Below are 72089 nucleotides of genomic sequence, written 5' to 3'. Positions count from 1 at the left end.
CCAATGCTCAAGTAGGATCATAGTGCCCCTTAGTTGGTGCTTTATAAGAGAAGATGGAGACTCAAGTAAAAATAAAAAATTGCATAAAGTAAATAGAAAGGCCCTTCGCAGAGGGTAGTAGGGATTTGTAGAGGTGCCAAAGCTCAAAGCGAAAAAGATAGAGATAAAAATTTTTGGGTGGCATGCTTTTCCTGTCAACGAAAACGATCGAGTAGTTCCCAATACTTTCCATGCTAGATATATCATAGGTGGTTCCCAAACAAAAAATAAAGTTTATTCCTTTTTCCACCATACTTTCACATTCCACGGCTAACCGAATCCACGGGTGCCATCCATACCAACACTTTCCAAGGAATTTATAATTAGACAACATAAACTAAATTCATTTTTCATTTCGGGACTGGGCATCCCTAATACCTTTCCCGTACTATCGTGCAATGACAAGTGAATAAACACTCATCTTGAGAATAACACATCTAGCATGGAAAAATATCGGCCTCCCCCTACTGTTTCATGAGCGGTACGAGCACACAAAAGAGAATTTTATTTTGAAAATTAGAGATGGCACATACAAATTTGCTTAGAACGACAAAAGAATACCGCATATAGGTAGGTATGGTGGACTCATATGGCAAAACTGGTTTAAGGATTTTGGATGCACGAGTAGTGATCATACTTAGTGCATATGAAGGCTAGCAAAAGATTGAGAAGCATCCAACAAAGAAACGAAAAATCTCATAAGTGAGCATTAAGCATAACTAACACCAAATAATGCACCACAAGTAGGATGTAATTTCATTGCATAACTATTGACTTTCGTGCTTGCATAGGGAATCACAAACCTTAACACCAATATTCTTACTAAAGCATAATTACTCATCAACATGACTCACATATTATATTATCATATCGCAAAACTATTGCAAAGAATCAAGTTTATTTTGTTCAATGATCTTCATGAAAGTTTTTATTATATCCCTCTTGAATATCTATCACTTTGGAACTAATTTCATATGTTGCTTTTGATAGCTCAAACAAGTCTAAGTGAAGAACATGAGCATAAAAGTTTTCTTCTCTCAAAATAATTTAAGTGAAGCATGAGAGAATTTCTTAAAAAATTACTAACTCTCAAATAAATCTAAGTGAAGCATGAGACATTTCTTCAAAAATACTAAAGCACACCATGCTCAAAAAGATATAAGTGAAGCACTAGAGCAATTCCATAGCTCATAAAGATTTAAGTGAGGCATAGATAGCAATTCTAACAAGTCATAGCATAATGTTGGCTCTCTCAAATAGGTGTGTCCAGCAAGGATACATGACACAAAATAAAAAGCAAAACAAGCAAAGACTCGTATCATACAAGACGCTCCAAGCAAAACTCATGATATGTGACGAATAAAAATATAGCTCCAAGTAAAATACCGATGGTCGTTAGAAGAAAGAGGGGATGCCACTCGGGCATCCCCAAGCTTAGTTGCTTGCTTCTCTTTTAGATAATAGCTTGGGATGCCATGGGGAATCCCCAAGATTAGGCTCTTCTTACTCCTTATTCCTTCATCCATCGTGATCTCACCCAAAACTTGAAAACTTCAATCACACAAAACTCAACAAAACCTTCCTGAGATCCGTTAGTATAACAAAGCAAATCACTACTATAAGTGTTGTTGCAAACCCATTCATACTTTATTCTGCATTATATCTACTATATTACAACTTTACTATAGCTTATACCCTCCAATACAAACCATAGATTCATTGAAATAAGCACACAACGCAAAAGAAAACAGAATCTGTAAAAAATAGAACAGTCTGTAGCAATCTGAAAACTTAGAATACTTCTGTAACTGCAAATATTCTGAAAAATTAGGACAACGTGGGCAATTTGTATATCAATCTTGTGTAAAAAATTCAGAATTTTATCACGCTTCTGTTAAAAATGAAAATTGTTTTTCCGGACGCAGAAGTTTCTATTTTTCAACAAGATCAAATCAACTACCACCCAACATGATCCCAAAGGCTTTGCTTGGCACAAACACTAACTAAAACATAAAAAACACAATCATAACAGTAGAATAATTGTGCAAACACTCAAGAAAAGAAAGAAAACGGCAAAAAATAAATTTTATTCATTGGGTTGCCTCCCAACAAGCGCTATCGTTTTACGCCCCTAGCTAGGCATAATGCAAAGATTCAAGTATTGCCATTTATATTTCTAGATCCATAAGATGCCCTCATGATTGATTCATATGGTGGCCTAATTCTTGTTCTAGGGAAGTGTTCCATACCCTTCCTTAGTGGAAATTGGAATTTAATATTGCCTTCTTTCATATCAATCACGGCACCAATAGTACGTAAGAACGGTCTAACAAGTATAATTGGACAAGACGGATTGCAATCAATATCAAGAACAATAAAATCTATGGGCACATAGTTCCTATTTGCAAGAATAAGAACATCATTAATTCTTCCCATAGGCTTTTTAATAGTAGAATCCGCCAAGTGCAAATTTAAAGAACATTCTTCAATATCGGTAAGACCAAGCACATCATATAAAGATTTCAGAATTGTAGAGACACTAGCACCCAAGTCACATAAAGCAAAACACTCATAATTTTTAATCTTGACTTTAATGGTGGGTTCCCATTCATCATGTAATTTTCTAGGAATTGAAATCTCTAATTCCAACTTTTCTTCCAAAGCTTTCATCATAGCATCAACAATATGTTTAGTAAAAGCTTTATTTTGTTCATAAGCATGGGGTGAATTTATCATGGATAATCACAGAGAAATACAATCAATCAAAGAGCAATTATCATAATTAAAGTCTTTGTAATCCAAAAGAGTGGGCACATCACTAGTTAAAGTTTTGACCTCTCCAAACTCACTTTTATCAATTTTCTCAACAAGATTTTCACCCTCCAAATTATCGGGACGCCTTCTAACTAAAGTTGAATCTTCTTCAGTCCCTTTTTCATCAACCTAATTTTACTAAACAAAGAATCAATAGAAGAAACACCAATGAGATCTTCATCATTTTTATGAAAGCAATCACTAGAAAACGCTTTTTCTAAAAATTCTCTTTTAGCTCTAAGCATAGCGGTTCTTTTCTTACTTTCATCCATATAAACATATAAAGCTTTAATTGATTCCTCAACCTTAGGCACAAAAAAATTCATCTTGAGATTTTCTACGTCATGAGAAATTCTAACAATGCTTCTAGACATATCATCAATCTTACTCAACTTTTCTTCTATCGTAGTATTAAAATTCTTTTGAGCATTGATAAATTCTTTAATATTATTCTCAAGATCATAGGTGTTCCTATTATTATTGTAATAAGGATTACCATAGGAATTACCATAATTATTAGAGGAATTTCCCGAAAAAGGTTTAGGATTAAAATTACCTCTATAAGCATTGTTATTAAAATTGTTTCGCAAAACAAAATCCACATCTACGGCATCACCATTTTGCTCAATCAAAGTAGATAAAGGAACATCATCAAGATCAATAGGAGCATTTTTATTAGCAACCAACTTCAAAAGGGCATCAACTTTTTCACTCAAAGAATTTATTTCTTCTACCGAATTAACCTTTTTACTAGTAGGAGCTCTTTCGGTATGCCATTGTGAATAATTATCCATAATATTATCAGGAAATTTAGTAGCTCACCCAAAGTAATTTCCATAAAAGTGCCACCCACGGCGGAATCTAAAAGATTTCTAGAAACAAAATTCAATCCCGCATAAAAAATTTGTATGATCATCCAAAGATTTAAGCCATGAGTAGGACAATTTCTTAGCATCAATTTCATTTCTTTCCCAAGATTGCGCACCATGTTCATGCTCAAGTTCCTTAAAATTCATAATTTGAGTCCTAAGGGAAATAATTTTCGCGGGCGGACAATACTTAGTAATAAAAGCATCCTTGCACTTATCCCAAGAATGAATACTATTGCGAGGCAAAGAAGAAAACCAAATTTTTGCACGATCTCGCAAAGAAAACGGGAATAATTTCAACTTCACAATATCATTGTTCATATCTTTTTTCTTTTGCACATTGCATAATTCCACGAATGTGTTAAGATGGGTCGCGACATTTGTTGGGGAACGTAGTAATTTCAAAAAAAATCCTACGCACACGCAAGATCATGGTGATGCATAGCAACGAGAGGGGAGAGTGTGTCCACGTACCCTCGTAGACCGAAAGTGGAAGCGTTAGCACAACGCGGTTGATGTAGTCGTACATCTTCACGATCCGACCGATCAAGTACCGAACGTACGACACCTCCGAGGTCAGCACACGTTCAGCTCGATGACGCCCCTCGAACTCCGATCCAGCCGAGCTTTGAGGGAGAGTTCCGTCAGCACGACGGCGTGGTGACGATGATGATGTTCTACCGACGCAGGGCTTCGCCTAAGCACCGCTATGATATTATCGAGGTGGATTATGGTGGAGGGGGGCACCGCACACGGCTAAGAGATCAAGAGATCAATTGTTGTGTCTATGGGGTGCCCCCCTCCTCTGTATATAAAGGGGGGAGGAGGAGAGGGCCGGCCAAGGGGAGAGGCACGCCCAAGGGGGGCAATCCTACTCCAAGTAGGTTTACCCCCCCCCCTTTCCTATTCCAACTGGGAGAAGGGGGAAGGAGGAGGTGGAGAGAAGGAAGGAGAAGGGGGGGCGCTGCCCCCTTCCCTTTCCCAATTTGGATTGGGGCAAGGGGGGCCGCGCGCCACCTCTTGGCCTCCCTCTCTCCTTTCCACTAAGGCCCATAAGGCCCAATAGCTTCCCGGGGTGTTCCGGTAACCCCCGGTACTCCAATAAATATCCGATAACCCCCGGAACCATTCCGGTGTCCGAATATAGTCGTCCAATATATCAATCTTCATGTCTCGACCATTTCGAGACTCCTCGTCATGTCGGTGATCACATCCAGGACTCTGAACAACCTTCGATACATCAAAACTCATAAACTCATAATATAACCGTCATCGAACTTTAAGCGTGCGGACCCTACGGGTTCGAGAACAATGTAGACATGACCGAGACACGTCTCCGGTCAATAACCAATAGCGGAACCTGGATGCTCATATTGGCTCCCACATATTCTACGAAGATCTTTATCGGTCAAACCGCATAACAGCATACGTTGTTCCCTTTGTTATCGGTATGTTACTTGCCTGAGATTCGATCGTCGGTATCTCAATACCTAGTTCAATCTCGTTACCGGCAAGTCTCTTTACTCGTTATGTAATACATCATCCCTCAACTAACTCATTAGTTGCAATGCTTGCAAGGCTTATAGTGATGTGCATTACCGAGTGGGCCCAGAGATACCTCTCCGACAATCGGAGTGACAAATCCTAATCTCGAAATACGCCAACTCAACAAGTACCTTTGGAGACACCTGTAGAGCACCTTTATAATCACCCAGTTACGTTGTGACGTTTGGTAGCACACAAAGTGTTCCTCCGGTAAACGGGAGTTGCATAATCTCATAGTCATAGGAACATGTATAAGTCATGAAGAAAGCAATAGCAGAATACTAAACGATCGAGTGCTAAGCTAATGGAATGGGTCAAGTCAATCACATCATTCTCCTAATGATGTGATCCCGTTAATCAAATGACAACTCATGTCAATGGCTAGGAAACATAACCATCTTTGATCAATGAGCTAGTCAAGTAGAGGCATACTAGTGACACTATGTTTGTCTATGTATTCACACAAGTATTATGTTTCCGGTTAATACAATTCTAGCATGAATAATAAACATTTATCATGATATAAGGAAATAAATAATAACTTTATTATTGCCTCTAGGGCATATTTCCTTCAGTCTCCCACTTGCACTAGAGTCAATAATCTAGATTATACAGTAATGATTCTAACACCCATGGAGCCTTGGTGCTGATCATGTTTTGCTTGTGGAAGAGGCTTAGTCAACGGGTCTGCAACATTCAGATCTGTATGTATCTTGCAAATTTCTATGTCTCCCACCTAGACTTGATCCCGGATGGAGTTGAAGTGTCTCTTGATGTGCTTGGTTCTCTTGTGAAATCTGGATTCCTTTGCCAAGGCAATTGCACCAGTATTGTCACAAAAGATTTTCATTGGACCCGATGCACTAGGTATGACACCTAGATCGGATATGAACTCCTTCATCCAGACTCCTTCATTTGCTGCTTCCGAAGCAGCTATGTACTCCACTTCACACGTAGATCCCGCCACAATGCTTTGTTTAGAACTGCACCAACTTATAGCTCCACCGTTCAATGTAAATACGTATCTGGTTTGTGATTTAGAATCGTCCGGATCAGTGTCAAAGCTTGCGTCGACGTAACCATTTACGACTAGCTCTTTGTCACCTCCATAAACGAGAAACATATCCTTAGTCCTTTTCAGGTATTTCAGGATGTTCTTGACCGCTGTCCAGTGATCCACCTCCTGGATTACTTTGGTACCTCCCTGCTAAACTTATAGCAAGGCACACATCAGGTCTGGTACATAGCATTGCATACATGATAGAGCCTATGGCTGAAGCATAGGGAACATCTTTCATCTTCTCTCTATCTTCTGCAGTGGTCGGGCATTGAGTCTTACTCAACTTCACACCTTGTAACACAGGCAAGAACCCTTTCTTTGCTTGATCCATTTTGAACTTCTTCAAAACTTTGTCAAGGTATGTGCTTTGTGAAAGTCCAATTAAGCGTCTTGATCTATCTCTATAGATCTTGATGCCTAATATATAAGTAGCTTCAACGAGGTCCTTAATTGAAAAACTCTTATTCAAGTATCCCTTTATGCTATCCAGAAATTCTATATCATTTCCAATCAACAATATGTCATCCACATATAATATCATAAATGCTACAGAGCTCCCACTCACTTTCTTGTAAATACAGGCTTCTCCAAAAGTCTGTATAAAACCATATGCTTTGGTCACACTATCAAAGTGTTTATTCCAACTCCGAGAGGCTTGCACCAGTCCATAAATGGATTGCTGGAGCTTGCACACTTTGTTAGCTCCCTTTGGATCGACAAAACCTTCCGGTTGCATCATATACAACTCTTCTTCCAGAAATCCATTCAGGAATGCAGTTTTGACATCCATTTGCCAAATTTCATAATCATAAAATGCGGCAATTGCTAACATGATTCGGAAAGACTTAAGCATCGCTACGGGTGAGAAAGTCTCATCGTAGTCAATCCCTTGAACTTGTCGAAAACCTTTTGCAACAAGTCGAGCTTTGTAGACAGTAACATTACCGTCAGCGTCAGTCTTCTTCTTGAAGATCCATTTATTCTCAATGGCTGGCCGATCATTGGGCAAGTCAACCAAAGTCCACACTTTGTTCTCATACATGGATCCCATCTCAGATTTCATGGCCTCAAGCCATTTTGCGGAATCTGGGCTCACCATCGCTTCTTCATGGTTCATAGATTCGTCATGGTCTAGTAACATAACCTCCAGAACAAGATTACCGTACCACTCTGGTGCAGATCTTACTCTGGTTGACCTACGAGGTTCAGTAACAACTTGATCTGAAGTTTCATGATCATCATCATTAACTTCCTCACTAATTGGTGTAGATGTCACAGGAACCGGTTTCTGTGATGAACTACTTTCCAATAAGGGAGCAGGTACAGTTACCTCATCAAGTTCTACTTTCCTCCCACTCACTTCTTTCAAGAGAAACTTCTTCTCTAGAAAGGATCCAGATTTAGCAGCAAAAGTCTTGCCTTCAGATCTGTGATAGAAGGTGTACCCAACAATTTCCTTTGGGTATCCTATGAAGACACATTTCTCCAATTTGGGTTCGAGCTTATCAGGTTGAAGCTTTTTCACATAAGCATCGTAGCCCCAAACTTTGAGAAATGACAACTTTGGTTTCTTGCCAAACCACAGTTCATAAGGCGTCGTGTCAACGGATTTCGATGGTGCCCTATTTAACATGAATGCAGCCGTCTCTAAAGCATAACCCCAAAATGATAGCGGTAAATCAGTAAGAGACATCATAGATCGCACCGTATCTAGTAAAGTACGATTACGACGTTCGGACACACCATTACGCTGTGGTGTTCCGGGTGGCGTGAGTTGCGAAACTATTCCGCATTGTTTCAAATGAAGACCAAACTCGTAACTCAAATATTCTCCTCCACGATCAGATCGTAGAAACTTTATTTTCTTGTTACGATGATTTTCAACTTCACTCTGAAATTCTTTGAACTTTTCAAATGTTTCAAACTTATGTTTCATTAAGTAGATATACCCATATCTACTTAAATCATCTGTGAAGGTGAGAAAATAACGATACCCGCCACGAGCCTCAACATTCATCGGACCACATACATCTGTATGTATGATTTCCAACAATTATGTTGCTCGCTCCATAGTTCCGGAGAACGGCGTTTTAGTCATCTTGCCCATGAGGCACGGTTCGCAAGTACCAAATGATTCATAATCAAGTGGTTCCAAAAGTCCATCAGTATGGAGTTTCTTCATGCGCTTTACACCAATATGACCTAAACGGCAGTGCCACAAATAAGTTGCACTATCATTATCAACTCTGCATCTTTTGGCTTCAATATTATGAATATGTGTATCACTACTATCGAGATTCAACAAAAATAGACCACTCTTCAAGGGTGCATGACCATAAAAGATATTACTCATATAAATAGAACAACCATTATTCTCTGATTTAAATGAATAACCGTCTCGCATCAAACAAGATCCGGATATAATGTTCATGCTCAACGCTGGCACCAAATAACAATTATTCAGGTCTAAAACTAATCCCGAAGGTAGATGTAGAGGTAGCGTGCCGACCGCGATCACATCGACTTTGGAACCATTTCCCACGCGCATCGTCACCTCGTCCTTAGCCAATCTTTGCTTAATCCGTAGTCCCTGTTTCGAGTTGCAAATATTAGCAACCGAACCAGTATCAAATACCCAGGTGCTACTGCGAGCATTAGTAAGGTACACATCAATAACATGTATATCACATATACCTTTGTTCACCTTTCCATCCTTCTTATCCGCCAAATACTTGGGGAAGTTCCGCTTCCAGTGACCAGTCTATTTGTAGTAGAAGCACTCAGTCTCAGGCTTAGGTCCAGACTTGGGTTTCTTCTCTTGAGCAGCAACTTGTTTGCTGTTCTTCTTGAAGTTCCCCTTCTTCTTCCCTTTGCCCTTTTTCTTGAAACTGGTGGTCTTGTTGACCATCAACACTTGATGCTCCTTCTTGATTTCTACCTCCGCAGCCTTTAGCATTGCAAAGAGCTCGGGAATCGTCTTATCCATCCCTTGCATGTTATAGTTCATCATGAAGCTCTTGTAGCTTAGTGGCAGTGATTGAAGAATTCTGTCAATGACGCTATCATCCGGAAGATTAACTCCTAGTTGAATCAAGTGATTGTTATACCCAGACATTCTGAGTATATGCTCACTGACAGAACTATTCTCCTCCATCTTACAGCTGAGAACTTATTGGAGACTTCATATCTCTCGATCCGGGCATTTGCTTGAAATATTAACTTCAACTCTTGAAACATCTCATATGCTCCATGACGTTCAAAACGTCGTTGAAGTCCCGGTTCTAAGCCGTAAAGCATGGCACACTGAACTATCGAGTAGTCATCAGCTTTACTCTGCCAGACGTTCATAACATCTGGTGTTGCTCCTGCAGCAGGTCTGGCACCTAGCGGTGCTTCCAGGACGTAATTCTTCTGTGCAGCAATGAGGATAATCCTCAAGTTACAGACCCAGTCCGTGTAATTGCTACCATCATCTTTCAACTTTGCTTTCTCAAGGAACGCATTAAAATTCAATGGAACAACAGCACGGGCCATCTATCTACAATCAACATAGACAAGCAAAATACTATCAGGTACTAAGTTTCATGATAAATAAGTTCAATTAATCATATTACTTAAGAACTCCCACTTAGATAGACATCCCTCTAATCCTCTAAGCGATCACGTGAACCAAATCAACTAAACCATGTCCGATCATCACGTGAGATGGAGTAGTTTCAATGGTGAACATCACTATGTTGATCATATCTACTATATGATTCACGCTCGACCTTTCGGTCTCAGTGTTCCGAGGCCATATCTACATATGCTAGGCTCGTCAAGTTTAACCTGAGTATTCCGTGTGTGCAACTGTTTTGCACCCGTTGTATTTGAACATAGAGCCTATCACACCCGATCATCACGTGGTGTCTCAGCACAAAGAACTTTCGCAACGGTGCATACTCAGGGAGAACACTTGTACCTTCATAATTTAGTGAGAGATCATCTTATAATGCTACCGTCAATCAATGCAAGATAAGATGCATAAAAGATAAACATCGCATGCAATCAATATCGTGATATGATATGGCCATCATCATCTTGTGCTTGTGATCTCCATCTCCGAAGCACCATCATGATCACCATCGTCACTGGCGCGACACCTTGATCTCCATCGTAGCATCATTGTCGTCTCGCCAACTTATGCTTCTACGACTATCGCTACCGCTTAGTGATAAAGTAAAGCATTACAGGGCGATTGCATTGCATACAATAAAGCGACAACCATATGGCTCCTGCCAGTTGCCGATCATCTCATACAATAAAATATAGCATCATGCCTTGACCATATCACATCACAACATGCCCTGCAAAAACAAGTTAGACGCCCTCTACTTTGTTGTTGCAAGTTTTACGTGGCTGCTACGGGCTGAGCAAGAACCGTTCTTACCTACGCATCAAAACCACAATGATTGTTCGTCAAGTTAGTGATGTTTTAATCTTCTCAAGGACCGGGCATAGTCACACTCGGTTCAACTAAAGTTGGAGAAACTGACACCCGCCAGCCACCTGTGTGCAAAGCACGTCGGTAGAACCAGTCTCACGTAAGCGTACGCGTAATGTCGGTCCGGGCCGCTTCATCCAACAATGCCGCCGAACCAAAGTGTGACGTGCTGGTAAGCAGTAGGACTTGTATCGCCCACAACTCACTTGTGTTCTACTCGTGCATATAACATCAACGCATAAAACCTGGCTCGGATGCCACTGTTGGGGAACGTAGTAATTTCAAAAAAATTCCTACGCACACGCAAGATCATGGTGATGCATAGCAACGAGAGGGGAGAGTGTGTCCACGTACCCTCGTAGACCGAAAGCGGAAGCATTAGCACAACGTGGTTGATGTAGTCGTACGTCTTCACCATCCGACCGATCAAGTACCGAACGTACGGCACCTCCGAGTTCAGCACATGTTCAGCTCGATGACGTCCCTCGAACTCCGATCCAGCCGAGCTTTGAGGGAGAGTTCCGTCAGCACGACGGCGTGGTGACGATGATGATGTTCTACCGACGCAGGGCTTCGCCTAAGCACCCCTACGATATTATCGAGGTGGATTATGGTGGAGGGGGGCACCGCACACGGCTAAGAGATCAAGAGATCAATTGTTGTGTCTATGGGGTGCCCCCTTCCTCCGTATATAAAGGGGGGAAGGAGGAGAGGGCCGGCCAAGGGGAGAGGCGCGCCCAAGGGGGGCAATCCTACTCCAAGTAGGTTTGCCCCCCCCCCCTTCCTATTCCAACTAGGAGAAGGGGGAAGGAGGAGGTGGAGAGAAGGAAGGAGAAGGGGGGCCGCCGCCCCATTCCCTTTCCCAATTCGGATTGGGGCAAGGGGGGCCGCGCGCCACCTCTTGGCCTCCCTCTCTCCTTTCCACTAAGGCCCATAAGGCCCAATAGCTTCCCGGGGGGGTTCCGGTAACTCCCAGTACTCCGATAAATATCCGATAACCCCCGGAACCATTTCGGTGTCCGAATATAGTCGTCCAATATATCAATCTTCCTGTCTCGACCATTTCGAGACTCCTCGTCATGTCCGTGATCACATCTGGGACTCCGAACAACCTTCGGTACATCAAAACTCATGAACTCATAATATAACCGTCATCGAACTTTAAGCGTGCGGACCCTACGGGTTGGAGAACAATGTAGACATGACCGAGACACGTCTCCGGTCAATAACCAATAGCAGAGCCTGGATGCTCATATTGGCTCCCACATACTCTACGAAGATCTTTATCGGTCAAACCGCATAACAGCATACGTTGTTCCCTTTGTCATTGATATGTTACTTGCCCGAGATTCGATCGTCGGTATCTCAATACCTAGTTCAATATCGTTACTGGCAAGTCTCTTTACTCGTTCTGTAATGCATCATCCCGCAACTAACTCATTAGTTGCAATGCTTGCAAGGCTTATAGTGATGTGCATTACCGAGTGGGCCCAGAGATACCTCTCCGACAATCGGAGTGACAAATCCTAATCTCGAAATACGCCAACCCAACAAGTACCTTTGGAGACACCTGTAGAGCACCTTTATAATCACCCAGTTACATTGTGACGTTTGGTAGCACACAAAGTGTTCCTCCGGTAAACGGGAGTTGCATAATCTCATAGTCATAGGAACATGTATAAGTCATGAAGAAAGCAATAGCAGAATACTAAACGATCGAGTGCTAAGCTAACGGAATGGGTCAAGTCAATCACATCATTCTCCTAATGATGTGATCCCGTTAATCAAATGACAACTCATGTCAATGGCTAGGAAACATAACCATCTTTGATCAACGAGCTAGTCAAGTAGAGGCATACTAGTGACACTCTGTTTGTCTATGTATTCACACAAGTATTATGTTTCCGGTTAATACAATTCTAGCATGAATAATAAACATTTATCATGATATAAGGAAATAAATAATAACTTTATTATTGCCTCTAGGGCATATTTCCTTCAACATCCTCACTAGGAGTACCGGAAAATTAATCTTTCATAACAAGTTCAATAAAGCGGCATTAATATCACAAGACTCTGCACTAGTGGCGGGAGGATCAATCGGAGTGCTAATAAAATCATTGTTGTTGGTATTGGAGAAATCACACAACTTGGTGTTCTCTTGAGTCATCGTGACTATGCAACAAGATTGCACTCGAAAACTTATCTGATGAGAAAAACGACGAACGAAAAAGAGGGCGAATAAAACGACAAATTTTTGTGAAGTAGGGGAGATGAAAACGAGAGGCAAATGTCAAATAATGTAAATTGCAAGGAGATGAGATTTGTGATTAGGAACCTGGTAGATGTTGATGATGTCTCCCCGGCAACGGCGCCAGAAATTCCTTTTGATGCGGCTTGAACTACGTTGGTATTTCCCCAAAGAGGAAGGGATGATGCAGCACATCTACGGTAGGTATTTCCCTCAGTGATGAGACCAAGGTTATCGAACGAGTAGGAGAACCACGCAACACTAAGTGAACGGTACCTGCACACAAAGAACAAATACTTGCAACCCGACATAAAAGAGGGGTTGTCAATCCCTCACGTGTAAAATGATAGGTAAAATTGTAGTAGATTGGATAAATAGATCTCGCGGGAACGCCAGATAAAATAAATAACAATAAATTGTAGCAAGGTATTTTTGTGTTTCTAGATTAATATATCTGAAAATAAAGGCAAATAAAAATAGATCTCGAAGGCAAATATGATAAAGAAGAGACCCGGGGGCCATAGATTTCACTAGTGGCTTCTCTCGAATAAAATAGCATATTGCGAGTAAACAAATTATTGTTGGGCAATTGATAGAACTTCAAATAATTATGACGATATCCAGGCAATGATCATTATATAGGCATCACATCCAAGATTAGTAGACCGACTCCTGCCTGCATCTACTACTATTACTCCACACATCGACCGCTATCCAGTATGCATGTAGTGTATTAAGTTCATGGAGAAACGGAGTAATGCAATAAGAACGATGACATGATGTAGACAAGATCTACTCATATAGGAATAGACCCCATCTTGTTATCCTTAATAGTGACGATGCATACGTGTCGTTTCCCCTTCTGTCACTGGGATCGAGCACCGTAAGATCGAACCCATCACAAAGCACCTCTTCCCATGGCAAGAAAAATCGATCTAGTCGGCCTAACTAAACCAAAGATTCGAAGAAGAAATACAAGGCTATAAGTAATCATGCATATAAGAGATCAAAAGACTCGAATAACTTTCACGGATAAAAACATAGATCTGGTCATAAACTCAAAGTTCATCGGATCCCAACAAACACACCGCAAAAAAGAGTTACATCAAATAGATCTCTAAGAGACCATTGTATTGAGAATCAAAAGAGAGAGGAAGCCATCTAGCTACTAACTCCGGACCCGTAGGTCTACAATGAACTACTCACGCATCATCAGAGAGGCACCAATGAGGATGATGAACCCTCTGTGATGGTGTCTAGATTGCATCTATGGTTTCTAGAACTTGTGGCGGCTGGAATTGATTTTCGTTGACTCCCCTAAGGTTTCTGGAATATTTGGGTATTTATAGAGCAAAGAGGCGGTGCGGGAGGCGGCCGAGGTGGGCACAACCCACCAAGGCGCCCCTGGGCCCCCAAGCGTGCCTAGGTGGGTTGTGCTCCCCTCAAAGCCCCCCTCTGGTACTTCCTTGGCCCAACTTGTGTCTTACGGTCCAAAAAATTCTCCAAAAAGTTTCACTGCATTTGGACTCCGTTTGGTATTGATTTTCTATGAAGTAAAAACAAGCAAAAAAAGCAACTGCCACTGGGCACTATGTCAATAGGTTAGTCCCAAAAAATGATATAAAGTTGCTATAAAATGATTGTAAAACATCCAAGAATGATAATATAACAACATGGAACAATAAAAAATTATAGATACATTGGAGACGTATCACTGGGCAGCCACGACCCAGTTGATACCTACTCGATCTAAAAAAATGGGAACACGAGCCCAATGAACTAGTCTTATTACATACATAAGCAAACAGGTTCATAGCCACTCAAAAAAGAAGCAAATAGGTTCATGGGTTCTTAGACGAAATATCATGGATAAATGAGATAATTACAACACAAAGGCTAATGCATGAAACACTCAGATGATAAAGGTGCTTATAAAGGAGACAAAGGACACCATCTAGATCTTCCTGGCACACTTGATCATAACACTGCGGTTGTCCGTGTACTCCTCAGTTACGGGAAGCAAAAACGTCCTCATGTCCAAGATCCGCCTGTACATGTCGTAGCATGTGTATGCATCCTTGACCACGTAGGTGATGTAGGCTAGATTCAGAGGTACTCCCACATGTTCAGTCCTTCATATCCATGTCTTCTTTCATGTTAGCGTAGCAGGGATCGATGATGGCCGCGGCGAGGTCAACCTTGGAGTCCTTCTCCTACCTGTTGCCAATGATCTTGTATTGCTTCTGGATGTCAACGAGCTTGTTGCACCAGATGTCCGAATCGTGAATCACAGTGGCGTTGTTCCTGCGCTCCACCGTAAAGGTGCAGTCGTCGGTGTTGATGAAATGGACTAATGTGCCAGAACCCCTGATGGCCTATAGTAGTGGTAGATGAGAACCTCGTCGGCACGCATACCTAGACGACAGGGATCCGCTGGTCCATGTCAGGAGACGGATGGATGGGCACAAGGTCTAGTCACGCGACCTTGTGCTTCTCCTCCTGTAGGTACTGCTTGAACTTGGTGAGATAGAGCTTCACCGAGTCCGGATCATTGGTGTACATCACAGCTTGGTGCTGCCATGGGTCTGAATGACGAACTCAAAGGTGAACTCCTTGCTGAAGTCCATATCCAGCAGGCTCACCACTTGGATCGCCATTGGAGGCTATTCTCATGCAGAGTTGATGTGGCGGTTCTTGTTTTGTGCGGATCGGGGCCAGGGGAACCTGAAGACGATGGGGACATATGGACAGCGGAGGGCTCCTTATTTACACTGGGGATCGGTGCATAGTGGGGTACTAGGGGCGGCAGCAGCAGTCCAGTTTTCCAATCTTAGGGAACTGCAGTCGCCAATGAATGTAGCGGGTAGGCGGCAGCGGCAGTTCTTTTTTCAACTCTTGGGGAACTGCAATTGCTAGTGAATGTAGTGGGTACAGGCGGCGGCAAGTACTACCCCCTCCTCCCTCGCCCGCTGCACGCCCGGCAGAACACGCCTCCTCGACGCATTCAAACGCCTCCATTAAACCCGCGTGGAAACTAAGAACCTATTCCAGCCACACGTCTGTTCACAAGTGGGTCGGCATTGGCACAGTAATAGTGAGTGTTAGTGTGGTCGCTTTACTTAAATTTTATTCTTAAAACAAGTAGAGCATTGGCTCGTTCTATCTGTGCCATGAGATCAACATGCAAAACAATTAAAATTATTATTCTCAGGACGCAAGCGGTCAACTCATTTCCCGCACTTTCACACACACAAAACTACCATGTTTGAATAGCTTGTTAGGGTCGTTGTCCTCTGCATCATCATGCCATGTTTCACGGCTTGCAAGACTCACAACCAACCCATAAGATTCAAATAATAAGTACAACAAAGATGATGCATCTCAATGATTCACAAATGAAAGCCAATAGTTGTTGTAAACTAAAATGTTGTGAGAATGTGAACAAATAAATAAATATTGATCGATGCTTCATGTAAGCAATTTGATTCAAGGATTTGCTGAAAAATTGAAACTAGTCCTTTTTACGGCCACACATGTCAAACATTGGCAGAGTAACATGTTCTGGATCACTGGTGGCACTACCACTTCCAATATGTGCATAAGCGGGTCGCCAAGAACTTGGCGATGAAAAAGCATGATTACTATAATAGTGACACTAGTTGAAGCAACTTTATTTTCTTAATGGGAAAAGATTGCGATACGATAGATTTATTAAAAATACAACATTAGCACAATATGACAAAGCATGATCATGCGGATGAAGGACAGTACTGACCTGTGTGACTTTGTGAGATCAAGTTATTCTTTAGGTCCCCGTATCTTGCCATGAAGGCGATTCATTGACATGTATTAACAACTTCAGTGTGGCGGTAGAAGGAGGGGCCTTGAGTCATTCCAATCTCTTTTTTGTGCAGTTCAACTATAATTCCTTTAATGGAAGACGTGCGAGACGATTTTGTTATCGCAAATGTTTTCGCTTTGGTCAGGGATGACCCCCCATCACCAACCCACATGAGCACACATTTTCAGAAATAATCAGCAATTAGGGATTCAAACCATGTGGATAACGATCGTGTGTACTAGTGTCTCTAGATCATTAAGACTTCCTAAGGGAGAAGGATCTAACTAGACTGGCAAGCCCTCACCCCTTATGGATTTGGGAAGAACTACCCTGGCTACTCTCTCTTAGTTGATTGTAGATCTTGTTACCATGTGTGGATTTGTGGAAATAGTGCATGTGTGATTAGGATCTTCTCTTTGATTGTATGGTCCCCTTGTGTTCTTGTTATTCCTCTTGGTCCATCTTCAAAGTGTGCCCTACATCACCAGGCTACCGTTTTATCGAGGCATGAAGGCGGGGAAGGTAACGAGAATGACCCGTACACATGAATTATTTCTTTGCATTAATCTATCCTTGCAAATCATGCCACCTAATCAAGTCATGCATGTCTTATCTTCAAAGGAATCAAGTCATTCATGCATGTCAGCCACAACATTTTTACGTTAAATTTTGTGTTGTCATAGATGATATTTTGCGGTGTACTGCTACCTCTTGAGCATGTGTTGGTTTCCCTTGAAGAGGAAAGGGTGATGCAGCAAAGTAGCGTAAATATTTCCCTCAGTTTTTGAGAACCAAGGTATCAATCCAGTAGGAGACTACACGCAAATCGCCTAGTACCTGCACAAACAATCAAGAACCTTGCAACCAACGCGATAAAGGGGTTGTCAATCCCTTCACGGCCACTTGCAAAAGTAAGATCTGATAAAGATAATAAGATAACTATTTTTGGTATTTTTGTTGTATAGATTGGAAAATAAATATTGCAAAATAAATAGTAAACTATAATTATAGATCGGAAACTTATATGATGTAAAGTAGACCTGGGGGCCATAGGTTTCACTAGTGGCTTCTCTCAAGATAGCACATATTATGGTGGGTGAACAAATTATTGCCGAGCAATTGATAGAAAAGCGCATAGTTATGAGAATATCTAGGCATGATCATGTACATAGGCATCACGTCCCTGTCAAGTAGACCAAAACGATTCTGCATCTACTACTATTACTCCACACATCGACCGCTATCCAGCATGCATCTAGAGTATTAAGTTCATAAGAACAGAGTTACGCATTAGGCAAGATGACATGATGTAGAGGGATAAACTCAAGCAATATGATATAACCCCCATCTTTTTATCCTCGCTGGCAACAATACAATATGTGTCGGTTCCCTTTCTGTCACTGGGATCGAGCATCGCAAGATTGAACCCAAAGCTAAGCACTTCTCCCATTGCAAGAAAGGTCAATCTAGTAGGCCAAACTAAACCAATAATTCGAAGAGACTTGCAAAGATATTAAATCATGCATATAAGAATTCAAAGAAGAACCAAATATTGTTCATAGATAATCTTGATCATAAACCCACAATTCATCGGATCTCGGCAAACACACCGCAAAAAGTATTACATCGAATAGATCTCCAAGAACATCGAGGAGAACTTTGTATTGAGAACCAAAGAGAGAGAAGAAGCCATCTAGCTAATAACTATGGACCTGAAGGTCTGTGATAAACTACTCACACATCATCGGAGAGGCTATGGTGTTGATGTAGAAGCCCTCCGTGATCGAACCCCCCTCCGGCAGATCGCCGGAAAAGGCCCCAAGATGGGATCTCACGGGTACAGAAGGTTGCGGCGGTGGAAAAGTGGTTTCGTGGCTCCCCTGGATGTTTTCAGGGTATTAGAGTATATATAGGCGAAAGAAGTAGGTCGGTGGAGCTACGAGGGGCCCACGAGGGTGGGGGGCGGGCCCTCTTGCCTCGTGGCCACCTCATTGCTTCCTTGACGTCCACTCCAAGTTTCCTGGATTGCGTTTGTTCCAAAAAAAAGATCCTCGCGAAGGTTTCGTTCCGTTTGGATTCCGTTTGATATTCCTTTTTTGCGAAACACTGAAATAGGCAAAAAACAGCAATTTGCACTGGGCCTTCGGTTAATAGGTTAGTCCCAAAAATAATATAAAAGAGCATATTAAAGCCCATTAAACATCCAAAACAGATAATATAATAGCATGGAACAATAAAAAATTATAGATACGTTGGAGACGTATCAAGCATCCCCAAGCTTAATTCCTGCTCATCTTCGAGTAGGTAAATGATAAAAACAGAATTTTTGATGTGGAATGCTAGCTAACATAATATTCAATGTAATTTTCTTTTATTGTGGCATGAATGTTCAGATCCAAAAGATTCAAGACAAAAGTTTAATATTGACATAAAAATAATAGTACTTCAAGCATACTAACTAAGCCATTATGTCCTCTGAAAATAACATAGCCAAAGAAAGCTCATCCCTACCAAATCATATAGTTTGGCCATGCTTCATTTTCGTCACACAAAATGCTCTCATCATGCACAACCCCGATGACAAGCCAAGCAATTGTTTCATACTTTAGTATTCTCAAACTTTTTCAACTTTCACGCAATACAAGAGCGCGAGCCATGGACATAACACTATGGGTGGAATAGAATATGATGATGGAGGTTGTGTGGAGAAGACAAAAAAGGAGAAAGTCTCACATCGACGCAGCTAATCAACGGGCTATGGAGATGCCCATTAATTGATGTCAATGCGAGGAGTAGGGATTGCCATGCAACGGATGCACCAGAGCTATAAATGTATGAAAGCTCAACAAAAGTAACTAAGTGGGTGTGCATCCAACTTGCTTGTTCACAAAGACCTAGGGCATTTGAGGAAGCCCATTGTTGGAATATACAAGCCAAGTTCTATAATGAAAAATTCCCACTAGTATATGAAAGTGACAACATAGGAGACTCTCTATCATGAAGATCATGGTGCTACTTTGAAGCACAAGTGTGGTAAAAGGATAGTAGCATTGCCCCTTCTCTCCTTTTCTCTCATTTTTTGTGGGCCTTCTCTTTTTTTGTTTGGCCTTTCTTTTTTTGGGCATTCTCTCTCTTTTTTTATTTGGCCTTTCTCTTTTTTTTCCTCACACGAGACAATGCTCTAATAATGATGATCATCACACTTCTATTTATTTACAATTCAAGGATTACAACTCGATACTAGAACAAAATATGACTCTATATGAGTGCCTCCGACGGTGTACCGGGATGGGCAATGGATCAAGAGTGACATGTATGAAAAATTATGAATGGTGGCTTTGCCACAAATACGATGTCAACTACATGATCATGCAAGGCAATATGACAATGAAGAAGCGTGTCATAATAAACGGAACAGTGGAAATTTGCATGGCAATATATCTCGGAATGGCTATGGAAATGCCATAATAGGTAGGTATGGTGGCTGTTTTGAGGAAGATATCAGGAGGCTTATGTGTGATAGAGCGTATCGTATCACGGGGTTTGGATGCACCGACGAAGTTTGCACCAACTCTCGAGGTGAGAAAGGGCAATGCACGGTACCGAAGAGGCTAGCAATGATGGAAGGGTGAGAGTGCGTATAATCCATGGACTCAACATTAGTCATAAAGAACTCACATACTTATTGCAAAAATCTATAAGTCATCAAAACCAAGCACTGCGCGCATGCTCCTAGGGGGATAGATTGGTAGGAAAAGACCATCGCTCATCCCCGACCGCCACTCATAAGGAGGACAATCAAAGAAACACCTCATGCTTCAAATTTGTCACACAACGTTTACCATACGTGCATGCTACCGGACTTGCAAACTTCAACACAAGTATTTCTCAATTCCACAATTACTCAACTAGCATGACTCTAATATCACCATCTTCATATCTCAAAACAATCATCAAGTATCAAACTTCTCATAGTATTCAATGCACTCTATATGGAAGTTTTTATTATACCCATCTTGGATGCCTATCATATTAGGACTAATTTTATAGCCAAAGCAAATTACCATGTTGTTCTAAAAGACTCTCAAAATAATATAAGTGAAGCATGAGAGATCAATGATTTCTATAAAATAAAACCACCACCGTGCTCTAAAAAGATATAAGTGAAGCACTCGAGCAAAATTATCTAGCTCAAAAGATATAAGTGAAGCACATAGAGTATTCTAATAAATTCCGATTCATGTGTGTCTCTCCAATAGGTGTGTACAACAAGGATGATTGTGGTAAACTAAAAAGCAAAGACTCAAATCATACAAGACGCTCCAAGCAAAACACATATCATGTGGTGAATAAAAATATAGCCTCAAGTAAAGTTACAGATAGACAAAGACGAAAGAGGGGATGCCTTCCGGGGCATCCCCAAGCTTAGGCTTTTGGTTGTCCTTGAATTTAACCTTGGGGTGCCTTGGGCATCCCCAAGCTTAGGCTCTTGCCACTCCTTATTCCAAAATCCATCAAATCTTTACCCAAAAACTTGAAAACTTCACAACACAGAATTTAAATAGAAAATCTCATGAGCTCCGTTAGTGAAAGAAAACAAATCACCACTTTAAGGTACTGTAATGAACTCATTCTTTTTTTATATGGGTGTTAAACCTACTGTATTCTAACTTCTCTATGGTTCATACCCCCCGATACTAGCCATAGATTCATCAAAATAAGCAAACAACACAAGAAAAACAGAATCTGTCAAAAACAGAACAATCTGTAGAAATCTGATTTTCTCGAATACTTCTGGAACCCCAAAAATTCTGAAAAACTAGGACAACCTGGATAATTTGTATATTGATCTACTGCAGAAAGAATTGGTATTTTATCACGTTCTGGTGAATTTTAACAATTATATTCGTGAGCGCAAAGTTTCTGTCTTTTTCAGCAAGATCAAACAACTATCACCCAAGAAGATCCTATTGGTTCTACTTGGCACAAACACTAATTAAAATATAAAAACCATATCTAAACAGAGGCTAGATGAATTATTTATTACTAAACAGGAACAAAAATAAAATTGGATTGCCTCCCAACAAGCGTTATCGTTTAACGCCCCTAGCTAGGCATAAAGCAAGGATAGATCTAGGTATTGCCATCTTTGGTATTGGGAAAGAAAAGATAAAATTTCTTATCTATAGCATTTATCTTTCTTTTTTGAGAAAGCACATGTCCATTAATGGTGGAAGAAAGATTAAGCACGTTACGGAAATTTGCATCTAAGCTAGTCTTCATATCTTTGATAATTTCATTTTGATAAAAGCACAAAAGAGAGGTGGATTCAACCTTCTCACTCATGGGGTGCCCAAATATAGTTTTCATCTTTTCATAGGTATCTATGGCATCCCCCTCAAGAAAACCTTCTTCAAAAATAGAATCTAAAACTTTCTTGAATGAAGAGGGTAGGCCAACATAGAAGCTTTTTAGGTATATCTCAATTTGATATTGGGGCACATAGCTGGCACGGATCCTTAATAGCCTATCCCAAGCATCTTTCAAAGACTCATCAAGTAAATAACGAAAAATTCCGGGATCATCTTCATCAAAATTATTCAAACTCTCATTGATAACCCCGGTAGGTCTTTCCATAGCATCATTATTTATGAGCTTAGAGAGGACAAAGGGACTATCCAAAGTACTAAAACCCGGGAGAGAACCCTTAGCCCTTTTTGATTCGGCCATGGCGAAAGAAAGGCAAACGGGAAAGAGGCGAAGAAAAGGCAAGGGTGAAGTGGGGGAGAGGAAAACAAGAGGTAAATGGCAAATAATTCAATGCGAGGGAGAAGAGTTTGTGATGGGTACTTGGTATGTCTTGACTTGAGCATAGATCTCCCCGGCAACGGCGCTAGAAATCCTTCTTGCTACCTCTTGAGCATGCGTTGGTTTTCCCTTGAAGAGGAAAGGGTGATGCAGCAAAGTAGCGTAAGTATTTCCCTCAGTTTTTTAGAACCAAGGTATCAATCCAGTAGAAGACTACACGCAAATCGCCTAGTACCTGCACAAACAATCAAGAACCTTGCAACCAACGCGATAAAGGGGTTGTCAATCCCTTCATGGCCACTTGCAAAAGTGAGATCTGATAAAGATAATAAGATAAATATTTTTGGTATTTTTGTTGTATAGATTGGAAAATAAAGATTGCAAAATAAATAGTAAACTAGAATTGTAGATCAGAAACTTATATGATGTAAAGTAGACCCGGGGGCCATAGGTTTCACTAGTGGCTTCTCTCAAGATAGCTTATATTACGGTGGGTGAACAAATTACTGCCGACCAATTGATAGAAAAGCGCATAGTTATGAGAATATCTAGGCATGATCATGAACATAGGCATCACGTCCGTGTCAAGTAGACCAAAACGATTCTGCATCTACTACTATTACTCCACACATCGACCGCTATCCAGCATGCATCTAGAGTATTAAGTTCATAAGAACAGAGTAACACATTAGGCAAGATGACATGATGTAGAGGGATAAACTCAAGCAATATGATATAAACCCCATCTTTTTATCCTCGATGGCAACAATACAATACGTGTCGGTTCCCTTTCTGTCACTGGGATCGAGCACCGCAAGATTGAACCCAAAGCTAAGCACTTCTCCCATTGCAAGAAAGATCAATCTAGTAGGCCAAACTAAACCGATAATTCGGAGAGACTTGCAAAGATATTAAATCATGCATATAAGAATTCAGAGAAGAACCAAATATTGTTCATAGATAATCTTGATCATAAACCCACAATTCATCGGATCTCAGCAAACACACCGCAAAAAGTATTACATCGAATAGATCTCCAAGAACATCGAGGAGAACTTTGTATTGAGAACCAAAGAGAGAGAAGAAGCCATCTAGCTAATAACTATGGACCCGAAGTTCTGTGATAAACTACTCACACATCATCGGAGAGGCTATGGTGTTGATGTAGAAGCCCTCCGTGATCGAATCCCCCTCCGACAGATCGCCGGAAAATGCCCCAAGATGGGATCTCACGAGTACAGAAGGTTGCGGTGGTGGAAAAGTAGTTTCGTGGCTCCCCTGGATGTTTTCAGGGTATAAGAGTATATATAGGCGAAAGAAGTAGGTCGGTGGAGCTACGAGGGGCCCACGAGGGTGGGGGGCGCGCCCTCCTGCCTCGTGGTTGCCTCGTTGCTTCCTTGATGTCCACTCCAAGTCTCCTGGATTGCGTTTGTTCCAAAAAAGATCCTCGCGAAGGTTTCGTTCCGTTTGATATTCCTTTTCTGCGAAACGCTGAAATAGGCAAAAAAAAACAGCAATTTGCACTGGGCCTTCGGTTAATAGGTTAGTCCCAAAAATAATATAAAAGATCATATTAAAGCCCATTAAACATCCAAAACAGATAATATAATAGCATGGAACAATAAAAAATTATAGATACGTTGAAGACGTATCATGTACATCTAAAGTAAAATATATAGTTCATACTTGATGGTGCATTGTGTCAAATTCAATTTTTTATACACCATCTTTTCACATACTTCGTAGGTTTTATTATTTTAAAATTTTGAACCAAGAACACTCTTATTTTTTGTTTTTTCATTAGTTTTAGTCCTTTTAAGCACATATTCATGAAAGCGATTCAATACACCTGTCTAATCAACAATTTGTGCCAACCACCTAATATGTCTCCAATGTATCTATAATTTATGAAGTATTCATGCTATATTTATATCAATTCTATATAGTTTTGGTATTTTTATATTATTTTTATGGACTAACATATTAATCCAGTGCCCAGTGCCAATTCCTCTTTTTTTCCATGTTTCTTGTTTCACAGAAAACATATCTATGAAGGTCCAAACCCGATGAAAATTTACTGTGATTTTTCTATGGACTGAGAAGGTCCAAACACAAATGGGGTGTTCTAGGTGACATAAAGGTTATTTGATATATGTTTCATATGTCGTTGTCGTAGTACGATCTCTAGGGCTATTCATGAGACTTTGGGGTGGCTTAATAGATTGACTGGAAAGACTGACCTTGAGGTGGTTTTGCTACCTACACAATTTCATATTACTTTCTCTAATAAAAATAGAAACTTTGGAGTGATTTTTTGTCACGCTTTGAGGGATTATCATGTGATTCAATTATGTTAATGATGTTGAGAGATTGCACTAGGGAAAGTATGAAACCTAGGCCTTATTTCCAAGCATTGAACATCGTTTTTTCTCACTTTTGTCACTTGTTACCTTGCTGGTGTTATTTGTTCAGGTTATAAAAGGCTATTTCTACCATCCATATTACACAACTATTTCTACCATCCAATTTACCAGTGTAAAAGTTATAATTTGAACTAGTGCACCTATACAATTTACCAGTGCATCCATACATCTATCACACGCCACACCATCACCACTGGCCATCACCTCGCTTGCCGTTGCAAGGCATGTGAAGAGGCTTGTTGTTGTTGCAAGGCTGATAATAGGGTCTGCTCCAATGGTGAGTCACCGGACGAGGTCTGCTGCAACGACGGGGTGTCGGATGACATCTGCTTTGACTGGGCAGTAGCACTGAGCCGTGGATGTTGTGACGATGAGGTGTTGCAACTAGGGTGGCAGGTTTGTAGCATCACTTACTGCTTTGATCAATGAGCTCACCGCGTCGCGACATCACCTATGTTGCGAAGGGAAGAAGCATGGTGTTGCTAGCTTGCCGGTTGCAACATCACCTAGCGTTGTGAGGAGCTGCTGCAAAGCCATCCATCGATGACAAGCTCAGCACTGGGTGGTCGGATGTTTGCGACAAAGCTGCTGCACGCATGCTACGATGATGGTCATTGATGCTGCAAGTTCTACGGCGAGGGGTGTCGAAGCCTATTGCAACGTGGATCAACGTGGTGCTACGAGCCAACAGTTGTTGTGGGGAATGCTACGCGAGGGCTGCTGAGTTGCTCGAGCGGTTTCGCAACTGCTCTAACATGGTGTTGCATCATGCAATAAAGATGGAATGGAGCAGGGGAGAGGGAACATGCTCACACGGTCAGGTGCATCGCATCGGAAGGCAGGGGAGGCGATTGTTTTTCCTCCCCTACAGCCAGCCATCGGCTAGCAACCTTTCATATTTATGCATTTCTTTTAACAAGTTCCCGCAACAACACACATGGAGTAGTAATCTATTTTTAAAATATATTTTTATGAAATTTCAAAGATGTAGATAGGATTTAATAAATTCATGTTCTATACCCTGGCTGTCCTCCCCTGGGACGAAGTGTGACTCTTCATCCACACATGGGCTGATGAGGCCCTTTCCGTTCAAGTTTGGGCTAAAGATCACCCTTCGTTCGTAGGAAAGTGAAAGAGCTGGCCTTCGTCCCTGTAATAAACCAAGAGTGGGTCTTGCGTTCCTGTAATAGATGAAGAGTTCATGTAAGAGAGGAAGAGTGGACATTCACCTAGCATGCACATCCCTATACACCACAACTTCTCCTGGTCAAACCCTCACACCACCAAGACCGCATCGACGAGGAGAATCCATTCAGTTGAAGAACCACTTTAATCATGCATTGCGGAGGACGAAATTTCATTCCGCATTGACCAGTGCAAGGCTACATCGCACTCGATGAGACATTTTCAATTAATTGCACACATCTACTCATCTAGATGTCACTAACATCCTATACACTACTCCTCTTAAAATTGTGTTCATTGTTGGAGTTGGCAACATCCGATTCACGCCCGCGGATGACATGGATCATGGTGTGCGCGGTCAGTGACAAGAATAGTACGAGGGATAGTGTCTATGAGGTTGGTGTCGTCGTGCATGTGCAGAACACACACGAGACACCAAGGACTGGAAAGACTCCTTTGCCGATTCGTGGTGTAGGGAACAAAATGAGGATCAACACCTAATGAGATCGTATAACACATGAGGATCTACCCAGATTCGGGCTGCATGATTGTGTAAAACCGTACTCCTACTTTGTGTTAGTTTTTATGCTGTGGGCAGATAGCTACAAGTCTTTACCGGCAAGGGAATAATTATCTGTGTGCTTTTATGTATTAACTAAAGTCCAGCCCTTTTCTGTGTAGTCAGGCCCTCCTTTTATAACTCAAGAGGTACCACAAGGGCTACAGTAGTCTATACCTAGCTGTGATAGAGTAGGCAGATGCATTAAATGACCTGCAATGTGATCATCTTCTGGCCTCCGAAACTAATACCCGTCACATCTACGCCGCTTAAAGTATCTACCTAATATTAGTGCGACACGCATACGTGTGCAGTACATGTGTCAACCGCACGATAAACATGTGATGATTCATCACATGCATCACTGTAATTCCACCAATACACCTGTACGCTCGCCATTTAACGGAAAAGGTATGTTTGCGTAGCACTGGTACGCCACGTACTTGATGTGGTGCCCTGTTGCCACCGCTTGCCAATGTGGGTCGGGTCCTTCGTGGATCGGGTAGGAACGACATTGCAGGACGCCATGGTCGATTCCCAGATATCCCTTACCTTGGGTTTGTTGCCATGTTGCTTGGACAACTCTTCTTGATACACACCTTGTTGCTGATGTGGAATTCTAGCGAAGGTAAAATCAATTACACCAGAGCGTTTCCGATGGCGAATCCACTTTGAATTTGATAAATGTATTGCTTGTGAAGTATGTGTTCGTGTATGTCCGATAGATTTACCCGTTGTGGATTGGAGATTTGAAAAGGATATTAAAAGAAAACAATTGCTTAATTATAGTATTGATTTCGGAGTTTGTATATTTGATCTTGACAAAGATCTGCATGCTACCACAGACTCCATGATGATGGCCTTGACAAAGATCTGCATGCTATCACGGACTCCATGGTGATGGCCTTAACAAAGATCTGCATACTACTACAGATCTCAGGGAGATTATTTTGACAAAGCGTTCACTTGGCGTCTTTCCCTGGCAAGAAGGCTATTGTGGCTCGTGTACAGTTGGGCGAGTAAAACCAATGGTCCCCATACCGATAGTTGGCATCATCTAGATGAGTATATGTGTGAGAGTAATTGAAATATTTCTCACCGAGCGTGATGTAAGCTTGCGATGGTTTGTTTAGACCAATCTGACATAATTCATTCTCCATGATGCACGGTTCAAGTTATTCTTTGTCTTAATCAATTTTTGTCATCATGACAGTTTAGTTGGAGCAAGAATTTGGCAACGAGTCAAAACTCTCTCTTCAGCCTTTCTTGAAACGTAGAGCGCTTTTTGGCCCATGCGACGAAGAGTCACTCTTCGGTCCAGGAGAGGATAGTGGGATTATATATAACTGAAATTTTCTGATATCATATTTTGAGATTTTATAAATTTGTTTAAAAAAATTCTAATCTCAACGCGACTAAGAAAATAACTAATCTCTCTCGTCAATCAATAAATAAATAAATACAACTAATCTCAACGCAAGCGACCCACGCAAAGTACGCGGCAACCTGGCGGACACCACCGGCACCGAGTCGACTCCATCCCGAAACAAAAATCCAAACCAAAACCCCACCGGAAGCCAAAAACTACACGAGAAGCCCACAGGGAGGCGAAGCGAAAGCAAAACCGCAGGACTAGCAGGAGAGACAGAGATCCCCCGAACCCTAACCCTACCAGCACCTCCCGTCGCCGGCTGAGATGGCGATGGACGCGGAGCGGCGGCAGGCGGAGCTGATCGAGCAGTTCTCGGCGCAGGCGGCGGCGCTCTCCTCGGGTCCTCAGCTGGCGGCGCTCGTGCTCGAGGCCACCTCCCACCCGGCGCTCTTTGCCTTCTCCGAGCTCCTCACCCTTCCAGCCCTCTCCAAGGTATCTGCTGCTTGCTCTGCCCGTCTATGCGCCGACGCGGTGTTAGGTGTTAGGGTTTTCAGTTCCCACCATGGGGTTTCTTATTCGATCTATTGTTCCGTGGTGTGGCTCCTCTGGTGCAGCTAACGGGCACGCAGTACGCCTCGTCGCTGGACCTGCTCCGCCTCTTCGCCTACGGCACCCTCAAGGACTACAAGAGTAAGATATCTCCCTTGGCCTGATGTGCACACATGATGCATTGCCCTTTTGATTTGATATGTAGGCGGTGTTTTGTTTATTCCAGTTTGTTGTATTTTGTGCTTTGTGACTCATTATCTGATCTGCCATGTGTTTGTGTAGTACGCTATTAATTTAGCCATTTGCCCTGAAGCCCTAATGATCGCATAACAGGGCAACTTTGCTGGGAACGTTAAATCTACATAATTTTACTCGTCTAATTAACGGTTGATGTTTACGCTTTGATGCTCAGTTGAATTAATACAAATAGCCACCTGTTCCTGTGTTGTGTCCTTTGCAGATAATTTTCCAAATTTTGTTTTGATGTGCTTAAAAGTAGAGCTTCAGCTCTGGTAATCAATTTGCCTTTTTATGCAGCAGTCACCCTTTTCTGGGTGAAATTGTTGCTGGCATGAATTCCTTCCTGCCTTTGGGCATCTGACTTAGTTTAGCATGTCTTTGATTGCTAGAACTTTGTTTCATCTATCATCACCATTAGCATGCCCTGCAACATACGAAAATATGAAAATGTATTGCTTGAGTAATTACTCTTTATCTGTAGGTAATTCTAGCGCCCTCCCTGCATTGTTGCCTGATCAAGCCCGGAAGCTGAAGCAACTCAGTGTGCTAACTTTGGCTGAGTCAACCAAGGTATAAATTCTAGCTATCTTGTCTAATATGCCTAGCATTTCTGTTCAGCTCCCCTTTCTTTGGACACAGAATGAAGCTTGATAAACTCGCATGTAATCATGTGAGCAGTAGTTCCAGTGCTGCCTGTCGTTTTAGGACGGCGTATTTGTTGTCTGGATTTCTTGAATCTTCTAGTGCCTCTTAGTTCTCTAGTTGTAAATGGTTTGTGTATTTCTGTATGTTTGGGAGCCAAGTCTGCAAGGTTTACTGGTATTTTTCCTTTATAAATTGATAAACAATAGCTGCAGGAACTTCATTATGTTTGTGTAATCAAGGGTTACAAAATTTCTGGGCCTATCTTTATCTTTTTAGCTTGATTAAACGTATATACTCCCTCCGTGCCTAAATATAATACTTTTTAGAGATTCCAATATGGACTACGTACGGAGCAAAATGAGTGAATCTACACTCTAAAATATGTCTATATACATATGTATGTAGTCCGTATTGAAATATCTAAAAAGGCTTATATTTAGAAACGGAGGGAGTAGGCAGTAATTCTTTTTAATTCTGATATGAGCTATGTTTGACGCCAGGTAATCGTAAACATACTTTTTTTCTCATTCCTTTCTAGGTACTTCCATATGATCAGCTCATGCAAGAGCTAGACGTTTCCAATGTGAGAGAACTTGAAGATTTCCTCATCAATGAGTGCATGTACTCAGTAAGTCCTTGTGTTCTCTTTTATTACACACTTGCATTCTATACATTCTCATCCTTCAACTTCATTAGCAAGAAATGGCTCTTTTGAAATTATTATTTATCATTTAGTGTAGTGTCAAAAACGCTCTTATATTATGGGACGGAGGGAGTATTTTTTATATTTGTGAGATTTAGATTGTGATATGTCTTCGCTGTGTGGTTTTGTCTTTACCCTTTAGGATTAATATACTGTGTTTCTTGATTTCCAAAACATTTAGTTAATTTGCTTCAATTTTGTAACATTTTGCATGTTTCATTAGGGTATTGTCAGAGGCAAGTTGGACCAACTGCGGCGGTGCTTTGAAGTAAGACATATATGGAGCCTATATATGTTACATCATTGATGAATTTATCCTTCACCTTTCTAGCAATATTCCCTTATTATTTGTTTCCTTGTATTTCAGGTACAATTTGCAGCTGGAAGGGACCTCACACCTGATCAGCTAACCAACATGATTGAGACCTTGTCTGACTGGTGTGTATTTATATGTTTCGACAAGTTTATCTCCATCTGTTCAAGAAATGTGAATCTTTTCATATTGTTTTGAATAACCATTATTTGGTTAGTGTAATTTTCAGTTCTGTTCTGAAACTGTAGTGGGTAGCATGTCTAGGCATGTTCTTTTTTCTCTCTGCTATGTCTGAATCCCCTTATTAGTTATGAAGGAGATAAACGTCTGTCAGTTGGCTGTTGTGACATGTATGCATGTTGTTTTTCTACGACTGACATTTCTATAACAAACTAAAGAAGTTAAAATATTGTTTTTATCTCCACTGTGCATTATGAAGTGACTGTATCGCAAGGGGCTCGACAGAAGTATATTGTTACCATTATGATCCAAATGTGTACATTTCACAGGTTGGGAACATCAGATAATTTATTACACCAAATTCAGGAGAAAATCAAGTGGGCGGATACAACAAGTGAATTGAACAAGAAGCACCAGAAAGAATTTGAAGACAGAGTGGAAGAAGCCAAGAAGTCAGTCAAGGTCAGTTGGATAAAATTGAAAGTTCCTACTATTTATAGTTTTTAGTAGATATAAAATATTTTCCTTTTTTCTGTAGCTATGATAAAGTCTTGCATATCTCTTATGACAATAGGTTGTTGATTATATTCATTCTGCTGTATTTTTTACCTAAAATTGTTCGCTTTCTGATTTTAGTTATCAACTGTTGAATGTTCATATGGTAGCAACTAATTTTATTAAATAGTGGAATTGCCGGACCATTTTCTTACTTGATAGCAGAAGTTGAACAATGTAAGCAGGCAGACAATGACTTACGGGGGCATGACGACTTTCTCTCTGAATCTGGAGGAATAATGGATTTTGAGGAGGACCGCATCCGACCAAAAAGGTATTTCTCTCACTTGGGAATTTTTACATCTGTTCTTCATTAGTATCTTGCTATTTTGGCTAGTAATAACTAAATTATACTCCCTCCGTTCCAAACTTTAAGATCATTTTTTGACACTATGAAAAAAGCTATGCAGTCTATGGACTATTAAAAATTATATTTTCTAGCGAAACCATCCATTTTGGATAACTGAATGTGGACTCGCTCCACTCAGTTTGTATTGCCTGCTAGCACAATGCCCATGCGTAGTCATAAAAAACGAAGAGTTAAGCCACTGGTTTAGGAGACGGTGAAAAGATGATAGTGTCCTAAGGCTGTTACACGATTGACGATTAAAATAAAGCAAAAATATGATAATGAGTGGTAGGCGTCGGAGAATTTTAAGTGACCGTAGTAGGTACTTTGCAAGATTTGAAGTGAGACATCATATGCGAATTTAAATCCTATCAAGGTAGTCATTAGTAAGTTGATTGCGGCACAAGGCCATGGGTCTGGTATTTTTTTGTGTGTTAGGTCTCACATGTGAGCAAAGTACAATTATTTATGTCTCTTTGAAGGTTGTGGGGAGGAGTGTATTTGTTTATTGTGAAGCCTGGTAGGCCCACATGCGAATTCACCACCAAGTTCAGCATTTATAATTACTAGGAAAGATGCTTTTCCATGCTATTAGAAATTACATACAAGTATCAAATTATGATTAACTTGGTTATAATCTTGTATTTCAGGAGGCGACAACCAATGGCATAGTTTGACTGAAGTATCACACCTATGGTCCCTGCTCGCAGAAGTGCCGAATGCTGTTCTTGAGACATTTTGTCACCGGAGTTTAGGAGCGTCAATTAGGGTGCTTCCCATGAAGCGAGTCTCTGTTGAGAAAACGCTTGTTTTTGGTATGAGATGTTACAAGGAGATGATTTACTGCCGCATTTATTAAGTAGCACAAAGGGCATATGGGTGACTTAGCACTGTAAAGATTATGGTTCTGAAAAGGTTGGTGACCTAAGGTGATCGCTCAGTTTGGTTTGGTTTTGTTGGGCGCTCTGACCCGAAGGCCTTTGAAACTGATAACAACAGTACAAATCAAACTGACGCAACTACAACCTAGCCAAAGCTAATTTCTGTAATTTTGAATGTTAAGCGGAAGTTTGACGACGCCACTACAGCCTAGCTAAAGCTAATTTCTCTAATTGTGAAGCTAATTTCTCTAATTGTGAATATGACATCGTATTGCCTTTTGTCTCTGCGTTTCAGCTAGTCTCAGCTACAGCCTGTGCGACGTCTTATCTTCCGTCTATCACATGCTAGCTGATAGTGGCCTAACATATTTTGGTCGTGTCGTCACCTGCACCTCAAATATCTCATTTTCTGGCTGGTTGACCCTGAGCTGATAAGCTTAAGGACATTGATAAGTCCTGAACGGTTTGGGATTTGACCAATGTTTTGTTAACCATGACAAGTTTAGTTGGTAAGCATGACAAATCCACCCTCAATTTGGCTTTTGCCACGAAATTGCCGTGCTTGCCAACTAAACTTGTCCACCCTTGTGTCAACTAAAATTGCCATAAAAAAACGTTTGGATTTTATCATTTCCAAAGCTTAAATATGTAGAAAATGAGGCTGGAAAATTGAAGGAACTAGGTGAAACCCCATGTGTTCTGCAGAAATTGGCTGCCATATATCTTCATTGATATTTGATTGTATGAAGATGAATATTTAAATTAGTAATATGTTGCATAGCTTTGAAAACATCATATGTACACCCAATTACCGTTAGGGAGTTTATTAAAAAACCTGGCAAAAGTGTGGAAGAAGAAAATTGGGTATGAAGGACACACATGTTTGCAATTTGGATGATGAGTGTAGCATAGCTGTATGTGCTTTAAAATTGTTAGTGGGACTAGCTATTTAGATATAGAAGATTGTAGGGTTGTGGTGGGCAGCACAGAAACACTCAAATGGATGCCGAAACAATCCACAAAAGGCAATTCACACAAAATCAGAGACTGGGAAGTTACACCACGTGACACATGTGGTAAGCAATCCAGACTACGCAAAAAGAGACTGGGAAGTTACTATGATCACTGCAGAGTGTTCACCAACGATGACAAAAGAAAACAAACAAGGCTATCACTATATATACAAATGACAGATATCTTAAAAAGTCGCCACCATTCCTTCCTTGCTGTTACAGATGTTAAGGTGGCTGCTCAGATTGAAAATAGCTTGTCTTCCACTCTGCAGATAAAATAAAAATCAGACATGTCATCACTCTAGAAAAGAGAGTAGAACAACAAAAGTTTAAAAAGCACATGCAAATTTAAGACATTATCAACATGTGAAGCAGACATCAAGGCCACATTACACAAGTTTATACACAGTTAAGTTATATGCTTAAGAAACAGCAATAACATAATTACAGAGAAAGAAAGGAACCAAAAAGGAAGACAGTAACTGATCCATTCAGATGCCCGTTGACATGCTCCATATCTATCCAAAGGCTGTCATCAGTTCAGTTATGAGAAGAATCACCTCACACTAGTGATATACACAGATTTTCATGCTGCCGAAAGATAGATCACACAGAAGATAGATGCTCTTTATCCGAATTCAAGTTTTTTTTTTGCAACTCGAGAGTCATGCAACATCAAGTGCACAAAGCTATAACGTCAAATGAATTTTCTACCAGTTGAGTTACAATAAGAGCATCACATCTCACCGCTCCACCGCTCGCAGCCACGGCGACTCCACGCCTCCCGCTCGCCGTTGCCAACACCACCGCCGATCTCACCGCTCCAACCTCGCGGCATGCCCCCTCGCCGGCGAGGACCGCAGGCGGCGACCGCGGCCGCACCCCCTTCCCCCCTTATTTGCCCCTCCACATCTACGAATCCTCCCCGGAGATGGTGAGATTGATCTCGCCAGTTCTGCAGGGGGTACTCATGGTGACCGGGGCTCGGGGTTGGGTGGAGCGGGCGACCAGGATCCGCGACGCCACCGCAGCATGGATCCGGTGCGTGCGGGAGTGGAAGGCGGCGGATCACATGGTGGCGGCGGCGATAGACCCGAGCATGAGATCCGCGACGATGAAATATGCAGAGACTTGTCAGAGGAGGGCAGATTTGGAGCAGAGGATTCTGGCGAGGAAGATATACGGCGAGGCCACGGCGGAGGAAAGGGCAAGGATGCCCGCCTCCCCCCACTCCCCGCCGGCCACGTTCGTGCTGTGGGCGAGGGCGGAGGCGAAATCAGAGGATCCCCGGAGGGCGCTGAGGTGGGAGTGCTTATTGGGGGTGATGCCGTCGGGCGCACCAATGCAGCTCTCGTCCTCGTCGCCGGCGACCAGTCGAGATTGATTCGGCGGGCGGCGTCGCCGCCGGCGTTGGCGCTGACTTCTCCGGTGACATGTGCGAGTCAGGCGAGATTGAGGAGGGGCCGTCAGGTATCTGCTCAAATCTCAAGTTCTGAGGGTGGATTCTCTTCGTCAGCTTCGGCGAGTTCTGGTTCCAGTAGGAGTAGCAGCTTGAGCCCGAGGAGGTCGACCTCGCCGCCGCCGGCGATCTTCAGCTTGAGGGAGAGTGTGGACTCGGGCCCATGGAAGCTTGTAGATTGGAAAGCCCCACAGGTCAGTGGGCCAAGCGAAAAGGATGGAAACGAGACAGCTGGCCGTTTCAGAGGGAGAGACGACTGCTACTCTACTAAAGTGGCGGCGCCTTCTCAAAACCCGCATCCCAGTGCTCCCCCTGACCTGCGGGTTGGGTCAACACAGAGAGATCCAGCTAGGGTTCGCCCGAGAAATCCCAGATCCAACCTAGTCTGGATCAGGAAAGACAAGTTTGCCTCAGGTGATTTTTCGGCTGCGGACTGTTTTCCTGTGGTTGTGCGCGATTCCAAGCACCTGCCCAACCCCAAGTTCTTTAGTTTCTCCCGTGATCACTGGTCGAGGAAGACGGGTAAGATCCCTTACGCTTCTGTGGTTAATCTCATGGCGGGAGGTGGAAGAGACTCAGGCAATAGAGGAGGAAGATATGGTGCTGGCAGGGGACAAAACCCGGGCCGTTCTCCTGCTACCACAACAGATGGTCGACAAGCTGCGACTACTCTGCCTCCTCCTCAGGCTCCTAAGGCTCCACAGGCTTCCCAACCTCAACCCCCGCCTTTGTCGATTTTTGCAAAACCCCCATTGTTTCCTGTGGGAGCTGCTCCAGCCATGATGCAGCCAAATCCCATGTATGGATATCAAGGGGGATGGAACCCTCAGATGCCACAGTGGCCCCAGCACCCCAGTTTCCCATATCAGTACATGCCAGCCGCCCTTGGGTACGATCAGCAATTCAACTCAGCAGGCCAGAATATGCATCCAGTGCAGACAATGCAATACAGTGGTGGGAGTTCATCTGTAGGTGGTAGTGGACAGACTCAGACTGGTCACAACAAGAGCAAGAAGAAAAAGAACAAGAATCAAAGTGCTGTTGTACAAGATCAGAGTGCCTCTGCACATGAAGATGATCCTCCTTTCACTGTGGATCCAAAATACATTGGAGCCATCTGCTAATTGTGGCCTGCCTGGTCATTTTGTGGGCATGTGCTCCATTCCCAAGATTTGTTTCATGTGTAAGACCCCTGGACACCATATGGATGCTTGGCCCACCTGGTACAAAGCATACCCATCAGCTATGTATTGGGGGAGTGCAAATACTGGACTTGGGTTCTTTCACATTGAAACTAGTGATAAAGAAGACAGTGAGTGGCTTAATTTTGGCAATGTGGGGCTAGTTCTTGTTGAAAAAGGTGAAATTTCTGGTAAGGAGCTAGGACATCACTTCTCTGATATGTGGAAGACTAACTGGCCTTGGCAGATCAGACCTTATGACAAAAACAAGTACATTATCAGATTCCCTCCAAACAAAAATATTAAGGACTCGGTGGAATACCCTTCAATTAATCTAAAGAAGGAAGGAGTGGCAATCTCTTTTGCTGATTGGAATGGTGAGCATCCTGTCTATGACAGTCTGATAGAAACTTGGATTGTCATTGATGGCCTTCCACCAAAATGGCTCTCTTGGTCGACTATTGCTCAAGTGGCCACCACTCTGGGAGTGCTTGTCAATGTTGACTGGCATACCATCTTCAGAAGTTTCTATGAGAAAGTTAGGGTCCAGGTGGCTGTTAGAGACCCCAGCAAGATCCCCAGAGACAGAGTTGTAGAGATCAATCATGAGCTATATTTGCTGAATTTTTCTGTGGAGAGAGATGCTGATAATGGGACCACCTCAGACAAGCCATCTGATCCTGATGATAATGATGATGATTCAAACAAAAAGAAACAAGAAGAGGAGGATTTTGATTCTAGCAATGATGACTTACTGGGGGAGGATATGGATACTGGGACTAGTAACACTATCAACAAAGATAAGAATGTTGCTACCGGTACTGGTTCCAGAGGGCCAAAGTCTATACAAAAATGCTGCACCCCTGTCCCTGAGAGCAATATAGAAGCTTCTGTCTTCTCTAAAGTTCAAGGGGCCCCAATGACCAAAAGCTATCTGGAGGTTGTCAAAAAGAAGCCAATAGAAAACATGGGAGGTCCCCTCCTAGAGAGATTTGAGGCTGTAGTTACTCAATCCCACACCCTTCCCCAAACATCTGACAAAAACAAGAAGTGGGGTCCTGTGATTGCTACTAGAGCTAGCACCAGAAATAAGAAAGATGGGAGACCTACTCTGCAGAAAGCCCAAGAATTGAAACAAATCAAAGATCTGGACCTACCAAAAAAAGGTAAAAAAGATACTCAAAATTCCTTTGCTTGTCTAGATGATGATGTGGTTATCTCCACTGTTCATTGCTTAGGTATTAATTTGAGCTCTAGTGGATGCAATATTAATAAGAATATTGCTGTGATTAAGCAAATGGAACTTCAGACACTTGATAAATTTAATCAAGATAACCCTGAAGTGTTTCTCCCAGCCAATATAGATATTTCTGGTGAGGAACTTAATGTTCTAGCCCCAAGTCCAGGGACACACGTTGAAACTGATGAGGGCCCACATATGAATGTGGAACAAGAGTCAGTTTCCCCCTGGATTGAGGTCAAATTTTCTAATTCTGGTAGGAGTAGACGTAAACTTGATTTTATTATTAAATGATAGGTCTATTTTGGAACATTAGAGGCCTTGATGGGCCCATCAAATGCAACAAGTTGAAGGAGCTCATTAGAGCCCATAAACCTGATTTTATTAGTATTTCAGAATCTAAAAAAGAAGACTTCACCCCTTTACAGTTGGAAGTCTTTGATACTAGTTCCTGCTTCACTTGGAAACGGCTTCCTGCCAATAACACTGCTGGAGGCATTCTGATAGGGATTAGGGAAGATCTATTTGATATTGTTTGCTGTGACATTCACACTTACAGTATTTCTTGTTTGCTTAAAAGCAAACAAGATGGATCTTCCCGGAGACTGATCTCCATCTATGGTTCTGCTTATGATCAATATAAGTTGAACTTTATTAATGAGTTACACAACTTGCTTACTGGTTGGGTAGGCCCTACTTTAGTAGGAGGTGATTTCAATCTAATTAGAGAGGCTAATGAGAAAAACACTGGTCTAATTAATCAACATTGGGCAGACCTGTTTAATGACTGGATCAACAAATTTGGTCTGCTTGAGCTGAAAATTAATGGCAAAAAATACACATGGGGCAATAACCAGGAGTCCTTGGTTATGGCCACTATTGACAGGGTATTTATGTCCACTAATTGGGTAGCCTCTTTTCCTAATGTTTATCTCAGAGCTCTACCTAGGGTAGGGAGTGATACTTGGCAGTTCAATATTAGAAATACTAGGAAAGCTATTAAAGGTTGGTGTGATACCTAGGGTAGGGAGTGATACTTGGCAGAAAATACCTAGGGTAGGGAGTGATACCTAGGGTAGGGAGTGATACTTGGCAGAAAATACCCTTTGGTGGTGGATACTTGTGCTTTCTCTGTACCTAAAGAGAAGGTGTTTAGATTTGAGAAATGGTTTCTTGAAGTCGAAGGCTTTAGAGAGATAGTCTACAAAGCCTGGAACACCAAATGTTGCTTAACTAAAGCTATTGATATTTGGCAGTTCAATATTAGAAATACTAGGAAAGCTATTAAAGGTTGGTGTGCCAACTATGAGGCTGAGCAAAACAGGCATAAGCAGGCCTTGATAGCGGAATACAACTGCCTTGACATTTTCTCTGAGACTCACCCTCCCTCGCCTAATACTAAGCACAGAATGACTACTATTGCAGGTGAGCTGAATGATATTTGGAAGAAAGAAGAGATCAAAGCTAGACAGTGGTCTAGGGAGAGGGAGATCCTAGAAGGTGACCTTAATACTGGGTATTTCAAAGCGGTGGCAAGCCAAAAAAGGAGGAAGAAGCAGATCCTGATGCTTGAAAGTGATGAAGGTACTGTTTCTGACCCTGAAGGTATCATGAATACTGCTGTTAGATATTATAAAATGTTGTTTGGCTTTGTAGACAAAATTGATATCACCCTGAAAGATGACTTCTGATGCTCATAACAACATTTTGGATACTGCTTTTACTGAGAAGGAAATAAAGGATGCTGTATTTAGCTCTTATGCTGAAGGAGCTCCTGGGCCAGATGGCTTTCTTTTTTTATTTTATCAGCAATTCTGGGACCTTATTAAAGGTAACATGTTTGCTTTGTTTAGAGATTGGGAGAAGGGAGAATTAGATCTCTATAGGCTTAATTTCTCCCTATTAACTCTAGTCCCTAAGGAGGTTGAGGCTATCAGAATGGAGAAATTTAGACCTCTTGCCATGATCAATTGTAGTTTTAAAATCTTTGCAAAGTGTGCCACTACTAAATTTGGCCCTATTTGCAATGATCTGATCGCCTTGAACCAGACAACTTTCATTATGGGGAGGTATATTGCTGAGAGTATTATTACAGCTCATGAAATTATTCATACTGTACACTCTAGCAAATAGTCTGGTTTTGTGTTTAAATTGGATTATGAAAAAGCCTATGATATGATTAATAGAGAATTTTTAGTAGATATGATGAGGAGAAGAGGTTTTAGTGACAAGTGGATGAAAAAAGTAGAATCCCTCATTTATAGGGGCTCTGTTGGTGTCAGAGTTAATGACAAAAACAGTGAGTTTTTTGTCCCTGGCAAAGGAGCTAGACAAGGAGACCCGTTCTCCCCTCTCCTCTTTAATCTAGTTGCTGATGTTTTTACTAGAATTCTGGTTAAAGCCTCCAAAAATAACAAGCTGGAAGGCCTTTTTCCCATCTCAAATCCTGCAGGTATAATTAGTATGCAATATGCCGATGACACCTTGCTCTTTTTGAGTAAAAATTTATCTTATGCTAAAAACCTTAAGTGGTTACTTTCTTGCTTTGAGCAATTATCTGGGATGGGGATCAATTTTCATAAGTGTGATCTGGTCCCCATAAACATTGACAGAGAGGAAGCTAATATTTTTGCTCAGATTCTTGGTTGCAAACTTGGAGAATTCCCCATTAAATATTTAGGGGCTCCTCTTCATTATAGCAAACTCAAAAAAGAGGATCTACAGCCTACTGTAGATAAAATCATTAAGAAAGGGGCTGGCTGGAGAGGTAGATTACTATCCTCTGGTAAGAGGCTTACCCTGGTCCAATCTTGCTTAGCTAGGATTCCTTGCTATCTCATGGGGATCATTAAATTCCCCAAGTGGGCTACTAAGATGATTAACTCTCAACTTGCTCACTGTTTTTGGGACGACTATGAGGGTCACCATAAATACCATCTAGCTTCTTGGGGGAATGTAGCCCTCAAGAAACAATATGGTGACCTGGGCATCCCTGACATTGCTGACATGAATCTTAGTCTGTTAGCCTCCTGGACTAAAAGATATTTCAATGATAATGGTAAAATTTGGAAACAAGTTATTGATGCCAAATATAGAACCCATAGTCCTAATATTTTTGCCTGTCCTGATACTGGAGCCTCCCCTCTATAGAAAGGAATACTTTGGGCTATTAAAGCAGCCAAGGTAGGCTTTTCCTGGAAGATTGGCAACGGCAAGAGTGTTAGGTTTTGGGAAGATCAGTGGACTGGCAATACTACTCTTGCCACCAGCTTTTGGGAGCTGTACAATATTGCTAATTCCACAAATGTTTCTATCAGTGAGGTCTGGGATGGTACGACCCTGAAAATCAACTTCAGGAGGTGCTTCTCGCCGGATATGCTTGCTGCTTGGAATGATCTCTTTAGTTTAGTTAAAGATCTGGTTTTGAATGATAGTGATGACACTATTATTTGGGACTTGGAGTCCAAGGGGATTTACACAGTTAAATCCTTTTACAATTTTGTGAATTTTAGGGGAGTGCTTCTAGATAATATTACTATGATTTGGAAAGCTAATGTCCCTCAAAGAATCCAGATTTTCCTTTGGTTGCTAGTTAAGAACAAACCGCTAACCAGGGATAATTTACAGAAAAGACAGCATGTAGAAGATGCTACCTGTCTGTATTGTAAAGAGCTGGAATCTGTTAATCATCTATTTTTTGATTGTGTGGTTCCGAGAGAACTCTGGAGAGAGATGTTTGGCTCCCTCGGGGGCACCAGCGAACATAACTCGAACGGTCTCCTTGAATGGTGGGCAAAAAATTGTAATAACACTGCAGAATTATGCTTCATGCAGCTGCATTGTGGGCTCTCTGGAGATATCGAAATGACATTTGCTTTAATGCTGTGCCTTGGTATGGGATGCAGATATTATGGCGAAAAACAGCTTCCATTTTGGCCTCGTGGGAGATCAGGTGCGCGGACCCCGCCAAAAGGAGATGTCATCTCCTGGTGCAACATCTGGAACAAATGGCGCGAGCACCGCCCCTCCTTCTATGGCCAGACCCTGGCTAGGGTTGAACCAATGCTCTGGAGCGACAAGACCTTGCTTCAGGCCTGGAGTCTCGCTCTGACGACCTCAAGAAAGATGCGCCGTCTGCAAAAAGTTCCTTATATTTAAAACTAGCTTCGTGTGGGTGTATGTTGTACTCGGTACTATCTTTCGCTCTCTTGCTCTTTTGCTCTTTATCTTCTCCCTGGCCTGCTTCCCCTGGGAGCTGTCCAAGGGGAGAGGAGCATAGATTGCTTAGAGTTCCTGCTGGGGCAGCATTTTGCTGTTTATTTCCCCCGCGCGCCTTGTAGCTTTGAACAATGTTCTGTGGTTTCGTTCTTGCAATGGAACCGGGGCGTGAGCCCTTTTCCTCTAAAAAAAGGTTGAAGGAAAATGTTGAGGGGGCCAAACTGATGAGGTATGCTTAAAATTTGAGAAATCTGATCAGTACTCGGTATCTAGATTGTATTATAAATATTTAGTTAAGCATATTTCTAGATTAGGATGGGCCATGGCCCCCCTTGGTCAAAGGGAAGCTCCACCACCGAGTAAGAGTTAGGGGGGGAGGGGGTAATTTAATGATAATGGATCACACCATACACACTGCCAATGACTACCAGAGAAGAGCCTATTTTGAAATGCGAAAACTTCCTTAAATTGCAATACAGAACCATTCCTATCAGGCCTTGTACAATGCTAGGTGCTTAGAAAAATAAACTGGATTTTTCTAAAGCACCAGTGCCTATTTCTACAGGAGAGACGCCTAATTAAGCGTCTACCCTGTACAAATAAGCAGTGGTGCTTAAAGGAAGACTAGTTTATTTCTCTAAGCACATCCCCTAAGCGTCTTGCATTGTACAAGGCCTCAAATAGCTGAAACTAACAAGTATAAGTATTGACAATGGCTGTTCGAGAGAAAAAAAAAAGGTATCGATGATGGCAAGCTTGCGTAGGAAATAAATATGTCATGTCCAAATATAGTAAAAAGACAACGCAGCTCTTATCTAATTTGTGACATTACACACTCTTCAAGATCTAATTCAATAATCTCTTACACTAAGAAATGGCCCGTTAGTGTTATGTACATTATAGAGAATCATAATGTTACTCTGATGACAGCAACAATGCTCTTTTCACAAGATTACATATCTGAGCAAGGCAAAAATGATTTATGGAAAGAGATATAGTGCAGAGCTATGGTCTCACTTGTCTTATTTGTTCACCATGTTATCAGCGATCATCTTTTCCTTGGTATCAATGCGTAACCGGACACTTCCAACCTGGTTCATTTGGCTCTCGTAGTACCTTTTCCTCTTCAAACACTGCATTGCTGCTTGCTTGTTTCCTGATTTTGTGAACTCCTTGGCACGTTCCATCTCTTGTGATATCTTCTTTTGCAAGACTGCCTCTTTTGCCACAAAGACATCACGAGCCTAGAGTATAGTGTAGGTAATCAAGTCAGTAGGTAAGAAACATGATATGCTAATCGAGTTAGCAACAACAGTCCTGCATATCATACAACCTTTAAACTCAGTTAAATACTGTCGAATTCGTGATTAGCCCAAGAGGACAAAAAAATGAGAAGGAAAATAGCTGCCAGGGAAACTCCAAATTGTTGCGTTCTAAATAAGTAACCACAAGTGCAGAAGTTTGCTCTAACTAAGTTCCCTATTTCTAGAGACCGAAAGAGAAAAGGAAAACAACTTATTTATGTAACTCAAAAAGGGAGGAGAAAATAATTTGGAAGAAGCCTTGTCCCAACCATGGGAAACCCTACAACTGTATTGAGGTGCCTGCATGGTATGCATTGTTTATACTGCAGAATAACCCTGTGTTCCTTTTCTTAATGTTTTTACTTGAACATGCAACTATGCAAGTTTTTTTTACTTGAATAACCCTACAGCTTTAGTTTCTTCACATCTGCCCTGTGATTTCCCATCACCGCAGAAGCACTCCAAAGTTTCCTTTTTTAGGTTCCAAAGTCAATTAGAAATAAGATCACGATGACGTGCCAATTCCCCAAGTCGGTATCAGGATATGCAATGACGGCCATGCCTCACTGGTTTTGCATTAGGTTAGCAATGTAGCCAATCTTCATCCCTTCCAAACAGGGTGCTGGATCAAACATGACAAGTCTTCTTCGCTTAAATAATCAAACAGAACAGGAGGAAAGCACCCACATTTGATCAGCAAAAAGAAGAAAATGACAAACAAAACAACAACGTTGACACACGCTGCGTCCTCCCCACCTACTGACTGTTAGGAATAAGCAACTTGTATTCCCATGAGGCCATAGGCCGATATATATACATGTACAGGTGTGGTACATATGCAGGAAACCCCTTATACTACAAGATAAATACAAAGGGGTATACATGACTTATATTATAACTCTAACACCCCCCTCAAACTCATGGTGGAGGAACAACACTGAGTTTGGAGAGATAAAAGCCATGTTGTGCTCTAGTCTGGGCCTTCGTCAGGAAATCCGCCAACTGTAACTCGGAAGGCACATACTGAAGAGCAACGACCTGATCCTGCACAGCAGCGCGCACATAGAAAGCATCAACACCAATATGCTTGGTGAGCTCATGCTTCACAGGATCGCGCGCAATGCTAATAGCACCTGTACTGTCAGATAAGAGCATAGTCGGTGTAGTGACAGAAACACCAAAGTCCTGAAGTAACCACCGTAACCAAGTCACCTCTGCCGTCAAAAGAGCCATAGCTCGCAACTCAGCCTCTGCACTCGAACGGGAAACTGCAATCTGTTTCTTCGTCTTCCAGGCAATGAGAGAACCGCCAAAAAAAACACAGTAAGCAGAAAGTGAACGGCGATCAGAAGGATCACTAGCCCACGTAGCATCCGCATAGGCCTGAAGCTGTAAAGAACTGGAGCTAGGAAAGAAGAGACGGTGAGAGATCGTGCCCCGAAGATATCGGAGAACACGAAGGAGATGACTGTAATGAACCGATGTGGGAGCAGAAACAAACTGACTCAGAATATGAACCGGATAAGAGATGTCCGGACGAGTGACAGCTAGATAGACAAGACTGCCAACGAGATGACGATAACGCGTCGGGTCAGGGAGAGGATCACCATCAGTAGCACGGAGGTGAACACTGAGCTCCATAGGAGTCTCAACAGTGCGCTCGTCAGAAAGAGCAGCACGAGCAAGAAGATCCTGGATATACTTTTCCTGGGATATAAAAAAGCCATCAGAGGTAGAAGAGACTTCAATCCCAAGAAAATAGCGAAGAGGTCCAAGATCAGACATAAGAAACTGCTCACTAAGACGGGCCTTTACAAAGGCAATATACTCGGGGTCATCCCCAGTGATGACCATATCATCAACATAGAGAAGAAGAAGAGTCCGGCCACGAGGAGAAAGGTGAATAAACAAGGCGGGATCATGAACACTTGCTGAAAAACCAGCAGTAGTGACCACAGAAGCAAAACGCTCAAACCAGGCACGAGGGGCTTGCTTAAGGCCATAGAGAGAGCGACGAAGACGACACACCATGCCATCAGGAACAGAATACCCAGGTGGTGGCTGCATGTACACCTCCTCACGCAGCTCACCATTAAGAAAGGCATTCTTAACATCAAGCTGAGATATAGACCAATGGCGTGCAGAGGCAACGGCAAGAAGTGTACGAATAGTGGTCATATGGGCCACAGGAGCAAAAGTCTCGTCATAATCACGACCATGCTCCTGCTGAAAACCACGAGCCACGAGACGAGCTTTGTGACGCTCAAGAGAACCATCGGAGCGAGTCTTAACCTTGTAGACCCACTTACAAGTGATGGGACGGACTCCGGGAGGAAGAGAAACAAGATCCCAGGTACCGGTGCGTTCAAGAGCAGCAATCTCCTCCGCCATCGCAAACTGCCATTCAGGATGAACAACAGCCTGACGGTAAGAAGTCGGCTCAAGAACAGCAGCACCAGCGGTGGGAAATCCAAAGCGATTAATAGGCGGACGATGACGAGAACGCAAACCATAAGAAGGCTGAGAAGAAGAGGACGATTCATCCAAAGAAGCATCCACAGGTCGGGAACGACGAGTGTAATGCTGCGGAAGAGATGGAACAAGAGAAGGAGGAATCGCCAAGGTAGAATCAGGGGGTGGCGACGAAGAAGTCACTGGAGAGGAAGGTGTAGAATCCGGTGACATGCTAGGTGAGGAGACCGGGGAAGATGGTGGCGGTGAATCGACGAGGGGTGGAGAAGCAGAGGGAGTGGGACGAATAGGCACAGGCGCGACGGGAGGGAGAGGGGAGTCAGGAAAAGTGAGAAAAGAGATATCCTCCACTGAAAAGACCGTGGAAGATGGTCGTGGGTAAAAAGGACGAGACTCATCAAAAGTCACATCTCGAGAGATACGCATCCGACGACCGACAGAATCCCAACAATGATAGCCCTTATGCTCATCACTGTAGCCTAAGAAGACACACTCAACAGACTGAGCGGTCAGTTTGGTGCGTTCGCGAGGGGCAAGAAGAACATAGCAAATACAACCAAACAAGCGAAGCATCGAATAATCGGGAGAGCGATCAAACAGACGCTCAAAAGGAACACCACCCTGCAAAGCAGCAGATGGCTGAAGGTTGATGAGATAGACAGAAGTGGAGATAGCCTCGGCCCAAAAATGAGGCGGAAGAGAGGCGGCGATCATCATAGCACGAGCCGTCTCAAGAAGGTGACGATGCTTGCGCTCAGACACACCATTCTGAGCATGAGCACCAGGACAAGAGAACTGGGCAAGAGTACCCTGCTCAGCAAGGACACCACGCAACATCTTAGAGATATACTCACCAGCGGAGTCAGCACGAAAAACACGAATGGGTGAAGAGAACTGAGTATGAACCATGGCAGCAAAACGCTTATAAATAGACAACACCTCACTACGGGAAGTCATAAAATAAAGCCATGTGTAACGAGAAAAATCATCGATGAAAATAATATAGTATTTATGACCACCTTTCGAAGGGAAAAGAGCCGGACCCCATACATCAGAATGGACTAAATCGAAAGGACGCTGAGACACTGACTCACTATGAGAATATGGTAGCTGAATCTGCTTGCCAAGACGACAACCCTGACACTCTAAAGAGACATCTCCTGAGACAGACCCCAGAAGGCCTCGACGAACTAAAGACGATAATCGAGAACCACACAGATGACCAAGTCGATGATGCCACTGCTTGAAGTAACCAGTAACAGAAGCGACAGCAGCGGAGGAACTGGCGATGGTGGTGGCAGCGGAAGGAACATGAAGCCAGTCCAACTCCCAAAGACCCGGAGAATCACGGCGGCGAGGGCCAGCCCCAACCAGAGTGTGCGTGCGACGATCCTGGACAGAACAAGAGTCAACATCAAGGATGACACGACAACCAGAATCAGTAAGTTGACCGGCAGAAAACAGATTCATGGTAAGTCGAGGAACATGAGCAACATCAGGAACAGAATAAGGAGTAGAAAGATGGCCTCTACTAGCAACAGAAAGTGGAGTACCATCAGCAGTGAAGACATGAACAGGAGAATCCAGCGAGCGAAGAGAAGACAAAGCGGAAGAATGAGAAGACATATGAAAAGAAGCTCCAGAGTCCAGAACCCATGGGGATGTACCTAACTGTGTAGAGGGCGGGTGCTCAGTGCGGGAAGCATCAGTCACAGAACCAGCAGTACCCGTCGAGGAAGAACCGGAAGCCACGAGCAGACGCTTAAGTCTCAGAATATCCTGCTCGGTCAAAGCAATGGCTGAAGCTGGCGAGGGAGAGGACGCAGTCCCTGATGATCGCGCCTTGCGCAGGTGTTTCCTCTTGGTGTAGCATTGGGACTCAATATGACCATCATTCTTGCAGTAGTCACAATGTGAACGGGGGCGAGCGGAGCCACCAGAAGGAGTGGGCAAGAGCGGCGGAGCACTCGAGCGAGCAGGAGGCGGTGCAGCAGATGGAGTGGAAGAAACCCGAGTAGCGAGCACCGAGGGAACCTCCAGCAAACCAGCACCGCGTAGGCGAGTCTCCTCAGCACGAATCTCTGAAAGCGCCTCCATGAGAGAAATACGGCCACGAGCAAGCAACTGAGCACGCCGAGGCTCAAACTCCTTACGGAGCCGAGACAGGAACTCGTAGACGCGATGAAACTCCAAATCGGCCTGGACAGCCTGGCAGCAGGGGCAAGTACGACAACCAGCACTGCGGAGAGAATCAAGCTGGCGCCAGATAGCAGAACTCTGTGCATAAAAGTCATCAACAGTAGAGTCACCCTGCTGAAGAGCATGCTCCTGACGAACCACAGACAGGTATAAGGCATCACCAGAGGGCTCATAGCGCTGACGAAGACAGGTCCACATCTGGAAGACAGTAGGAAGACCCAGAAACTCAGAAGCAAACTGAGGCAGAACACTAGCAGTGAGAACAGCGGCAGCACGAGCATCATCATCAAGCCACTGGGTGTAAACAGACAAAGCACCATGATACGTCTGAAGAGCCTCCTCATAAGCCAGAGCCCTCTCATCATAGGCACGATTAGCAGCCTCATCAGCAACCTTAGCCGCATCCTTGGCGGTCTGATTAGCATCCGGAGGAAGAACCAGTGGAGTCGGCGGAGTAGGGGCCACCGGAGGAACCGGTCGTGGCGGACAGCAGACCTCGCCAGAAAGAACACCCCAGAGACGGATGCCACGCATGTGAATGCGCATGAAGCCAGCGAACTCGGTGTAGTTAGTACCGTCGAAGATCACCGGACAGCGAGGGACAGCGACAAAGCCCGAGGCAGTAGACAAATTTTTTTTTTGCTAAGATCCGAACGAGGACAAACCGCAGACGGCAGCCCAGCCGGGATTGAACCGGCGAGAGGGCTCGAGCAGAGGAGCCTGGCGGGGCAACGGGAAGGAGCCACCCGGGTACGGGGGCCCGCAGGTCGCGGTGGCCGAACCGGGGAGAGCGGCGGCGGCGGCCTACTTCGAGCGGGAGGGAGTCGTCGGGCGGGAGCAGCCGCGGCGACGAACGGCAGTCGCGGGAGGGATGGACGAGCAGGAGCGGCGGCGGCCAACTCCGCGGGAGCAGGAGGAAGCTTCGAGCGGGAGCGGGAGGGAGCTTCGAGCGGCCGACTCCGCGGGAGCGGGAGGGAGCTTCGAGCGGCCGACTCCGCGGGAGCGGGAGGGCGCGGGAGCGGGAGGGAGCTTCGAGCGGGAGGAGCCGCAGTCGACGACGACTTCGAGCAGGAGGACGACGACGTCGGCCGACTCGATCGGGACAGATCAATAGCACGAGTTGCAGCGTGCAAAAAATTGACCTAGCTCTAATACCATGTTAGGAATAAGCAACTTGTATTCCTATGAGGCCATAGGCCGATATATATACATGTACAGGTGTGGTACATATGCAGGAAACCCCTTATACTACGAGATAAATACAAAGGGGTACACATGACTTATATTATAACTCTAACACTGACCACTGTACTTCCACGCCATGTCAACAGAGAGGCCTCGGGATGGCCTAGATTCACACCCAGAGAAAATGCACATCATCTGAGACATTGTTGAGTCCTCTAAGTTAGCAAATCTAGACCTTCCACAACTTGATATGCCTCGATCCCGCAACAAGTCTAAGATGAGAACCAAAACAAAGCCAACCCGCTGCCAGTTTACATGGGTTGCTCCACATTCAAAACCAAAAAAGAGCAGGAAATCAGCAAAGAAAAATTCTGTGCCCCATCAATCTATGGGGAAATACGCACAACCAGCGAACTCTTCCGCACAGGAGCAAAATAATCACAGATTGATGCGTTTTCGCTAACAGGCATGATACAGTCCACCTGCTAATTTCGAATTGTTGGGAATAAAGAGAGGGATTCGGTGGTCAGACCTGCTTGAGCTGGTCAGTGGCTGAGCACTCGTCGCGGCAGCCACGGAGGATCCACGAGAACATCGCGGATGCGGTGGTTCTACCCTGTCAGCGGCGGCGGCAGCGGCTACTCGGAGGAAAGGTAAAAACGGCTTCCGAAAATGAAAATGAAAATAATAAAGCGGCAGTTTTTTCGACGGAGTATTATTTTAGGTATAAAAAAGCGGCGGTGGCAACGACGACACAGGAGAGAGAAAGGGGGTTTGGATATGGACTGAACGGGCCACTTTGAATGGGCCTTCGAACCTTGGCGCCTTCCCCAAAAAAGCTTGTATTTTTATTTTTTACAAAAAAGATATCCGAAAGCATCTTAAAATCTCTATCTCTATTTTCTTCTTCTTATACTTACATTGCAAAAAGAATAGTGTTTCTTTTCTACCTTGCAGCAGAGTGCTTTGTCCAACCTCTCCATTTCATCCAACTTCCCTGTTTTGGTTCTTCTCACCTCCCACTTTTTTCCATTTTCTTTTCTTTTCTCTACTACTTCAAAAAAGAACTTTTTTTATGAAAGAGTGCTTTATCCAACCTCCATGTTTTAATTTTCTCGCCTCCCACCTTCAGGTTTGTCCTCGCCGTTTTTTCTTTCTCGTCGCTGCAAGCGACTTGGTTCGTCTCCCTCCCATCTCATGCGCTCCATCCCAAACTTGTGATCCACACAACCCCATACGCCATGCATGCGATGCGACACTGGGCTGGCGTCGGTCGACGCCACTCCGACACACACGTATAAGGCAGGTTTAAGGGGTCCGGTTGGGTATTGTTTTCGTGATCAGACAGTGACCGGCCCGTCCGCCCGGACGTATAGGAAAGGTTTGAGGGGTCCAGTTATAGATGCTCTAAGATTCTACTCTATCTCCTATGAGTATCATGTTGATAAACTAGGAGGAATAAAACCGTCAAAACTTGATGCTTCGATAATGAGGTCGTGTGAATGCATACCATGCAAGATTTCAATATTGCAGAAATGATGTTCAGAAAAATCTGAAGGATGTGAAGGGGCTACAACAAATGTCATTTGCAAGTTCTATATGATATACCTTAACACAAATTCGAACATGTGTAAGTTTTTAGCCGCTTACAATTCTCAATCAATTCACTCCCTCTGTCCACGTGCATATGGCGTTTAAGGAGTTGCACTGTGACCAAGATGCACCATGATAGGTCAGCATTATGTTCAATGTTTTGGAAATGAGCCTATCGTGTTCCCTAAAAAATACAATTGACAGAAACATTTAATTGTACATGCATGAGAATGGGTGGAATGAGTTGTGAATGCATGAAAAAGGGAACCAAGAAGATAAAGGGGGCTGCATGGGAGAGCCAAACAAGAGGATGCATAGTTCACGAGGAATATTAACTTTTGGATTTCCTTAATTCTTTTAGGTGCCCAACACACATGGACGAAGAGAATACGTAATAACAACATTAAGGTCTCCTAACAGTTGGCCAGACATGGATATACCATGACACATCAAAAGGCACACAACTTCCTGATGAAAACTTGAGAAAAAATCTTTTAAATAACTAAACTCCCTGGGACAGGAGCTCCCAGGAGCGATCAAGGCGATGGATTTAGTTTGTTTCTATGATGAACATACAACCTGCAAATCACCGTGTTCAAATTTGGTACTTTTCCGGGTTCATTTGCCATATTTAGGGAATTATGTGCATTTCCTAGGCATTAATGCACATAATTCAAGTTCAAACAATCGGTGCATGAAAGGGTCCACAAGAACGGCATGGAAAACCATGCTCGTGCCATTTAGTAAATACTCTTGCTTTTTATAAGGAATAATGGACAGATATTTTGATGAAATGTGTGGTAATAGTCAACCACAAATGTTTGTTTGTTGACTTTTCAACTATAAAAAAATGAAATAAATGCTTAAAACACATGACGCCTGGCATGGTGCCATGGTATGACCTCACCATGCCCTGGTAAAATTTGAGAAGGTTTGGCTTATGTCGTCATGCACGCCCTTCATAAATCGAACCATCACCGAGGAAGTTCCATGCTTTCGAGAGGGAAATCCCCAAGATTGAAGGGGAATCCAAATTTCCATCATAGTTTGTCATTCAGTTTTTTTCCAACGATCAACATACCGCCTCAAATGCAACGTGTTCAAATTTGACATTTTCCCGGGTTCATTTGCCATATTTAGGGGATTGTGTGCATTTCCTAGGCATTAATGCACATAATTCAAGTTCAAACAATCAGTGCATGAAAGGGTCCACAAGAACGGCCTGAAAAACCATGCTCGTGCCATTTAGTAAATACTCTTGCATTTTATAAGGAATAATGGACAAATATTTCGATGAAATGTGTGTCAATAGTCAACCACAAATGTTTGTTTGTTGGGCAACTATAGAAAAAATGAAATAAATGCTTAAAACACATGACGCCTGGCATGGTGCCATGGTATGACCTCACCATGCCCTGGTAAAAATTTGAGAAGGTTTGGCTTATGTCGTCATGCACGCCCTTCATAAATCGAACCATCACCGAGGAAGTTCCATGCTTTCGAGAGGGAAATCCCCAAGATTGAAGGGGAATCCAAATTTCCGTCCTAGTTTGTCATTTAGTTTTTTTCCAACGATCAACATACCGCCTCAAATGCAACGTGTTCAAATTTGACATTTTCCCGGGTTTATTTGCCATATTTAGGGGATTGTGTGCATTTCCTAGGCATTAATGCACATAATTCAAGTTCAAACAATCGGTGCATGAAAGGGTCCACAAGAACGGCCTGAAAAACCATGCTCGTGCCATTTAGTAAATACTCTTGCCTTTAATAAGGAATAATGGACAGATATTTCGATGAAATGTGTGGCAATAGTCAACCACAAATGTTTGTTTGTTGGCTTTTCAACTATAGAAAAAATGAAATAAATGCTTAAAAAACATGACGCCTGGCATGGTGCCATGGTATGACCTCACCATGCCCTGGTAAAAATTTGAGAAGGTTTGGCTTATGTCGTCATGCACGCCCTTCATAAATCGAACCATCACCGAGGAAGTTCCATGCTTTCGAGAGGGAAATCCCCAAGATTGAAGGGGAATCCAAATTTCCGTCCTAGTTTGTCATTCAGTTTTTTTCCAATGATCAACATACCGCCTCAAATGCAACGTGTTCAAATTTGACATTTTCCCGGGTTCATTTGCCATATTTAGAGGACTGTGTGCATTTCCTAGGCATTAATGCACATTATTCAAGTTCAAACAATCGGTGCATGAAAGGGTCCAGAAGAACGGCCTGGAAAACCATGCTCGTGCCATTTAGTAAATATTCTTGCCTTTTATAAGGAATAATGGACAGATATTTCGATGAAATGTGTGGCAATAGTCAACCACAAATGTTTGTTTGTTGGGTTTTCAACTATAGAAAAAATGAAATAAATGCTTAAAAACATGACGCCTGGCATGGTGCCATGGTATGACCTCACCATACCCTGGTAAAAATTTGAGAAGATTTGGCTTATGTCGTCATGCACGCCCATCATAAATCGAACCATCACCGAGGAAGTTCCATGCTTTCGAGAGGGAAATCCCCAAGATTGAAGGCGAATCCAAATTTCCGTCCTAGTTTGTCATTCAGTTTTTTTTCCAACGATCAACATACCGCCTCAAATGCAACGTGTTTAAATTTGACATTTTTCCAGGTTCATTTGCCATATTTAGGGGATTGTGTGCATTTCCTAGGCATTAATGCACATAATTTAAGTTCAAACAATCGGTGCATGAAAGGGTCCATAAGAACGGCCTGGAAAACCATGCTTGTGCCATTTAATAAATACTCTTGCCTTTTATAAGGAATAATGGACAAATATTTCGATGAAATGTGTGGCAATAGTCAACCATAAACGCGTCGTTTACTCGGTTAACAACTATACAAAAAATGAAACACATGGTTGGAAAACATGACACCTGGCGTGGTGCCATGGTATGGCCGCACCATGCCCTGCTAAAATTTGGAGAATGTTTTCCTTATGTCGTGATGCGCGCCTTTCATAAATCGAACCATCACCGAGGAAGTTTCATGGTTTCGAGGGGGAAATCACCAAGATTGAAGGGGGGTCCAAATTTCCTTTGTCCTTTGTCCATGAGTTTTTTTCTATGATGAACATACAACCTGCAAATCACCGTGTTCAAATTTGGCACTTTTCCGGGTTCATTTGCCATATTTAGGGGATTATGTGCATTTCCTAGGCATTAATGCGCATAATTCAAGTTCAAACAGTCGGTGCATGAAAGGGTCCACAAGAACGGCCTAGAAAACCATGCTCGTGCCATTTAGTAAATTCTCATGCCTTTTACAAGGAATGGACAGATATTTCGATGAAATGTGTGGCAATAGTCAACCACACATGTTTGTTTGTTGGGTTTTCAACTATAGAAAAAATGAAATAAATGCTTAAAAACATGACGCCTGGCATGGTGCCATGGTATGACCTCACCATGCCCTGGTAAAAATTTGAGAAGGTTTGGCTTATGTCGTCATGCACTGTAACGCCCACGATGCGACTATATCTCCCACGTGTCGAGGCACGACTTAGAGGCATAACCGCATTGTAGGTATTGTCGCAAGAAGGGTCATCTTTACACAATCCCATGTAATGAACAAGAATGGGATAAAGAGAGTTGGCTTACAATCGCCACTTCACACAATACATAAATTAATTCATAAATCATCCAAAATCCACACATAGACCGACTACGGTCAAATCCAAATGAAAAGAAGATAACCCCAAATGCTAGCTCCCCGATCGTCCCAACTGGGCTTCACTACTGATCATCAGGAAACGAAACATAGTAACGACCAAGTTCCTCGTCGAACTCCCACTTGAGCTCGGTTGCGTCATCTGCACTGGTATCGTCGGCACCTACAACTGTTTTGGAAGTATCTGTGAGTCACGAGGACTCAGCAATCTCACACCCACGAGATCAAGACTATTTAAGCTTATGGGTAGGAGAAGGTAGTGAGGAGGAGCTGCAGCAAGCACTAAGCATATATGGTGGCTAACATACGCAAATAAGAGCGAGAAGAGGAGCAACGGAACGGTCGTCAACTAGTAATGATCAAGAAGTGATCCTGAACTCCTACTTACGTCAAACATAACCCAAACACCATGTTCACTTCCCGGACTCCGCCGAAAAGAGACCATCACGGCTACACACGCGGTTGATGCATTTTAATTAAGTCAAGTGTCAAGTTCTCTACAACGGGACATTAACAAATTCCCATCTGCCACATAACCGCGGGCACGGCTCTCGAAAGTTTATACCCTGCAGGGGTGTCCCAACTTAGCCCATCATAAGCTCTCACGGTCAACGAAGGATATTCCTTCTCCCGGGAAGACCCGATCAGTCTCGGAATCCCCGTTTACAAGACATTTCGACAATGGTAAAACAAGACCAGCAAAGCCGCCCGAATGTGCCGACAAATCCTGATAGGAGCTGCACATATCTTGTTCTCAGGGCACACCGGATTGTCCAAACTTCCGGTAGGCGAGCCCAGAGTTGCCCTGGTGGCCACCGGCGGCGGACAGGTTGGACCAACACTCAGAGGAGCACTGGCCCGGGGGTTTAAAATAAAGATGACCCTTGAGTCTGCAGAACCCAAGGGAAAAGGCTTAGGTGACAAATGTTAAAACCAAGGTTGGGCCTTGCTGGAGGAGTTTTATTCAAAGCGAATTGTCAAGGGGGTCCCATAAATCACCCAACCGCGTAAGGAACGCAAAATCAAGGAACATAACACCGGTATGACGGAAACTAGGGCGGCAAGAGTGGAACAAAACACCAGGCATAAGGCCGAGCCTTCCACCCTTTACCAAGTATATAGATGCATTAATTAAAATAAGATATATCGTGATATCCCAACAATATCCATGTCCCAACATGGAACAAACTTCATCTTCGCCTGCAACTAGCAACGCTATAAGAGGGGCTGTGCAAAAGCGGTAACATAGCCAAACAACGGTTTGCCAGGAAAGGTGGGTTAGAGGCTTGACATGGCAATATGGGAGGCATGATATAGCAAGTGGTAGGTAGCGCGGCATAGCAATAGAACGAACAACTAGCAAGCAAAGATAGAAGTGATTTCGAGGGTATGGTCATCTTGCCTGAGATCCCACAAGGAAGAAGAACGAGTCCATGAAGAAGACAAACGGACGAAGTCGAACAAATTCTCACAAACGCGACGTTATCAGAACTAACCCGAAGAAGCAACACCGAAAAGAAGCAAACAACATGATAAACAACCATCACATAAACATGGCATGATGCACAATCAAGTATGATGCATGTCCGGTTTAAATGAGGCATGGCATGGCAAAATGCAACAAACAATACTACAAATTAAGTGGAGCTCAATATGCAACGAGTTGCATATGCATATTGACAGAACACCACATCAATTATTTAGTTCTCCCTCGTTTATGTACCCAATAAAATTAACTGTGGTTAAGCATGGCAAGATGTGAAGCATAATAAAACTATCTATTTAGGCAAGTTTAAATGAGGCCGGAACAACAAACAACAATTCCGGAAAATTCTCATATGCATATTTTGGAATTGGTACTGTTCTGTCCTAAAGCATATTTTAGAGTTATTAAACATGCAAATTAATGCTTCCATGTTAATCTATGCATTTTTCCACCCCATTTACATATAAAGTTTATTAAATTTGGAGCTACGGTTAATTAGTTATGAAATAAATCATTTTAACATGGCATTTAAGCAAATTTAAACAAACAACATTTTAAACATATTAAACAAAGATGGAAGCAGCATATTGTGAAACTAAATGCAATTCTAATCATTTTACATATATGACATGTTTAATTTGGATGCATGGATAATTACTTATTAACACTTTAATATGATGGCATTTTTCTGTAATTATGCATGCACAAGATATTTAGCAAATTCGTCCAGGAAAAAAAACTACACTGGGTCGAAACTGATGGAACTGGGCTGCTCACATTGGGCCTAAAGGCCGAGGCAGAGGAGGCCAGCTGGAGCGCTGGGCCTCGCGCAACGGAGGGGAGCCGCTGGACCGAAGCAGAGGTGGCCCAGGCGCGGGCGCTGGGGCGTCGTGCTCGAGCTCTCGCGCTCGATCTGGTCAACGAGATGGGGCGCTCGGTTTCGATGCAGAGGAAGCAGGCGAGCACAGGAGGCCGGGGATGGACGGGCGAAGGGGCGCTGGATCCGGGCGACGGCAGGAGGTGAAGGGCGGCAGGAGGTTGCTCCCATTCGTGGCGGCGTCATGGCGGTCCTGGGTTCCTGGACAGAGAGAGATACATGAGGAGGAAAGGAAGACTGAGAGGGAAAGGACCAGGGGCTTGGCGCTCATCTGCTGGTCGTTGCTGCTGGCGGATCGATGCGGCTGGAGAGCTCCGGCTTGAGGAGGCCAGGGGCACAGGCACAGGCCTGCGGGAGGTCGCGGGAGGAGGCTCCAGGCTCGGGCGCGGCGCTGGTCAGGGAGCTCGGGGTTGCGGGGACGAGGTGGCTCTGGACGACGACGAGGCTGACGAAGTGGCCGTCGGGGTCGCGAAGCTCGTGCGCGACCAGAGGAGCTCGGGGACTCGGGCGCGCGAGGCTGGAAGAAGCTCCGGCTGGTCGAGGTACTTGGCGACGCGGACGCCGGGGTTGGGGTCCTCGGCTGCGGGGTGTCGAAGGAGGAGCTCGTGCTCCTGGTTGCTGCTCGGGGTGGCCTCCAGCCAAGCAGACGGCAGTGCACGGGCGGGAAAGAGCAGAGGCGAAGACTCGGGCTCCTACTTATCCAGAGAGCGAGGGAGGCTGCGGCTTTGCTGTGGTTGGGCGGCGGCGGAAATCAAGGGAATTGGTCCAAGAGGATTTGGATCGAGAGGAGATCCCGAGGTGGGAGGTGGAGTTGGTCGGGTGGCGGCGGATGGGAAGGATGGATGTGGCAAGCCTAGAAACTAGGGTTTGACTGTATATATAGCAGTTGGATTTTTGGGTATGTGCTAATTCGGTCCCTCCGATTAAAATTGAGCGGTCGAGAAAAATAGGCTAGGAAGTCCAAATAAGAAAACGGAGATGTTTAATAGATGTTAGGGGATGATCCGGACCCAACGGTAACGATAGTCCGGTTCGGGTTCAGGGAAGTTTTCGGACACGGGCAAGGGGTCGATGCACTATGCAGAGAGGTTCAAATGGCTGGACAACAAAAGAACAGTCGGTCTTGAGAAAGGTCAACAGAGACGAGGAAGAAGCGGCAACTATCAATGGGTGCAAGTTTTTTGAAAACATGCGATGCAATGCTCATGATGACATGATGAATGCAACAAGCAAAAATAAAACACATGGCGACAACAAAATAGCTGGAAGACTTCTGGAGCGTCGGTCTTGGGGCGTCACATGCACGCCCTTCATAAATCGAACCATCACCGAGGAAGTTCCTTGCTTTCGAGAGGGAAATCCCCAAGATTGAAGGGGAATCCAAATTTTCTTCATTCTTTGCCCTGGAGTTTTTTTCTACGACGAACATACACCCTGCAAATCACCGTGTTCAAATTTGGCATTTTTTCGGGCTCATTTACCATATTTAGGGGATTATGTGCATTTGGCATTTAGTGCATATAAATCCAATCGAGCTACAGGTGCACGGGTGTGATGTGAGGGACATGGATTGCCGTTCGATCGTGGCCCATCCTACGGTGCACACGCGCGATCCGTGTGGCTGGGGTTTCGGCCAATCATAACGCAACACACAATAGGCTCAGTGCACACTGTTTCCGGTAGCGACGGAGATGAACCGTATGCGATAATGAACGAGCAAAATTGTAAGGGAAGCCAAATTTCTGTTGTCGTTTGTCGTTGAGCTCTTGAATACCACTGCACTGTACGGCTGCCCGGCCCCTCCATCCCAGAGCTCTCTCCAGGCGTCATCCATGGCACTGCGGCGCACAGTAACTGGTAAGGAAGCGATGGCATCCCGCCGCGCCGCGTTCCTCGCCGCCGGCGACCGCACACATGGTAAGGACGCGATGGCATCTCGCCGCGCCGAGTTCATCGCTGCCGGAGGCCAGACAGTTACATGGGCGGACTTTGAGGCTGCCATGGCCGAATGGGTGGTGGATCTAGAGGCGGCCAAAGCCGCACAGAAGGAGCGGAAAAGGCAAAAAGCAGTCAAGAAAAGAGAGTCCCGCCGCCGCAAGAAAAAAGAGGCCGCACGCCGTGGTGAGGAGAGCTTGGCGGAGATCGAAGCACGGTGGGCTGCCGCCTACAAGGCCGGGAAGGAGAACGCCGGCATCTGGCCAGCATGCCCCGATGGAAGCATGTGAGAAGTAGTTTAAGTTTGTAGTATTAGAGCAAATTACCAGTAGTACTTTAAGTTTGTAGTATTAACGTACAATGTCGGTAAGAGCATCCTTTGAGGGCTTTGAGCGTTGATTAGCATGTGTGCCCGTGTGCGTTTTTCTGTGTTAATCATTAGAAGATCATAAAACACACGGTTTCTATGCCTTACCCGTCTGCATTTTTTTGCGTTAATGACCCATAAGTCAGTTACCTGTGCGATGTTTCCTAATAAACCAGGTGTACCATTGACCGAAAAAATCAAGTACACGTGTACATTTTTTTGGAGACGGGATCTGCCAACTTTCTTTTTTCTCGCACACGAGTATTTTACACGCTTCGTCTGCATTGTGTGTTTCCCCTGCCCAAGTTTCAAGTTTCGCACCGAAATTTTCATTAGGCGCGCGATTTCAGAATTTATTCCTCCAACCACATCCCCTTCCCCTCAGTATCCCCCCTCCCTCGCGCCTCCCCCTACCGGCATCTCAAACCGCCGCCGCCGCAACCACAACTTCAACCACATCTACGTCCTGCTCGGATCCAGTCAGGTAACCCACCGATCTCTATCATGTCCCCGGCCTGATTGCTTAAATGGCGCATGCGAAACATCCTCATGCCTCCAAATCCCCCCGCTAGGAGCTTATGGCGGTCCATGGCGCGATGGCCGCTGTGCGTGTTGACCCGGAGGAACACCTCTCCTCCGCCGCCGCCGCCGACATGGTGCAGGCTCTGGCCCAGATGAAGTCCCCCAGCGACTACCCCCCAGGGACTTAACAGTTAAGATCTGACCAGCTAAATCTTACCAATACCACTTGCAACAACTATGATTTGTATGGTTGATGTATTAAGCATGTCCGTGCCTTATTTATTTCAGTACTGCACACTGTGTGATGTTCAAATATTACCGTGTCCAGCTCAATTTCACCAATACCAGCAACAAACTTACAATACATGACTCAGGATATCTCTAGAGATGCTGCCCATTTTCTATTTTTAGTGGATGCTAACCCTGTTGTACTTAACATGCATGTCCATGTACTTACGCAGGGTCATAATGGTCGATGCTTTTGTTTGCCGTCGAGGTGAGCTGCATCCCATGTCTTATAGTATTTCACATAATTTGTGCAATTGCAGTTTAACTTTTACCATTTACTGGTTGCCTGTAGGTACACATGTCAGTGGCACTGATCCACGCTTCGACCCGGAGGAACAGCTCGCCTCCGCCGTCGCTGACTTTGGGCGAGCTCTGGCCAAGATGAAGTGCCCCAGCAACTACCTCTCAGGACTTACCAAGTATGTACTCACCAGTTCAATCTTACCAATACCAGTTGCAATTAATGGCTATATTCTGTACGGTCGATGTATTAAGCATGTTCTAGTAAACATGCCTAACACGTTTTTGCTACTTTCCCTACCTTTTTATAGATATCTGGGCCATTCTCTGCTCTGGCAGCACCTGCCTTGTGATGTTTAACTATGCCAATTGCATTTTTATCAGTACCGGTTTCAATATGTATTAAGCCTGTTGCAATTAACAGTTGAATCCATTTTTAAACAATTGTATTTCAATGGCTACAAACTTACAAAACATGACTTAGGATGCTGTTAAGCCTGTTGCAATTAATAGTTGTATCCATTTTTTAATCTGTCCATTTGCTACCATGCTACTCTACGCAATGAAGATATACTAGAGATGCTGCCCATTTGCTATTTTTGGTGGATGCTAACCCTGTTGTACTTAACATGCTTGTCCATGTACTTACGCAGGGTCATAACGGCCGATGTTGTTGTTTGCCATCGAGGTTAGCTGCATCCCATGTCTTACAATATTTCACATCATTTGTGCAATTGCAGTTTAACTTCTACCATTTACTGGTTGCCTGTAGGTACACATGTCAGTGGCACTGATCCACGCTTCGACCTAGAGAAACAGCTCGCCTCCGCCGCCGCTGACTTTGGGCGGGCTCTGGCCAAGATGAAGTGCCCCAGCAACTACCTCTCAGGACTTACCAAGTATACACCCACCAGTTCAATCTTACCAATACCAGTTGCAATTAATGGCTATATTTTGTACGGTCGATGTATTAAGCATGTTGTAGTAAACATGCTTAACACGTTTTAGCTATTTTCCTACAACTGGGCCATTATCTGCTCTGGTAGCACCTGCCCTGTGATGTTTAACTTTGCCAATTGCATTTTTATCAGTACCGGTTTCAATGGCCATTAAGCCTGTTGCAATTAACAGTTGTATCGATTTTTAAAGAGTTGTATTTCAATGCCTACAAACTTACAAAACATGAATTATGATGTTGTTAAGCCTGTTGCAATTAACAGTTGTATCCATTTTTTAATCCGTCCCTTTGCTAGCGTGCTACTCTTTCGAAATGAAGATATCACTACAGATGCTGCCGTTTTATTACCATTTGCTATTTTTGGTGGATGTTAACCCTGTTGTAGTTAACATTGGCTTTCCATGTACTTACACATGGCTACAATGGGCGATGCTATTGTTTGCCATCGAGGTTAGCTGCATCCCATGTCTTATAAACCATCTATTCCTAAATATAAGTATTTTTAGAGATTCCAATATAGACTACATAAGGAGCAAAATGAGTGAATCTAGATTCTAATCTAAACTATATCTATAATTCTATATACATCCGTATGTAGTTCATATTGAAATCTCAAAAAAAAACTTGTACTTAGGAACATAGGTAGTTGTATTTTACATCGTTTGTGCAATCTCAGTTTAGCTTCTAACATTTACTGGTTGCTTGTAGGTACATATATGAGCGGTACTGATCCACACTTCGATCCCTTTGCCTATGGGGCAATGAGATATTCATGAACAAGCGTCAACTGAGGAAACTAAGAAAGATTGTTAGGCAAAAGAAACGGGTGATCGGAATTAAGCTCTTTATTTACACTTTGTCGAAGACAACAGTGATCTTTAGGATGGTAAGTAATGTGTTGCCTTTTCCCCCTGCCCACAACAAGTTACTCTATTAGACCTCAGTATCTGATATTTTTCTCTTTTCAGTGGTTTCCGAAGCTATTTACTGATGATTACCTTGCAAACTACATGACCAGAGTGGAGGCAACTAAGGTTAAAGTATATAATTCATGCTACCATGATAATGCTCTAGAAGTCTTCCTGAAGGCGGTGAAGGATGGGCAGGCACACAAGGGGTTGGACAAAATTGGTTCGTGCCTATGGCATGCAGGAAGGCACATTATGGGCATTCCGCTTCTTCAACACCGTAGGCAGTCAAAATGATTTACACTTGTCTCTTCACCTTTACCACCTTTAAATACTGTGGTTCATCATAGTTAATTCCTGCCTAATCCTGTAATTACTGAACATATTGTATTGGCAATTTTATTTATGGATTCCTTGTTGAACCATTGTGCTGAGAATTTGAATTGCACGTTTCATATTTCAAAATTTCCAATTCGAATAATAAATTACAGGAAAAAATAAAAAGAGAACAGACGGTCATGGACCTTTGCAAACGGTTCTGGCAGTAAAAGTGCTTGCGATGGATAGCCCAATGCCACACATTTTCTTCATTAAATCGTGTGTGATGTAGTTCATAAAAGCAAACAGTTAACCAAGGCAGACCGTGTGTGATAGTTACACTTTTCACACACGAGCCTACACATAAAACCGTGTGGGATGTACGTACGAACGGAAACGTTTTCCCTGGATTGACTGTGTGGGATGTACATAAGAACGAAAACGTATTCCTTGGATTAACTGTGTGTGATATACATACGAACGAAAATGTTTTTCTGGGATTCACCGTGCGGGATGTACATACCTACGGAAATGATTTTCTCAGATTACCGTGTGGGATGTACATACCTACGGAAATGATTGGGGTTCAATGCCTCACCCGATCGCACACGGCCCCAACCTGTGTCCCAGGAGGGCCTATCCCCGACGATTTCTGGGTCGTGTGGGAAGGACCCCCTATCGCCCACATTCACTTGGCGACGGTTCCAAATGCCGTCGCGGAAAGGGGTTAAAAACCGTTTGTTTAGGACCGACGTGCACCAGTGCATGTCAATTTTATACATTGATCTCCAATGAGATACGCACTAGGTTGTAAATCTAAGTCAATGTTATTTAATTTATTGCAAGGTTTCAGTATGGGAGCTGATAACCAAATTATTTAAGAGCAAACTATAATTATTGGATGGTCATGTCTATTAATTTCCTATACACAACGCTTGTTATGTTTCATATATACTTATCAGGGGTTTGAAACGGTCAAACATACATGAATCAAAGCTAGAAGCATATTTTTTATCCCAACACCTAAGACCGGGCAATGCATGATATATGACCAGTTTGACATATATTTGGCCCCAATAACCAAAACCATACCACATATATATGATGACTCGGTCCTTGACAAGGAACACAAATCTCTGCACTTTTTAAAGATGGAGGTGATAAGTATGGAGTGTCGAATCCACAAGGAGCTAAAGGTAGGGTTGGTATTCTCTCAGGTCCGATCTGCCACTGATAAGACCCTACATACACCAAGCCCTTGCTTTGTCTAGAAATAAGAAATAAATATACTTTGCGGTTGCGGGTATAAGAGATAGCTTTTGCAAAATAATAAAGAACTTATAAATAATGGTTAGTTCTTGTTTTGTAAAAAACAATAAAGTAAAGGATTGTCCCTAGGCAATTGGATATGAAGCTGTCACATCATTTTTCCCAAAATCTGGAATGTTTAAAATTTCACATGGAATTAATTTTTTTGTAGAAAATCCAATGCTTGTGTGCTAGTTAGATAACTTTGTCTATGATTGATTGATTGTTTGACCTTGTGTCTTCACTTGGGAGGGTTGAAGGCCCTACACATCTAGTAGGAACCTAGTTGAGGTCTAGTTGAAACCCTAGTCACTAAAGTAGAAAGTTAGAAAAATCCTAAAGGGGTAAAATAGAAAATTAAAATTCCCAAAAGAACGAAAAAAACAAATATTCAAAATGGTTAGAGAAAACAAAACCAGGGAAATTTAGAAGGAACACTTTTACAAAAATCATAACATACCCAAGCAAAATATCTAAACAAGGATTAAAATAACTGGAAGGAAATATTTGACCAGAAGGCTAAATAAAATGTTGACCAAATTCGGAATATTCAAATTTGAATTTAGAACAAGTTTAGCGTGGGAAGAAAAATCCAATTCAAATTAGAACATAATTTAGAAGAGAGAAACATCAAGGAAAAATAAATAAAAGAAAGTGCCAGCGGCAACCGCAACACAGTCAACCGACCCCAACTAACAGGGCACAATCCAGTTGACCCAACGCTCTCTCTCTCTCTCTCTCTCTCTCTCTCTCTTCTCTCTCATTGCCAGGCAGGTCCCACCGGTCAACTTGACCCCCAACCTCCCGCGTTGACTACGCGCGCACGACGCCCACGACCCGAGCATGCCCGTGGCCACGACCACGCACCCCTGTGCACGCCAGCCCCCGCCACCACGTCATGTAAGTATCCCTCGACCCCCTCTGCAAAATCCCCCAACTCGCACCGGAAATTCCCACCGGGCTGCCCGGCGATGAACCCTATCCCTCTGTCAGTGCCGTAGCTCTCGAGGTAGCACTACTGCAGGATGCTGCTAACGCGACACTACTATCAGAGACCCTTTGACGAAACTGTGTGCGATGCATTAATCGCAAACAATGATGTAAAAAAGTCAAAAAAGACGCAAAACGTTTGCGATGAATGATACATCAAACACGATTCAAATTTTAGTTGCGTGTGCGATGCTGGGAATACGGTTGATCCATACGAACCGTTTGCGATGAGACAACACAACAGAAACGGGCAGCCAGATCAAGGTGTGTGCGATATACGGCATACAGTTCGCTCTGATGAACCGTTTGCGATGATCGAGGTGAACACAAACGATTAGGCGTAATAAGATGTGTGTGATACCCGGCAAACAGGTCGGTAATCAGAATTGTTTGCGATCATTATAGGCAGCCCATACGGTCTTTTTTGTGAATTGTGTGCGTGTCAGGGCACGCAGTTCAACAAACCAACCTGTGGGTGATAATGTAGAAGATCTCTGCCGAATATGTATTACTAACCGTCTGCGATGAGATTGACAGGATAAACAGAGATAACAAATTAATATGAGCGAACAGAAACAGAGATATATACAGTCTGCTTAATTTAGTCCTTCTTCTTCTTATTGTTGTTGTTGGATGGCCCCGCGACATCATCTTGGCGAGGATGCTTCTTGCCGCTGACTGTCGGTGTCAAAACCAGCAGATCTCGGGTAGGGGGGCCCAAGCTATGAGTCTAAGGATCAATGGTAACAAGGGACAATGGGGACACGGTGTTTACCCAGGTTCGGGCCCTCTCAAAGGAGGTAAAACCCGACGTCCTGCTTGATTGTATTAGATGAGTATAGGGGTTACAAGATTTGATCTACCTCGAGATCGTAATGGCCAAACCCTAGCTGTCTAGCCTATGGTTATTCTGGTGCCCTCTGCGGGCTAACCCCTCCGGTTTATATACACACCGGAGGGGCCTAGGGTTATACAAAGTCGTTTCACAGAGGAAAGGAGTATTACACCCGGACACCAAACTTGCCGTTCTACGCACATAGGAGTCCTACCCGGACACGGGAGGTGGTCTTTTGCTTCGTCTTCACGACCCATCAGTCCGACCCATATCGAATAGACCAGACACCTGAGGACCCCTTCCTCAGAGGTCTATTGGAATTCTACGGGATCTAGCTGCACAACCTCACACCAGGTTCTATCCTGCACATTTTGGGTTTTGTCGGTCTTTGTGAACTGTTCTTAGGCTACGAGGATCATTTCGAACTATGAAGAAAGTTCTTTTGCCTCGTCCCACGTTTCCAAGGGGGTTCCATATTTGAAGTGGGCGGTGCCGAAGTATGGCGCATAGCCGGATCAGGTTACCTCATCGGAACTCCCAAGTAGGAGTCCGAAGAATGGACTTCGGAATGGTTTTATATTGATGACGTTCCCCTTCCGGACCCAGTTCGGCATGGACTTCCCGGATTCTCCAGTGCTCCTTTGAAGAAACTCTTCAATTGGCGCCCCGGGGCCCCAAGCAAGAAGACAGTGCAGAAGTAAAGAGGTTGGTCAGCAAGTTTAGGGTACTTGCCCATCCGGACTCCCGATAATCGAATCATGGCCATCGCGATAAAGCGATGCATCCAGCCCCTTTAGTCTAGAGTGACCCCTTTATGGTGTTACAACGGAATGGACGACGCATCTCGTTATAAGCGCGAGGGCCCGGATACCCCAGCCGCTCTGGCCGCCATTCTGCAGATCTTTATAAGGGGGAGAAAGAAGAATTCACCCGTTTAAATTGTCGGGAAGGTTTTTCCATGTATAACCCCATTGAATGGGTAAGTTTTTGATTATCAGTATTGTCCTACCTCATTTGGGAAGGTTTTTTCATGTATAACCCCATTGAATGGGTATGTTTTTGATTACCAGTATTGTCCTACCTCATTATCGAGGTGCGCTAATCAAATTGTTCTTGGTCGTCTTAAAACAGAGATGGAGGAAGGTGGTCGAAAATGTTCATTGCCCCTCCCACAGCTAGAAGACTATGCTCGCAACGAAGACCCCGGCTTCTGCGAGGATCCGGATATATTTATAGAGTTTGATGATGGAGATTTTTATCAAGTGAGCTTTGACGGCTCAGAAGTGGATATTATAGCTGACTACCCCGGCATTCTCCCTTTCTCCACTGTAAGTACTCGGAAATCATCCTTAAAAAAGGAGCCCTCCACTTGCGTCTCACCCATCACACTGAATCGTGCTTCATAGGATCGGCGCTCTATGGAGGGAAAGCCTGCAAAACAAAAGGAAACCGGAAGCGCCGTCGAGCCTCCTCCTTCATCAAAGAGGTATAACTTTTAATATGTGCCTAGGCATAAGACCAGATTGTCATATTTCTCTTCCCATCTTATTTCAGGAGGAGAACACGGCGAACCGTGTCCAATGGCCCAGTTAGCCGATCATCAGCTAATCCGGCACCGGGCTCATCAACCAGGACGAGAGCCAATACGGATGCAGCGCTAGCTCATCCACCTCATGAGGATTCAGATGACGTATCCGTCACAAATTCCAAAGTGGAGAGCGTGATGAATCATCGATGGCTGAAAGAAACCATGCGTGCTCCAGCTTTTACCGAGTAGGAATTTACTGCCCTCAGCTCCATGGATGCATATATCCAAGCCGTCCGAGACAGACTTGCAGGAGTTGCTCACTTGTTTTCCAAGGATATGCAGGTAAGAGCTTGTGTAAATTTAGATATATGCCAATAGCCCCCGAGACTTGAAGTGGTTAGACCAACCGATTTAAGGATCGTTATGACCGTAGGTTCTCAAAGAGAAGAACAATGCGCTATCCCAGAAGCTAAATGTCGCCACCACAGAGCTAGAGGAAATGAAGAAATTCACGATGACCATTGATCAAAAGAACAAACTGAAGGAGGAAAAGGATAAGTAAGCAAGCCGAAGAGATAAAGAGCTTAAAGGCTCAATTATCGGACGCACAAAAAGAGAATAAAAAGTTGAAAAGCGGCATATTCGGTATGACCTTTGAACCATCCAGGGGACTCATATTATCCCGTAATTCGGAGTGTTATAATGTTGTTCTTGCAGGTCTGTTAACCGGGCGTCATGCAGAAGAAGTATCCAGATTCCGAGGCGATGTTCTAAAAGAGCTGTCCGTAGTGCATGAGAGGGCCCGGAAAGCCATGAAGAGTATGGTCAAAGCCTTATGGCCATCTGATGCTCCTCCAGAAAGTATGGAGGAGTTGGCAAACCTGTTCAAAGGTGCCCAGTGCCGTTGTGAGCTATGGAAGGCGTCAGCATGCCGGGAAGGTGCACGAGAGGCATGGGCGATGGTGAAAACACGCTACACCGGGCTCGATCCGAATCGTATGGCCCGAGTTGGACCTCGGGGACCGGACGGAAAAGAGATTCCCGTGAACCTGGTATATGACCAAGTGATGATAGCTGCAAAATATTCGCAAGAAGACTGTAGCTTAAATAGTCTTATAGATGACATAGATAAAGAGTAGGCATTCGATTCGATGTATCAATGTACTTTATCATCAAACTTATCTACCCGAACTTGTTCAAAGTTTGTCATCGCAGACCTTCGGCTTCAACCTCCGAACCAAGAAGTTGGAGTGTTTCCGGGTACCATGTTTGAATGTAATAAACATTCATTATGTCTAGAAACCAGGCAATCCGGTCATATTGCTCAAGCAGACAAAATTTGTTCGGGGAGTTATGTTATATTACTATTTAACATAAGAAACATCTTCCAGGGAAAATAGTTTCGTTAAGGGTTCCTTCCTCTGGGTTAGCATGCTTAATTATGCTGCCTAGGCTTTGATCTGAGAGATAGAATTATGGGCAATCTATCCCTTATTTTTTAGAAGAATGACATAATTGTAAATAATCTGTCGTTGCTTGCCGACCAATTATTCCCTTCAAAACGCTAGCTTTCGGCTTCACCCGTCTGAGGTACAGATCCGGATTATCCGGTTGTAGCAATCGCAGAGGTGCTCCATTTACACCCTAGCCAAACAATCGGGAATGTAGGGTATAAACACAGGAGCAAGTCAACCCATCTTGGCAAAAACTTAAGTCATAGAGGTGCATATAATGGCAAAAGATGTATAGAACAAATGACATAAACAATGTAAGCAACAAGCCTTTAGTAATAAGCTTCGTCAAAGAAGCCCCCAGTTACAGTGGGGTGTGTACATTTAAAGATGTGTACACCTAACAGTTTGGTAGATCCGAACACACCCTGGGATATTAAAAGGAAAAATAAAAATGAAGAGGAGAAAAAGAAACCTAGTCAAAGTAAAAAAAAGGTGCTACCGAACTATGCGTAGAATCGTCGGAGCCGAGCAGCGTTCCATGGATTCGGCTCAAGGCGATTATCTGATGCATTACGAAGGCGATAGGCTCCTCCTGTGAGAACTTCATCGATGACGAAGGGGCCCTCCCATCGTGGTTTGAGCTTATCCTTTTTCTTCTCTGGAAGACGCAAGACGAGATCGCCAACGTTATATGTCTTGGCCCGCACTTCTCTTCTTTGGTATCGCCTGGCCTGTTGTTGGTAATGAAGGAAATATGCCCTAGAGGCAATAATAAAGTTATTATTTATCTCCTTATATCATGATAAATGTTTATTATTCATGCTAGAATTGTATTAACCGAAAACTTGATACATGTGTGAATACATAGACAAACAGAGTGTCACTAGTATGCCTCTACTTGACTAGCTCGTTGATCAAAGATGGTTATGTTTCCTAGCCATAGACATGAGTTGTCATTTGATTAACGGGATCACATCATTAGGAGAATGATGTGATTGACTTGACCCATTCCGTTAGCTTAGCACTTGATCGTTTAGTATGTTGCTATTGCTTTCTTCATGACTTATACATGTTTCTATGACTATGAGATTATGCAACTCCCGTTTACCGGAGGAACACTTTGTGTGCTACCAAACGTCACAACGTAACTGGGTGATTATAAAGGTGCTCTACAGGTGTCTCCGAAAGTACTTGTTGGGTTGGCCTATTTCGAGATTAGGATTTGTCACTCCGATTGTCGGATAGGTATCTCTGGGCCCACTCGGTAATGCACATCACTATAAGCCTTGCAAGCATTGCAACTAATGAGCTAGTTGCGGGATGATGTATTACGGAACGAGTAAAGAGACTTGCCGGTAACGAGATTGAACTAGGTATTGAGATACCGACGATCGAATCTCGGGCAAGTAACATACCGATGACAAAGGGAACAACGTATGTTGTTATGCGGTCTGACCGATAAAGATCTTCGTAGAATATGTAGGAACCAATATGAGCATCCAGGTTCCGCTATTGGTTATTGACCGGAGAGATGTCTCGGTCATGTCTACATAGTTCTCGAACCTATAGGGTCCGCACGCTTAACGTTACGATGACAGTTATATTATGAGTTTATATGTTTTGATGTACCGAAGGTTGTTCGGAGTCCCGGATGTGATCACAGACATGACGAGGAGTCTCGAAATGGTTGAGACATAAAGATTGATATATTGGAAGCCTATGTTTGGACATCGGAAGTGTTCCGGGTGAAATCGGGATTTTTCCGGAGTACCGGGAGGTTACCGGAACCCCCCGGTAACTTAATGGGCCTTAGTGGGCCTAGGTGGAAGAGAGGAGAGGAGGCCAGGGCAGGGCCGCGCGCCCCTCCCCCCCAGTCCGAATAGGACAAGGAGAGGGGGGCGGCGGCCCCCCTTCCTTCCTCGCCTCCACCTCTTCCCCCTTTCTCTCCTAGTCCAACATGGAAAAGGGGGGGAGTCCTACTCCCGGTAGGAGTAGGACTCCTCCTGGCGCGCCTCTCCTCTAGGCCGGCCGAACCCCCCCTTGCTCCTTTATATACGGGGGCAGGGGGCACCTCTAGACACACAATTGATCAACGATCTTTTAGCCGTGTGCGGTGCCCCCCTCCACCATATTACACCTCGATAATATCGTAGCGGTGCTTAGGCGAAGCCCTGCGTCGGTAGAACGTCATCATCGTCACCACGCCGTCGTGCTGACGAAATTCTCCCTCAACACTCGGCTGGATCGGAGTTCGAGGGACGTCATCGAGCTGAACGTGTGCTGAACTCAGAGGTGCCGTGCGTTCGGTACTTGATCGGTCGGATCGTGAAGACGTACGACTACATCAACCGCGTTGTGTTAACGCTTCCGCTTTCGGTCTACGAGGGTACGTGGACAACACTCTCCCCTCTCATTGCTGTGCATCACCATGATCTTGCGTGTGCGTAGGAAATTTTTGAAATTACTACTTTCCCCAACAGTGGCATCCGAGCCTGGTTTTATGCGTTGATGTTATATGCACGAGTAGAACACAAGTGAGTTGTGGGCGATATAAGTCATACTTCTTACCAGCATGTCATATTTTGGTTCAGCGGTATTGTGAGATGAAGCGGCCCGGACCGACATTACGTGTACGCTTACGCGAGACTGGTTTCACCGTTGCGAGCACTCGTTGCTTAAAGGTGACTGGCGGGTGTCTGTCTCTCTCACTTTAGTTGAACCGAGTGTGGCTACGCCCGGTCCTTGCGAAGGTTAAAACAACACCAACTTGACAAACTATCGTTGTGGTTTTGATGCGTAGGTAAGAACGGTTCTTGCTAAGCCCGTAGCAGCCACGTAAAACTTGCAACAACAAAGTAGAGGACGTCTAACTTGTTTTTGCAGGGCATGTTGTGATGTGATATGGTCAAAGCATGATGCTAAATTTATTGTATGAGATGATCATGTTTTGTAACCGAGTTATCGGCAACTGGCAGGAGCCATATGGTTGTCGCTTTATTGTATGCAATGCAATCGCCCTGTAATGCTTTACTTTATCACTAAGCGGTAGCGATAGTCGTAGAAGCATAAGATTGGCGAGACGACAACGATGCTACGATGGAGATCAAGGTGTCGCGCCGGTGACGTTGGTGATCATGACGGTGCTTCGGAGATGGAGATCACAAGCACAAGATGATGATGGCCATATCATATCACTTATATTGATTGCATGTGATGTTTATCTTTTATGCATCTTATCTTGCTTTGATTGACGGTAGCATTATAAGATGATCCCTCACTAAATTATCAAAGTATAAGTGTTCTCCCTGAGTATGCACCGTTGCGAAAGTTCTTAGTGCTGAGACACCACGTGATGATCGGGTGTGATAGGCTCTACGTTCAAATACAACGGGTGCAAAACAGTTGCACACGCGGAATACTCAGGTTAAACTTGACGAGCCTAGCATATAACAGATATGGCCTCGGAACATGAAGACCGAAAGGTCGAGCATGAATCATATAGTAGATATGATCAACATAGTGATGTTCACTATTGAAAGCTACTCCATGTCACGTGATGATCGGTTATGGTTTAGTTGATATGGATCACGTGATCACTTAGAGGATTAGAGGGATGTCTATCTAAGTGGGAGTTCTTAAGTAATATGATTAATTGAACTTAAATTTATCATGAACTTAAGTCCTGATAGTATTTTGCAAATTATGTTGTAGATCAATAGCTCGCGTTGTTGCTTCCCTGTGTTTATTTTTGATATGTTCCTAGAGAAAAATTATGTTGAAAGATGTTAGTAGCAAAGATGCGGATTGGATCCGTGATCTGAGGATTATCCTCATTGCTACACAGAAGAATT

At 43.5% G+C, this 72089-nt stretch overlaps 3 protein-coding genes across 5 annotated transcripts; 2 read left to right on the top strand and 1 right to left on the bottom strand.

Annotated features, from left to right (window-relative positions):
• The first annotated feature begins 28403 nt into the window (after positions 1-28403).
• LOC109772617 (COP9 signalosome complex subunit 7) lies at positions 28404-32711 on the top strand. 2 transcript variants are annotated; one of them, XM_020331297.4, is made up of 9 exons: positions 28404-28741; positions 28864-28939; positions 29520-29608; positions 30222-30311; positions 30610-30654; positions 30754-30824; positions 31209-31341; positions 31620-31708; positions 32434-32711. In XM_020331297.4, exons 1-9 carry the CDS (start codon positions 28574-28576, stop codon positions 32453-32455), a joined length of 783 nt encoding a protein of 260 aa, XP_020186886.1. In that variant the 5' UTR covers positions 28404-28573; the 3' UTR covers positions 32456-32711. The 2 variants fall into 2 exon arrangements, with proteins under 2 accessions (XP_020186886.1, XP_020186887.1); XM_020331298.4 differs by having other exon boundaries at positions 28421-28741; positions 31600-31708.
• Positions 32712-33635: 924 nt separating this feature from the next.
• Positions 33636-49690, bottom strand: LOC109772615 (vacuolar protein sorting-associated protein 32 homolog 1). 2 transcript variants are annotated; one of them, XM_073508415.1, is made up of 3 exons: positions 49468-49690; positions 42793-43019; positions 33636-33943 (listed from the first exon to the last, which is right to left on the bottom strand). In XM_073508415.1, exons 1-2 carry the CDS (start codon positions 49528-49530, stop codon positions 42798-42800), a joined length of 285 nt encoding a protein of 94 aa, XP_073364516.1. In that variant the 5' UTR covers positions 49531-49690; the 3' UTR covers positions 33636-33943; positions 42793-42797. The 2 variants fall into 2 exon arrangements, with proteins under 2 accessions (XP_073364516.1, XP_020186884.1); XM_020331295.4 differs by lacking the exon at positions 33636-33943 and having other exon boundaries at positions 42537-43019.
• Positions 33955-41990, top strand: LOC120973269 (uncharacterized). The gene is made up of 3 exons (XM_040398714.3): positions 33955-37483; positions 38983-39141; positions 41463-41990. Exons 1-3 carry the CDS (start codon positions 36205-36207, stop codon positions 41666-41668), a joined length of 1644 nt encoding a protein of 547 aa, XP_040254648.1. The 5' UTR covers positions 33955-36204; the 3' UTR covers positions 41669-41990.
• Positions 49691-72089: the final 22399 nt, after the last annotated feature.

Source organism: Aegilops tauschii, chromosome 2 (assembly GCF_002575655.3).
Source record: "Aegilops tauschii subsp. strangulata cultivar AL8/78 chromosome 2, Aet v6.0, whole genome shotgun sequence".
NCBI classification, from domain to species: Eukaryota; Viridiplantae; Streptophyta; class Magnoliopsida; order Poales; family Poaceae; genus Aegilops; species Aegilops tauschii.
Note: the sequence above shows the minus strand (reverse complement) of the source record. Positions and strands in the feature narration are given on the sequence as shown.

Bases quoted from the DNA above. Each gene is read 5' to 3' on its own strand.
- LOC120973269 (XM_040398714.3), top strand. From the start codon at position 36,205: ATGAAGATGATCCTCCTTTCACTGTGGATCCAAAATACATTGGAGCCA. The intron at 37,484-38,982 runs GTAAAAAAGATA...CTACTATTGCAG, and splicing joins TCTGGACCTACCAAAAAAAG to GTGAGCTGAATGATATTTGG. The intron at 39,142-41,462 runs GTACTGTTTCTG...TATGGGATGCAG, and splicing joins GATGCTTGAAAGTGATGAAG to ATATTATGGCGAAAAACAGC.
- LOC109772615 (XM_073508415.1), bottom strand. From the start codon at position 49,530: ATGTTCTCGTGGATCCTCCGTGGCTGCCGCGACGAGTGCTCAGCCACT. The intron at 43,020-49,467 runs GTCTGACCACCG...ACTATACTCTAG, and splicing joins CCACTGACCAGCTCAAGCAG to GCTCGTGATGTCTTTGTGGC.
- LOC109772617 (XM_020331297.4), top strand. From the start codon at position 28,574: ATGGCGATGGACGCGGAGCGGCGGCAGGCGGAGCTGATCGAGCAGTTC. The intron at 31,342-31,619 runs GTCAGTTGGATA...CAATGTAAGCAG, and splicing joins AAGCCAAGAAGTCAGTCAAG to GCAGACAATGACTTACGGGG. The intron at 31,709-32,433 runs GTATTTCTCTCA...CTTGTATTTCAG, and splicing joins GACCGCATCCGACCAAAAAG to GAGGCGACAACCAATGGCAT.